The sequence below is a fragment of the Protomyctophum parallelum genome (assembly GCF_964188405.1).
Source record: "Protomyctophum parallelum genome assembly, chromosome: 1".
Classification (NCBI taxonomy): domain Eukaryota; kingdom Metazoa; phylum Chordata; class Actinopteri; order Myctophiformes; family Myctophidae; genus Protomyctophum; species Protomyctophum parallelum.
The window spans coordinates 51,340,434-51,401,381 of NC_139697.1; the positions used below are offsets into that span (position 1 = coordinate 51,340,434).

A 60,948-nucleotide genomic window follows, 5' to 3' on the forward strand; every position below is an offset into this window, starting at 1 on the left:
GCAGTCTAAGGCGCTGCGTTCAGGTCGCAGTCTCCCCTGGAGGCGTGGGTTCGAATCCCACCGCTGCCAGTTGAGGTTTTAGGTGCCAAATTCCAGTACTGAAACTTCAACACTACCTCACTCCACTGCCGAGTTACCACTAGAGGCATATTATGTGCCTGTTTACATAATCCATCCTCTGCCAAAGCTGTAAACAACCTACCATTCTTTCTGAAGAGTTTAACTCTGGGAACACCAATCACTTTTCCTGACATCCTCCTCAAATGTGCCCTTGTCTGCTTTGCCTGCTTTTAGTTAAGAGCAAAGAGTAGGCATCAGCTAAACACAGTAATACCGGGTAGTGTGGCCGAGTGGTCTAAGGCGCTGGATTAAGGCTCCAGTCTCTCTGGAGGCGTGGGTTCAAATCCCACCACTGCCACAAATGTGCAAACTTTGGTTTCTCATGTCTGGGACTTCTGCAGATGCCCAAGAGCTATAGTCAGAAAGGAAGTAATCTGAGTTCCCCGACTTTTTGGCCACTAGGGGGGCGAGAAAGAAAGTCAATAATCTCTGGAGATGAATTCACCGTAATATCAGTTTGCTCGTAATGGAAGTCTACCCTCAGGTTTCACTTGACTATACATCCTGTACATTTGGCTAACAATTTGCACTGCATAAATACCTAATCTATAGAGATTGTATAGGTTCCACTTCCATCTAGCATAATAACTCAGAGCAGAGTGGCGCAGCGGAAGCGTGCTGGGCCCATAACCCAGAGGTCGATGGATCGAAACCATCCTCTGCTATCTCTATTGGCAAATCATGTATTCTAGTTCTCAGCACTTACTAACCACAACGTCAATCTGCTATCGTTCCGATTTCATGATGTTTCCTATTGATGGCAAATACATGTAGTTTATGTCTTTATGGAGTTGTGGCCTCAAATGCCACCACTGCCAACACTGCTTTATAAATATGCCTTATACACATGTATTAGACCACGAACAAGCTATTTAAATCATGATTTACGACTCACTTCACAAACGATAGAAAAGTAGGATGAGTTGGAAACATGGCTTGTATTGAAAGTCATCAACAAACTATTAACTATTAAGTACTGTTTTACAGATTGTGTTAGCGTGGCCGAGCGGTCTAAGGCGCTGCGTTCAGGTCGCAGTCTCCCCTGGAGGCGTGGGTTCTAATCCCACCGCTGCCAGTTGAGGTTTTAGGTGCCAAATTCCAGTACCGAAACTTCAACACTACCTCACTCCACTGCCGAGTTACCACTAGAGGCATATTATGTGCCTGTGTACATAATCCATCCTCTGCCAAAGCTGTAAACCACCTACCATTCTTTCTGAAGAGTTTAACTCTGGGAACACCAATCACTTTTCCTGACATCCTCCTCAAATGTGCCCTTGTCCGCTTTGCCTGCTTTTAGTTAAGAGCAAAGAGTAGGCATCAGCTAAACACAGTAATACCGGGTAGTGTGGCCGAGTGGTCTAAGGCGCTGGATTAAGGCTCCAGTCTCTCTGGAGGCGTGGGTTCAAATCCCATCACTGCCACAAATGTGCAATCTTTGGTTTCACATGTCTGGGACTTCTGCAGATGCCCAAGAGCTATAGTCAGAAAGGAACTAATCTGAGTTCCCCGACTTTTTGGCCACTAGGGGGGCGAGAAAGAAAGTCAATAATCTCTGGAGATGAATTCACCGTAATATCAGTTTGCTCGTAATGGAAGTCTACCCTCAGGTTTCACTTGACTATACATTCTGTACATTTGGCTAACAATTTGCACTGCATAAATACCTAATCTATAGAGATTGTATAGGTTCCACTTCCATCCAGCATAATAACTCAGAGCAGAGTGGCGCAGCGGAAGCGTGCTGGGCCCATAACCCAGAGGTCGATGGATCGAAACCATCCTCTGCTATCTCTATTGGCAAATAATGTATTCTAGTTCTCAGCACTTACTAACCACAACGTCAATCTGCTATCGTTCCGATTTCATGATGTTTCCTATTGATGGCAAATACATGTAGTTTATGTCTTTATGGAGTTGTGGCCTCAAATGCCACCACTGCCAACACTGCTTTATATATGCCTTATACACATGTATTAGACCACGAACAAGCTATTTAAATCATGATTTACGACTCACTTCACAAACGATAGAAAAGTAGGATGAGTTGGAAACATGGCTTGTATTGAAAGTCATCAACAAACTATTAACTATTAAGTACTTCTTTACAGATTGTGGTAGCGTGGCCGAGCAGTCTAAGGCGCTGCGTTCAGGTCGCAGTCTCCCCTGGAGGCGTGGGTTCGAATCCCACCGCTGCCAGTTGAGGTTTTAGGTGCCAAATTCCAGTACTGAAACTTCAACACTACCTCACTCCACTGCCGAGTTACCACTAGAGGCATATTATGTGCCTGTTTACATAATCCATCCTCTGCCAAAGCTGTAAACCACCTACCATTCTTTCTGAAGAGTTTAACTCTGGGAACACCAATCACTTTTCCTGACATCCTCCTCAAATGTGCCCTTGTCTGCTTTGCCTGCTTTTAGTTAAGAGCAAAGAGTAGGCATCAGCTAAACACAGTAATACCGGGTAGTGTGGCCGAGTGGTCTAAGGCGCTGGATTAAGGCTCCAGTCTCTCTGGAGGCGTGGGTTCAAATCCCACCACTGCCACAAATGTGCAAACTTTGGTTTCTCATGTCTGGGACTTCTGCAGATGCCCAAGAGCTATAGTCAGAAAGGAAGTAATCTGAGTTCCCCGACTTTTTGGCCACTAGGGGGGCGAGAAAGAAAGTCAATAATCTCTGGAGATGAATTCACCGTAATATCAGTTTGCTCGTAATGGAAGTCTACCCTCAGGTTTCACTTGACTATACATCCTGTACATTTGGCTAACAATTTGCACTGCATAAATACCTAATCTATAGAGATTGTATAGGTTCCACTTCCATCTAGCATAATAACTCAGAGCAGAGTGGCGCAGCGGAAGCGTGCTGGGCCCATAACCCAGAGGTCGATGGATTGAAACCATCCTCTGCTATCTCTATTGGCAAATCATGTATTCTAGTTCTCAGCACTTACTAACCACAACGTCAATCTGCTATCGTTCCGATTTCATGATGTTTCCTATTGATGGCAAATACATGTAGTTTATGTCTTTATGGAGTTGTGGCCTCAAATGCCACCACTGCCAACACTGCTTTATAAATATGCCTTATACACATGTATTAGACCACGAACAAGCTATTTAAATCATGATTTACGACTCACTTCACAAACGATAGAAAAGTAGGATGAGTTGGAAACATGGCTTGTATTGAAAGTCATCAACAAACTATTAACTATTAAGTACATCTTTACAGATTGTGGTAGCGTGGCCGAGCGGTCTAAGGCGCTGCGTTCAGTTTGCAGTCTCCCCTGGAGGCGTGGGTTCGAATCCCACCGCTGCCAGTTGAGGTTTTAGGTGCCAAATTCCAGTACTGAAACTTCAACACTACCTCACTCCACTGCTGAGTTACCACTAGAGGCATATTATGTGCCTGTGTACATAATCCATCCTCTGCCAAAGCTGTAAACCACCTACCATTCTTTCTGAAGAGTTTAACTCTGGGAACACCAATCACTTTTCCTGACATCCTCCTCAAATGTGCCCTTGTCTGCTTTGCCTGCTTTTAGTTAAGAGCAAAGAGTAGGCATCAGCTAAACACAGTAATACCGTGTAGTGTGGCCGAGTGGTCTAAGGCGCTGGATTAAGGCTCCAGTCTCTCTGGAGGCGTGGGTTCAAATCCCACCACTGCCACAAATGTGCAAACTTTGGTTTCACATGTCTGGGACTTCTGCAGATGCCCAAGAGCTATAGTCAGAAAGGAACTAATCTGAGTTCCCCGACTTTTTGGCCACTAGGGGGGCGAGAAAGAAAGTCAATAATCTCTGGAGATGAATTCACCGTAATATCAGTTTGCTCGTAATGGAAGTCTACCCTCAGGTTTCACTTGACTATACATTCTGTACATTTGGCTAACAATTTGCACTGCATAAATACCTAATCTATAGAGATTGTATAGGTTCCACTTCCATCCAGCATAATAACTCAGAGCAGAGTGGCGCAGCGGAAGCGTGCTGGGCCCATAACCCAGAGGTCGATGGATCGAAACCATCCTCTGCTATCTCTATTGGCAAATAATGTATTCTAGTTCTCAGCACTTACTAACCACAACGTCAATCTGCTATCGTTCCGATTTCATGATGTTTCCTATTGATGGCAAATACATGTAGTTTATGTCTTTATGGAGTTGTGGCCTCAAATGCCACCACTGCCAACACTGCTTTATATATGCCTTATACACATGTATTAGACCACGAACAAGCTATTTAAATCATGATTTACGACTCACTTCACAAACGATAGAAAAGTAGGATGAGTTGGAAACATGGCTTGTATTGAAAGTCATCAACAAACTATTAACTATTAAGTACTTCTTTACAGATTGTGGTAGCGTGGCCGAGCAGTCTAAGGCGCTGAGTTCAGGTCGCAGTCTCCCCTGGAGGCGTGGGTTCGAATCCCACCGCTGCCATTTGAGGTTTTAGGTGCCAAATTCCAGTACCGAAACTTCAACACTACCTCACTCCACTGCCGAGTTACCACTAGACTAGAGGCATATTATGTGCCTGTGTACATAATCCATCCTCTGCCAAAGCTGTAAAACACCTACCATTCTTTCTGAAGAGTTTAACTCTGGGAACACCAATCACTTTTCCTGACATCCTCCTCAAATGTGCCCTTGTCTTTTTTGCCTGCTTTTAGTTAAGAGCAAAGAGTAGGCATCAGCTAAACACAGTAATACTGGGTAGTGTGTCCGAGTGGTCTAAGGCGCTGGATTAAGGCTCCAGTCTCTCTGGAGGCGTGGGTTCAAATCCCACCACTGCCACAAATGTGCAAACTTTGGTTTCACATGTCTGGGACTTCTGCAGATGCCCAAGAGCTATAGTCAGAAAGGAAGTAATCTGAGTTCCCCGACTTTTTGGCCCCTAGGGGGGCGAGAAAGAAAGTAAATAATCTCTGGAGATGAATTCACCGTAATATCAGTTTGCTCGTAATGGAAGTCTACCCTCAGGTTTCACTTGACTATACATTCTGTACATTTGGCTAACAATTTGCACTGCATAAATACCTAATCTATAGAGATTGTATAGGTTCCACTTCCATCTAGCATAATAACTCAGAGCAGAGTGGCGCAGCGGAAGCGTGCTGGGCCCATAACCCAGAGGTCGATGGATCGAAACCATCCTCTGCTATCTCTATTGGCAAATCATGTATTCTAGTTCTCAGCACTTACTAACCACAACGTCAATCTGCTATCGTTCCGATTTCATGATGTTTCCTATTGATGGCAAATACATGTAGTTTATGTCTTTATGGAGTTGTGGCCTCAAATGCCACCACTGCCAACACTGCTTTATAAATATGCCTTATACACATGTATTAGACCACGAACAAGCTATTTAAATCATGATTTACGACTCACTTCACAAACGATAGAAAAGTAGGATGAGTTGGAAACATGGCTTGTATTGAAAGTCATCAACAAACTATTAACTATTAAGTACTTCTTTACAGATTTTGGTTGCGTGGCCGAGAGGTCTAAGGCGCTGCGTTCAGGTCGCAGTCTCCCCTGGAGGCGTGCGTTCGAATCCCACCACTGCCAGTTGAGGTTTTAGGTGCCAAATTCCATTACCGAAACTTCAACACTACCTCACTCCACTGCCGAGTTACCACTAGAGGCATATTATGTGCCTGTGTACATAATCCATCCTCTGCCAAAGCTGTAAAACACCTACCATTCTTTCTGAAGAGTTTAACCCTGTGAACACCAATCACTTTTCCTGACATCCTCCTCAAATGTGCCCTTGTCCGCTTTGCCTGCTTTTAGTTAAGAGCAAAGAGTAGGCATCAGCTAGCCTGACCCAGAGCGAGACATTTCTCGTCTAGAGGGGCGGGTCGCGCCTCAGAAATGCGCGCACCCTGATTGGATCTCATCGATCTGTCCGTCACCCCCGGCCCCTCCTCTCCCCCCTAGTGCAGCGCTACGTCACATCATTTAGAGCGACGCCCACCCGGAAGGGTTGACTCCCACTTTTAGACTTGTTCAGCCCACGGCTTTTTCCAGGCTTTCATCTTTCGCGCAGACGAAATGAAAGCCTGGCTATCGAGGCTAGGCATCAGCTAAACACAGTAATACCGGGTAGTGTGGCCGAGTGGTCTAAGGCGCTGGATTAAGGCTCCAGTCTCTCTGGAGGCGTGGGTTCAAATCCCACCACTGCCACAAATGTGCAAACTTTGGTTTCACATGTCTGGGACTTCTGCAGATGCCCAAGAGCTATAGTCAGAAAGGAAGTAATCTGAGTTCCCCGACTTTTTGGCCCCTAGGGGGGCGAGAAAGAAAGTAAATAATCTCTGGAGATGAATTCACCGTAATATCAGTTTGCTCGTAATGGAAGTCTACCCTCAGGTTTCACTTGACTATACATTCTGTACATTTGGCTAACAATTTGCACTGCATAAATACCTAATCTATAGAGATTGTATAGGTTCCACTTCCATCCAGCATAATAACTCAGAGCAGAGTGGCGCAGCGGAAGCGTGCTGGGCCCATAACCCAGAGGTCGATGGATCGAAACCATCCTCTGCTATCTCTATTGGCAAATCATGTATTCTAGTTCTCAGCACTTACTAACCCAACGTCAATCTGCTATCGTTCCGATTTCATGATGTTTCCTATTGATGGCAAATACATGTAGTTTATGTCTTTATGGAGTTGTGGCCTCAAATGCCACCACTGCCAACACTGCTTTATAAATATGCCTTATACACATGTATTAGACCACGAACAAGCTATTTAAATCATGATTTACGACTCACTTCACAAACGATAGAAAAGTAGGATGAGTTGGAAACATGGCTTGTATTGAAAGTCATCAACAAACTATTAACTATTAAGTACTTCTTTACAGATTTTGGTTGCGTGGCCGAGAGGTCTAAGGCGCTGCGTTCAGGTCGCAGTCTCCCCTGGAGGCGTGCGTTCGAATCCCACCACTGCCAGTTGAGGTTTTAGGTGCCAAATTCCATTACCGAAACTTCAACACTACCTCACTCCACTGCCGAGTTACCACTAGAGGCATATTATGTGCCTGTGTACATAATCCATCCTCTGCCAAAGCTGTAAAACACCTACCATTCTTTCTGAAGAGTTTAACCCTGTGAACACCAATCACTTTTCCTGACATCCTCCTCAAATGTGCCCTTGTCCGCTTTGCCTGCTTTTAGTTAAGAGCAAAGAGTAGGCATCAGCTAAACACAGTAATACCGGGTAGTGTGGCCGAGTGGTCTAAGGCGCTGGATTAAGGGTCCAGTCTCTCTGGAGGCGTGGGTTCAAATCCCACCACTGCCACAAATGTGCAAACTTTGGTTTCACATGTCTGGGACTTCTGCAGATGCCCAAGAGCTATAGTCAGAAAGGAACTAATCTGAGTTCCCCGACTTTTTGGCCACTAGGGGGGCGAGAAAGAAAGTCAATAATCTCTGGAGATGAATTCACCGTAATATCAGTTTGCTCGTAATGGAAGTCTACCCTCAGGTTTCACTTGACTATACATTCTGTACATTTGGCTAACAATTTGCACTGCATAAATACCTAATCTATAGAGATTGTATAGGTTCCACTTCCATCCAGCATAATAACTCAGAGCAGAGTGGCGCAGCGGAAGCGTGCTGGGCCCATAACCCAGAGGTCGATGGATCGAAACCATCCTCTGCTATCTCTATTGGCAAATCATGTATTCTAGTTCTCAGCACTTACTAACCACAACGTCAATCTGCTATCGTTCCGATTTCATGATGTTTCCTATTGATGGCAAATACATGTAGTTTATGTCTTTATGGAGTTGTGGCCTCAAATGCCACCACTGCCAACACTGCTTTATAAATATGCCTTATACACATGTATTAGACCACGAACAAGCTATTTAAATCATGATTTACGACTCACTTCACAAACGATAGAAAAGTAGGATGAGTTGGAAACATGGCTTGTATTGAAAGTCATCAACAAACTATTAACTATTAAGTACTTCCTTACAGATTGTGGTAGCGTGGCCGAGCGGTCTAAGGCGCTGCGTTCAGGTAGCAGTCTCCCCTGGAGGCGTGGGTTCGAATCCCACCGCTGCCAGTTGAGGTTTTAGGTGCCAAATTCCAGTACTGAAACTTCAACACTACCTCACTCCACTGCCGAGTTACCACTAGAGGCATATTATGTGCCTGTGTACATAATCCATCCTCTGCCAAAGCTGTAAACCACCTACCATTCTTTCTGAAGAGTTTAACTCTGGGAACACCAATCACTTTTCCTGACATCCTCCTCAAATGTGCCCTTGTCTGCTTTGCCTGCTTTTAGTTAAGAGCAAAGAGTAGGCATCAGCTAAACACAGTAATACCGGGTAGTGTGGCCGAGTGGTCTAAGGCGTTGGATTAAGGCTCCAGTCTCTCTGGAGGCGTGGGTTCAAATCCCACCACTGCCACAAATGTGCAAGCTTTGGTTTCACATGTCTGGGACTTCTGCAGATGCCCAAGAGCTATAGTCAGAAAGGAACTAATCTGAGTTCCCAGACTTTTTGGCCACTAGGGGGGCGAGAAAGAAAGTCAATAATCTCTGGAGATGAATTCACCGTAATATCAGTTTGCTCGTAATGGAAGTCTACCCTCAGGTTTCACTTGACTATACATTCTGTACATTTGGCTAACAATTTGCACTGCATAAATACCTAATCTATAGAGATTGTATAGGTTCCACTTCCATCCAGCATAATAACTCAGAGCAGAGTGGCGCAGCGGAAGCGTGCTGGGCCCATAACCCAGAGGTCGATGGATCGAAACCATCCTCTGCTATCTCTATTGGCAAATCATGTATTCTAGTTCTCAGCACTTACTAACCACAACGTCAATCTGCTATCGTTCCGATTTCATGATGTTTCCTATTGTTGGCAAATACATGTAGTTTATGTCTTTATGGAGTTGTGGCCTCAAATGCCACCACTGCCAACACTGCTTTATAAATATGCCTTATACACATGTATTAGACCACGAACAAGCTATTTAAATCATGATTTACGACTCACTTCACAAGCGATAGAAAAGTAGGATGAGTTGGAAACATGGCTTGTATCGAAAGTCATCAACAAACTATTAACTATTAAGTACTTCTTTACAGATTGTGGTAGCGTGGCCGAGAGGTCTAAGGTGCTGCGCTCAGGTCGCAGTCTCCCCTGGAGGCGTGGGTTCGAATCCCACCGCAGCCAGTTGAGGTTTTAGGTGCCAAATTCCAGTACTGAAACTTCAACACTACCTCACTCCACTGCCGAGTTACCACTAGAGGCATATTATGTGCCTGTGTACATAATCCATCCTCTGCCAAAGCTGTAAACCACCTAACATTCTTTCTGAAGAGTTTAACTCTGGGAACACCAATCACTTTTCCTGACATCCTCCTCAAATGTGCCCTTGTCTGCTTTGCCTGCTTTTAGTTAAGAGCAAAGAGTAGGCATCAGCTAAACACAGTAATACAGGGTAGTGTGGCCGAGTGGTCTAAGGCGCTGGATTAAGGCTACAGTCTCTCTGGAGGCGTGGGTTCAAATCCCACCACTGCCACAAATGTGCAAACTTTGGTTTCACATGTCTGGGACTTCTGCAGATGCCCAAGAGCTATAGTCAGAAAGGAACTAATCTGAGTTCCCAGACTTTTTGGCCACTAGGGGGGCGAGAAAGAAAGTCAATAATCTCTGGAGATGAATTCACCGTAATATCAGTTTGCTCGTAATGGATGTCTACCCTCAGGTTTCACTTGACTATACATTCTGTACATTTGGCTAACAATTTGCACTGCATAAATACCTAATCTATAGAGATTGTATAGGTTCCACTTCCATCTAGCATAATAACTCAGAGCAGAGTGGCGCAGCGGAAGCGTGCTGGGCCCATAACCCAGAGGTCCATGGATCGAAACCATCCTCTGCTATCTCTATTGGCAAATCATGTATTCTAGTTCTCAGCACTTACTAACCACAACGTCAATCTGCTATCGTCCCGATTTCATGATGTTTCCTATTGAAGGCAAATACATGTAGTTTATGTCTTTATGGAGTTGTGGCCTCAAATGCCACCACTGCCAACACTGCTTTATAAATATTCCTTATACACATGTATTAGACCACGAACAAGCTATTTAAATCATGATTTACGAACTCACTTCACAAACGATAGAAAAGTAGGATGAGTTGGAAACATGGCTTGTATTGAAAGTCATCAACAAACGATTAACTATTAACCATTTCAACCCCATACACATTTCGGCCATTTGGAAATAGCAGATCTACAAGCTCACATAATGCATCGTGATGCGACACATTGTGAGCTTGTGTAGATGATAGATCTACTGATATTTACAAATGAAGGACTAATGCAAACATTTATAAATTGCACGTTATTGGAACTTGAGTTAAGTTGACCCCTTTTGTTGTAACTATTATATCACATAAAATAAAGGCATATAGCCTACATACCATACCATACCATACCATACCATCTTTATTTCTATAGCACATTTAAATAACAACAAGTTGTACCAAAGTGCTTTACAATAAAATAATAAAAATCACAACTTCATTTAAAAACAAACAACATACAGTACACAGTGTCACTTTCAACATCAAAAAGCTCATACTATGCTAGGAAAAGCCAAAGAATAAAAATATGTCTTGAGGCGTGATTTAAACACCTGAAGAGTGGGGGCCTGTCTTATGTGCAGAGGCAGCTCATTCCAGAGCTTGGGAGCTGCGACTGCAAAAGCCCGGTTCCCTCTCTGAGCTTCAGCCTTGATTTAGGCACCACCAGGAGAAGCTGGTCAGAGGACCTGAGGGTCCTTATGGGAACATACGGTTTGAGTAGTTCAGAGAGATAATACATACATACATACAATCATAAATACAAAAAAAGAAGCACATAGCATGTTTCAAAGAAATATGTAGCCTATTATATGATTCATAAATCATTTTATTTTCATGGCATTAAGATAGCCTCGGAAACCCAGACGTTTTTATGATTTCTGATCGTCTACACTTATGTTTAATTGACGCACACACGTTCACCCCCCCCCCCCCCCCCCCACGGCCCCCCCACACACACACACACACACACACACGCACACGCACACGCACACACACACACGCACACGCACACGCACACACCCCCCCCCCCCCCCCCCCCCCCCTCTCTCTCTCTCTCTCTCTCTCTCTAATTCATTAGTCTCATGTCGCGGCTGTGTCTAGATCCCATACCGGGGGCTGCCTCTGCCATAGAAAGCAGGTGGACCCCCTGGACCCCATGAAGCTATTAGATTAGATTCAATTTATTGTCACTGCACATAGTAGGCCTACACAAATACTTTGACAATGAAATGAATAAACATTACAGATCTGATACGACGATGCGTGTCGTTAGTCCAATCACATGCAGCTGGGCTGATGAGGGTCTGTAATTTAGACTGCTCGAGCTTTTTTTTTTTTTTCTTCCTAAAAACAGCTCCAAGCCCACAGAGCGTCGTGTGCGCTGTGCGCCATGTGCTTGTAGTTGTAGCTCTGGTCCATTATAGCTTAACGGTTTAGAGCTATATATGGACCAGCCACATGTCCTTCGTTCCTGAAGAAGAACACTTTAGCCTACATTTGTTTGATGCAGCGAGAGAAGACGAATAAATACTAATTAAAACATTAATATAAGGACTGACGTCTGACAGGCTTCATCTTACGTCCATATCAGACCCGGAGAACGCTTTGTCCATATATTATTTTACAGTCTATGATAAAAACGCGTGGCCGTGGTGTGGGAGGAGGAGAGGAGGACGAAACAGAACATCGAAGAGACAAAACAGACGTGTGAGCAGAGGGGGAGAGATGGTGAGTTAAAGAGTAGTAGTAGAGTTAGTGAGAAAAACATTACTTTTAATTTGTTTCCCCATGAACATATAAAAGCACTTGAATGAACGGAGACCAATTAAGAGCCAAGTTGTAACTGCGCAACAATTGCGCGCCTCACCACGAGGCCAAATTGGTGACGGCGTTTTCTGTCCGTCTGTTACGTCGAGTTTAACAAGTTATTATGAGTTTATATGTCCATAAAGTTGGAGTTATGACATGAAAGAAGTATTTCTGCCTATATTGGGCTACTATATGTGAGGTATATTGAGGCTTCGTCTGAGCAGCTGAACTTGGGTGAAGTTTAGTATTGGCCTGTTTGGAGACATTAGGCCTGTTGGTGTTTCGTCACAAATTGATTCATTGCTGTAGGCCAGGGGTGGGCAACTGGCGGCCCGGGGGCCACATGTGGCCTCCACCTTCACTTAATGCGGCCCTCAGGTTAATATCAGAATACTGATATAATATTGGTTTCAGCTGTTTACAATTCCACAACATGCAAACATGACCTGCTTTAATTACTTCAGTCTAAATTAGTAGCTCAATGCTTCAACACACGGATAATTAAAGGCATTTTAAATTACACAAAAAAAGAAAATTGGCTATTTTTGCTACGACAGTAATATATGGCCCTAGGGAGTGAGTGTGGAAATATAGTGGCCCTCTCCATTGTCAAAGTTGCCCATCCCTGCTGTTCTTGTTTTCGGGGCAGATTAGCAGTGGTTCCCAACCTTGTTCATGTCATGGACACCCAAAGTGATAATATCAATGGCTTTCAAAGTGTTTCAACTGTCAGCCAGATGAGATATATCGTGTTTTTACACTTATATATATTATTGAGGGCGCGCACCGAGGCACCGAGCTTCACTGTGCGAGGCAATTAATAGGCGAGTGCGCTCCGGTGCGCTGTTGTTCCAGACCGTGTCCTAAACATGTTCTTGTTTTTAATATGATCCCCGCTCGTGTTACGTCGAGTGATTATGAGTTTATGCATGTCCATACATTAGGAGTTATGAAATGAATGAAGTATATTTATAAGGTGTATATATTATAGGCCTATTGTGTGAGTTATTGGGCATTATCAGTCGGCTGAAGCTGAAAACAGAAGTCATTAAGGTAATGTAACAAAAACTCCAGTCATATATTGAAATATATAATAACTAATAGGTGCCGCGTGCGTGCGCGTATCGTATGTGTGCCTTAATGCTTGCGTCTTTATTTCGCTTCGGTCGTGCTGCTTGCAAGTTGCGTGTGTGTTTGATTGATTGATTGATTGATTGATTGATTGACAGACAGTTGCGTGTGTGTTTGATTGATTGATTGATTGATTGATTGATTGACAGACAGTTGCGTGTGTGTTTGATTCGTCTCAGTGCGTATACGTGAACGTGTGTGCTTGGGTAACGGGTTTGTATAGTTTTGTGTGTGTGTGTGCGTGTATATATGTAGGCCTAGCCTACTGTAGGAAGAGGTGACGATGAGTGTCAGAATAGGCTGTCAGCTGTAGCCTACCTGTGCGTGTGTGTGTGTGTGTGTCACTGTGTGTGTGTGTGTGTGTGTGTGTGTGTGTGTGTGTGTGTGTGTGTGTGTGTTTGTGTGTCAGCTGTACCACTGCATGGCTTCTCTGTATTTAAAGCTTTCATTACTGAGATGCTTTGATCATCAAACCTTTGGTTGTTCTGCTTCTGCTCTTATAGATTTAGTTTAACACATTTAGGCTTAAATTCACTAAACCTCATGTTTCTGTCAGTGGTTCTCAAACTATTCCATGTCGAAAAACCTCATGTTTCTGTCAGTGGTTCTCAAACTATTCCATGTCGAAAAACCTCATGTTTCTGTCAGTGGTTCTCAAACTATTCCATGTCGAAAAACCTCATGTTTCTGTCAGTGGTTCTCAATCTATTCCATGTCGAAAAACCTCATGTTTCTGTCAGTGGTTCTCAAACTATTCCATGTCGAAAAACCTCATGTTTCTGTCAGTGGTTCTCAAACTATGCCATGTCGAAAAACCTGATGTTTCTGTCAGTGGTTCTCAAACTATGCCATGTCACGCACCCTCAGAATTATAATGCAATTGGCCGCCGTCTTGACCCCCTCTGTACCCCATTTTCACTCTTTATTAACCCATTCTGACCTGAGATCAGATTCATACGAGGTTTCCACTGCAGGACACACACTGGTCTGATTAAACCCATTCTGACCTGAGATCAGATTCATACGAGGTTTCCACTGGACACACAATTCAATTCAATTCAATTCAATTCAATTCAATTCAATTCAAAGGGCTTTATTGGCATGAGAAAACATACGTTTACATTGCCAAAGCAAAGCACACTGGTCGGATTAACCCATTCTGACCTGAGATCAGATTCTATAAAAATGTCAGTCGTTCTTCGATTTTTCAAAAAATAGCAGACCTACAAGCTCGTAGCGCGCCACTCGGTGGCGCACTATGAGCTTGTAGATCTGCTATTTTTCAAAAGCTAAAGCATAACATGATGCTAACACCAAAATGGGTTCCCGTTCAGAATGGTTTTTAATAGTGCATGTTGATGATATATATGTTTTAACCCCCAGGCTCAAATTATTACTATTAATCCTGTAACACCCAGCGTTGCAATAATACAAGATATTTTAATGAATTAATATATTTTTTCTGTGACCTTTGACCCTTAACCCTGATAAAAGCAAGTAAAATAACTTTTTTTGTGATCATTAGAATGAAAATTGTAATTAATTATTATTTTAATAATTATTATAAATGTGCATGAAATTTCCCAAGAACCTTTTATTTATTTATTTTTACATAATTACTCTGATAAGTCCTAGTAGTAAAAAGTAGTAGTAAGGTTGAAATCTCTTTTTTTGCAAGTATAAATATATCCAGGTCTTACAGGGTTAATAATGACAGTAGGAGCAGATCGGCCATTACTGTACACTGGTATCTGGAATATGATGCTTTTACTGCACGTTGAACTATAGGACCATATACACTATACAGTATATCCCATTTTGACCTGAGATCAGATTCTAAAAATGTTCTTCGATTTTTCAAAAATAGCAGACCTACAAGCTCGTAGTAATCAGTTTAATTTCAAGGACTCCCCAGTTTGACATGCATTAGTCTACGGACCCCCATTTAATGGCATTTCTATCTCTGGTACCCCCATTTAATGGTATTTCTATCTCTGGGACCCCCATTTAATGGCATTTCTATCTCGGGGGTCCCCAATTTATGTTGTAAAATCAATGTTAATGTAACTCTGAGAGTGTACAAATATACATTTGTTACAGACCCATAAGGGTCCATTTGGTTCCTATATATATCATTTAGCCGGGGACCCCCCTGGAACTCCCTCGAGGACCTCTGGGGGTCCCCGGACCCCACTTTGGGAACCACTGAAGTAGGAGAAGTTAACAATAATCATGCAGTGTTTCCACTGCCCTGTCATGAGAAAGACTCTGCTCCCACCTAGTGGTCAGCGGGGTGGAGTGCAGTAGTAGTAGGCAGGTCTCTAATGAAAGGAGATGTTTGTCTAAATCAGTGGTTTTCAACCAGTGGTCTTCTCCGTGGGCCCCACGGAGCAGCTGCTCCGTGGGGCCCACAGGGCAGCTGGTCTCTCCAGAGCCTGAGGTGAATGCATTGGAGAGATCCGAGGCAGAAGATGAGTTCATTGTTGGATACATGTGTTGCTATGGCAACAGGCAGTGATTGGGGAGCCCCGCCCACAGCTCACCTGGCTGATGGAGTGAGGGGCAATCACATTGTTTGGGCCACCTGGAGAGGTTGACTCTGTCAGTCCAGAGTGGAGGTGCAGAGAGACAGACAGAGAGACAGACAGGTGCAGAGAGACAGACAGGCTACTGCCGTGAGCAAGAGGAATATTTCCCAAGTCTTGCCATTCTTACCTTTTTGGATCATTCCCTTAAAATTGGATTATACCTTTGGATTTAGAGACCTCCTTCCCATTCCTGGAGTTTGGATATTCGACCAGACTTTACAAAGGAGTTTAAGAGGAGACTGGCCACACTCTACAGACTGGTTTGGATTTGCTTTATTTTTTGGACACCTGAGTTTAGTTTTGGACACATTGAGTCTAGTTTGGACAGTGCTAGGACACTTGGACATACATTACATACATTACATACAGTACATTCACACACACACACACACACACACACACACACACACACACACACACACACACACACACACACACACACACACACACACACACTTGTATAAACAAAAAATAAGAAAAAATAAAATAAAACATTTGTGTAGTGTATTTCCAGTTCTATTTATTTTCCTCTTAAACAATAGTCTGTATAGTATTCATATATGTCTCCCACAGCTGGACAAAATTATTCTGTCTGCCCCTAACTTATTAGCCCCTTTCGGGACCCTACGTAAAACTTTTATGATATTTTGTTGAGTTTTACGTTGGGTCCCTGCTCACTACTGTATTTTCGTATGGAAATTCCTATTTGCGGAAATGGAGATTCTCTCTAAAATAGGACCCGCGGCATGTGACGCCATTATTTTCCTTGAGTTATTCTGAATTCGGTAACTTTAAGTAGCTATACATCCAGCTGCGAATATCTCCTGTGGCGCGGAAGCCGTTAAGTATTTTTAATCTTTGTTTGACCGATTTGGTCGCTTTATTTCTTCTTGTTTGTTTACCGTTTATTGTACTGCCTCCCGGTGTGCGGTTGGCTTGTGAGGCTACGTCCCTGCCTCTGATCTGCTGTGTCATAGCTATAGCGCCACTAGCTAGCCAGATAGGCGGTACAATGAGGTGTCAATAAACAAGGAAGGAAAAGAAGAATCCAAGCTTCCAAATCCGGCAAACATATATTAAAAATACTTAACGGCTTCCGCGCCACAGGAGATATTCGCAGCGGCATGTATGGGTACTTATACTTTACATATTCAGAAAGCCTCATACTGAAGAATATCGTCAAAGAGCGCGGGGAGGCGGTAAACATGTAAACATGAGCCAGTAAATGTTTTAATCAGGTGGCATGGACGACGTGGAACAGGACCCAATGCACTGGGTCGAACAAATGTCAGAAACTTCAGTAGCATTTGGGTTCTGCTTGGAGGGCTACTAACTTATATACGTGAGTCTTTCCAGTCCAATACAGTTCATAATTTCCTTTTGCCACATCCTCAGTGTTGGAGCGTCTGTGTTTTTCCAGCATAGTGCAACAGCTCTCCTTGCTTGGAGAAGTCCAAAGTCCAAGATTTTTGTCTGGTTCGTTGTCTGTAGAAAGTTATTTGGATATATTCCAAGTATACAGAGTTTTGCGTTTAGCGGAACTGTAGTTCTAGATATTTCCGACAGACACGTTATAACACGTTATACCTTTCTCTGTTAGACATTTAGTACAAACATCTGGAATACTAGCGGACATATGATGGAGTTTAACAGGAGTTATATACATTCTCATTAACCATTTATATTGAAGTAGTTTAAACCTTGTGTTTATGGTCTGTTTTTGTGCTTTTAAACATGCCTGTTTCCACTCTGTCTCATCAATGTCTTCTTGAATGTCTAGTTTCCAAGCATTTAATTTGTCTATTGTTGAATCAGTACTGTAGTCAACTAACAGCTTATAGTATACCGATATGCCTCCCTTCTCTTCTGAGATCAATGTTTTCTCAAGTATTGATAGGGGTGGTATATACATTATCCGAACATATTTTGATGAAATGTAGCTTTTTAGCTGTAAATATTTAAAAAAAAATGTTTATTTGGGATTTGGTATCTTTGACATAAGTGTTCAAATGAGAGCATCACTCCATCCGTATAAAGGTCCATTATTTTCTTGATACCTTTGTTGTTCCATATAGCTTAAAACCTCCATTTTTGGCAGGTACAAACTGGTCATTGCCCCATATGGGAGTGAACTGGGATAGTGTAGGCATACCACCCATGTGTTTATGGGCGGCATACAGAACTGAGATTGTGTTTTTGAGGAAAGGATTTGTTGTACGTTTTTTTTAATTGTTTTAGCATCTGAGGAGTATAAATATAAGTGTAGTGGTAAATCTGGTATGGATTATTTAACTGTTAATTTTCTTTAAATACAAATGCAAATACACAGGCTGCAATGAGTGCATGTGAGACAAACCACTGACAGTTATTTAATTAATTGTTGCATTGCCAAAACGGAAAGATTTTTGGTTCCATTTGTTACCCTTAAGGGTCCATTTGGTTCATTTAGCTGGGGACCCTCCTGGAACTCCCTCAAGGACCCCTGGGGGTCCCCACTCCCCCGACCCCACTTTGGGAACCACTCTTGTAAATAGTTTTTATCAGCTTTTAACAGCTGAAAATGTATCAGCTTTTATCAGCTGAAAATTGTATCATTGCCATGTAATTGATACTATCATGATTTATCATCTAATCTACTGTATTTCATGCCAATAGGAAGAGTCCCCCCCCCCCCTTCATTACGACATCTGTGTCTGCAATAAGGCAGTTTATGTGTCTAGATTTTCAACAACATTCAACGTGGTGTCCCTGTTTTTTCATATTCTTTTCAAATCTTGTTGTCAAAATATCATTAAAAACACAAGGTAAGTAATCAGCGGGCTATGACTCAAAGTTGTATTTATATGCAACCTGTCATCATATCGACTTGTCCTTGTCACCTGCCACCATGCAGTGAACATGTGAGAGGAGGAGGAAAGGGTAGTTCATTAACTATGAGAGAACAGCATGGTAATAAATAATGTATATTCTAATCTACTGTAGTCTATTGTTTATGCCAATAGGAAGAGTTCCTATCTCTCTCTCTCTCTGTGGACAAACTGACGGACATTCTTGCCAGTGATGATCTCAATGTGTCCAAGGAGGAGGCCATGTTGTGGTTGAACCATCCTCCTTTCACTGCTTACCGAAGGTGTAGGAGCTTTGATCAGGTCAGTTCCTTCTCCATGTTGTGGTTGAACCATCCTCCTTTCACTGCTTACCGAAGGTGTAGGAGCTTTGATCAGGTCAGTTCCTTTTCACTGCTTACCGAAGGTGTAGGAGCTTTGATCAGGTCAGTTCCTTCTCCATGTTGTGGTTGAACCATCCTCCTTTCACTGCTTAGCGAAGGTGTAGGAGCTTTGATCAGGTCAGTTCCTTCTCCATGTTGTGGTTGAACCATCCTCCTTTCACTGCTTAGCGAAGGTGTAGGAGCTTTGATCAGGTCAGTTCCTTCTCAGTGTGTCAACTGATTCAAGATCATGGAGAATACACAAGCTCGTATCGCGCCACTCGGTGGCGCGATATGAGCTTGTAGATCTGCTATTTTTCAATAGCTAAAGCATAACATGATGCTGACACGAAAATGGGTGCCCGGTCAGAATGGGTTAATCAGACCAGTGTGTGTCCAGTGGAAACCTCGTATGAATCTGATCTCAGGTCAGAATGGGTTAAAGGTGGAGTAAGTGACGTTGTTTTTGGTTAACACTACATTCTGATGGTAACATATACCTTTTAACTAAATACCTTTTGACCCCTGTTTTCAATAACAGGGGTCCCCTCTTTAATAAACAAAATATATTTTCAGGTAGGTGACAAAACTATATCCATTCCTTATTGCGAACGCAGTGAGCCACTTAGTATGACAGCAAGGGCTGAATGTCTGTGTGTCACGCTGTTACACCACCCGCCCGCCACCAGAGGGCGCAGCTAGACAGCAAGGGCTGACGCAGCTAGACAGCAAGGGCTGAATGTCTGTGTGTCCCGCTGTTACACCACCCGCCGCTGCTTAACAACGACACTGTCTGTAACTTGCTCGCTGTTACACCACCCGCCGCTGCTTAACAACGACACTGTCTGTAACTTGCTGTACTAGGCCCAACATAAAAATAATACTGTCACAACGACACTGTCTGTAACTAGGCTATGTGTACTAGTGTGTGCATATGGGCTAACGTTAGCTAAGCAGTCACAGTCCTGTTTACTGCTGCTCAACAACGACACACCAGAGGGCGCAGCTAGACAGCAAGGGCTGAATGTCTGTGTGTCCCGCTGTTACACCACCCGCCGCTGCTTAACAACGACACTGTCTGTAACTAGGCTATGTGTACTAGTGTGTGTATGGACCCAACGGAACAGTCTGTTACTGCTTTAAAACAAGATTCTAATTGTTATTGCAATTTACGATCTGCGTTCGCTTCCCGCGTTCTCGCGTCTTACTTGTAGGTAATATCCTGAGATCAGATTCCTGACTGTTTTCTCTATCCAGATTGGATACAATTGGTATCCTGACCTCAATGCATTTTCTGTTTAATAGAAAGCTGGAGACTCCTGTTACTGAACACTAGTCTACAATGAGTACTATCATAATATAGAGCTTTTAAACACTTATTTAAACCCACTTACCCTACCTTTTTAACCCATTCTGAACGGGCACCCATTTTGGTGTCAGCATCATGTTATGCTTTAGCTATTTAAAAATAGCAGATCTACAAGCTCATATCGCGCCACCGAGTGGCGCGATACGAGCTTGTAGGTCTGCTATTTTTGAAAAATCGAAGAGCGACTGACATTTTTAGAATCTGATCTCAGGTCAGAATGGGTTCATCAGACCAGTGTGTGTCCGGCGGAAACCTCGTATGAATCTGATCTCAGGTTAAATGTTGCAGTTAGAGGAACTAGTAAATAATGAGTGTTCTGTTTGTTCTTGGAGGTGATGGAGCATGTCGTCCGTCTGGCTTTCATCAAGCCCACCTATATTGAGGTGACTGCATTTCTGGGTGATTCTGAATCCGAGGTCTGCCAGAGGCTCATCTCTAAGGCCAACCACAGACCACGCAGGTCCACACTCACAGGTAGACACTGCCATGCTTGTTCTAATGTAACCCATGCTGGAGGATGTAATATATTGATGTTGATAAGGGTGGAAAATATGCAATGCAGGTTGTATAAAAAAGTGAGGTCCATCCAGTGTCCTTTTCTTTCTCATTTTGAGTTTATTTGAAGAACACCATGAGCTTGCCAAATATGACCAAACAGGACCCAATATTCTCTGAGAAGCCCCGTTCGTCCTACCAAGAGCCTCCTATATACTTCTGTGGGTCCCTTCCCACACGTACCAAATCCCGTGCATGTGTGTGTGTGTGTGTGTGTAGGTGTGTGTGTACGGTATGTGTATGTGTGTGTGTGTGTGTGTGTGTGTGTGTGTGTGTCAATGATACCCAAATGATAGCCAGATGTGGTCATCAATAGAGGCCTTGTGCTGATCTCCCCTACTGGTCCTCGTTCCTTGACCTGTCTGACCCCTGTCTGGCAGAATGCGAAATGTCTCCCCTTAGTATCACTCACTATTCATACCATAATAAGAATATAGGCTGACTTAATTAAACATGAGCTATGTACATCTAAACAACTCCTCATTATTGCAAATATGAAATACATGACATATCATACCATTGTGTTTGTGGATGTAAATACAGGTGTTCTATATGTTTATGACTTGATGAGAACAGAAACATCTTAAGACATAGTCAAAGCTTTGTACTTTGTACTCTGTACTCTCCATGAAGGGGGAAGGGTGGTTTGTGAAGTTATCCTGCATGTCTACATCCTGCCTACCCACTTGCAGTCAGCTTACTGGGTCTCTGGGTCTCCCCACATATCTATCCCAGATTGTGTCCCCAACTCTATATATATCTATACATATATGCCTACTGTATAGTATAATGCCTATATGTCTGGGCGCAAATACACGACATATCCTCCCTTCCTGACGCCCATACGCGTCAGGACGATTAAAGGTGCCCAGACGAGCTATAAATTAAACATAAATGATAAGTGATGAAATGATTTTTCAGACCCCCGTCCAATGAACCACACAAACCATCTTTCCACCTGACCCCCTGGAGAGACAAACAGCTTATTACACAAAATAAAACAAGGAAATAATTCAAGCTAACCTAAACACAAAGGAACAAACTATAACAAACTATTACTCAATCAATACTATCATTGACCTTACTCATAAACTAAAGCAAACTTCTGACAATATGAGCAGATAAAAACAATTACAGCATCAGAATTCATCACCTGCCTTTTTTCAAAATGTAATCATTAAACCTTAGTTTGACGTGATAGGCACACCTTAATTTCGGACCCCCCTTGACACAGGAGCGTCTTGTTAATCACCTAAATTGAATCATAATTAGAACAGACAAACCCTTTGTAGATAGATTTGAAACTGAACCATGTGTTAACCCAGAAATGAAACTCCTCATATAACTGAAATCCTATTTAAACCAACTCAAATTCCTATACTTTCATTCGAATACCTGTAAATGAAAAGTTGACACTCAAAACATGACACAAATACTAAAACAAACAAATAAAGATCAAACAATAACTCACCACATAATACCTGAAAACAATATAACTAATTGACAAAAATGCACATCACCGAATATTACATGTACTGAAACACACAAAATAAAAACAAAAACCTCTAAGTTGAAATGCAAACTCCCCAATGACATCGGTCTTCTGTCATTCCTCCACCACGGACCTGTGAACAATTGACATGTTCCCAGTGGCCCAGCGTGGGTGGGGGCTGCTAGCTGTCCCCGTTCAGCTCCCCCCTACTCACATAAATATGCATACTGTGACTTTAACATCCTGATTTGGGTCTACCGTCAGTATGACCCCTGCACCCCTGCGGAGGTTGCAGTCGGTCGCCCCGGTTACACTGACGCCAGAAATGACTGAATTCTCCACATATGTAACAAACGCTCTGGTTCTTCTGATGGGAATTACTACCCGGTCCTTGACGTCTAGGTGGTCTAACCCCTGGCAGAGGAGAGTATGGGAGGTACTGGGGTTCAGCCTGGCTGGCCTGTGGCGGTCGCTGCTGACTATCTGAACTAACCACCATCTGTCCTGCCAGTTGGGCACGAGTCAAAGCCCTCTGCCTCTCCTCATCTTGTTCTGTCTGAGTAGTTAACTTTCTTCGATACAGGTCGACATAATGTGCAACATGGTCTATATACATTGCTTTAGTCATGCTGGTGAGACCCACAACCCCCATTAACTTCCTCTGCACTGTCTCAGGCAACCCTTGTTCAACCGTGCCTCTGAAAACCACCTGCTCAAATTTATTTACGTCTGGATCGTTTCCTGTGACTGATCTCCATCTCTGATACACTCGGTCCACATAAATTCTTGGGTGTTCAGTTTCACTCATGTTATCAATAATAATACTGCTGGGGTGTATATTAGTCGGAAAGAGGGCCCTCAAAACACGCCAGAGTCGGCCCCTGTACGCATCAAAAAGGTCCCCATCATCAACAGTTGTTTCAATGTATCTCTGAAGTCCTGTACAATTGAAAACATTGTCCAGTGCACACAAACCAACTTGCCAGACAATCAATTTCTTAAAATCACCCATTGTTAATTGAATGCCCTCCAAAAGTACCTCGAACGTAGTAATCCAGGCATAGGCTCCGTCACAGAGCGGCGGCAGTTTACTGACAATGTCTGTTATGTCCACGTATGAAAATGGACGATAGACCAGGTTATGACCCTCAATTATCACTGGCATTTGTGTAGCAGTGATTGTTTCTTCCCTCCTGTTGCCAACACGTTCCCGCTCATTATCATAGTGTCGGGTGACAGCAAGATGTCCTGGCTGTCGCTCAAATGACCCCTGGTCACTGTCGTCATCAACGCTCACCTCAGAATTCACTGAGTCCCTACTGCAGTCGTCTGCTCCCAGATTGATAGCACAACTTTGTTGGCCAGCGGTGTCATCACGCCGGCTGTCCTTGCAGGTCTGGTCGGCGGTTCGTTGCCCCTGCCCTGCCTCAACTAGTACTGACTCCTGGTCCTTACGAGCTTTTTCCAAGGTTTGACCTACGACACTAAACAAATCTAAAATTGCTATTTCAAATTTACGCTTCACTCTTCGGGCTTCCGTTTTCTGTCCTGCTCTATGCGTACGGACAAGGACCCCCATAGTTCTAATAATGTCCTCATTGAAAGTACCCGTTACCGGCCATCGCTGTTCAATTTCAGGCCAGCGTTTATTCCATTTCTTGGAAATCACGGAAATACCCACAATGGCGGGGTTATCCCGCTCCAGAATTCCCACTGGGTTTAGAATTTCCTTAGAACTCATCCTCAACACTAAATGAGTACCACATCAACACAAAAGCACCTGCAGTGACACTATCTGTCCAAATGTTATATCAGATCTACTGCCTATTCTATTTCCCAGAAGTTGTTCCACACAACAAGAAATGGGACAATTCACTACTTTCCCTCTCCATCCAGACCAGGCCTCTGTGTCTTTTGTCTGAGTCCTTGCCTTGGCCTTTGTTGTTTTTTGGACATAAGAACACAAAAACGATGTCATTAGTACCACTTCTCCAATTCTAAAAAAATAACCCTCAATGACATGGGCCTTCACTCACAATCACTGTCAGGCTTCTTATCTTCTCATTTAAACCCCTGGCCAACGTCTACCCAATTCAAGCTTCATATGACCTGGCAAACATTGTTGTTTCTTCTGACACCTTAGGTGTACCCGATCATTATCCACCACCAAAAATAAAAAAGTGTCAACAGCAGACAATTAAGTCTACCATCGCTATGCCTTTTTTAAATGAGAAGATTTTCCAACCCTTCAACCACACTCACTCGCATCACACAATACGACAAGGTAGAAGTAGCCTATTATGTTTCTTCCACAGTACTACAAGGAGAGAATGACCCCCCTTGACTCATGCACTCACACACTCATGTGCCGTGTCCTCTCTCACACATGGGGAACCATACTAGCTACCCCCACATCCCCCACACTCATTTGCATACAACCAACTCATAGAATGAGTAGATGGAGATTTCTCACTCAAAGCAACTGTTTAAACAATTTCTCAAATCTCCTACGTATGTACACTCTACCGTACATGAATAGCCATTTTATAGTTCCCTTATCTAATTTAGTTCATTCATCCAGTTATTTATTAACCTCCAATTAATTTCCAAAATTAAATTGTTCAAATATTACCTATTATTATTATTATTATTATTATTATAAACCTATTATTATTATAAATGTTCCAACCCAACTCAATATACCATCAATATACCATCCCCCCTTTAAAACCTGTGGAACATGTTTTAACCATAGTCTATACCGTCAATCCTTAACCCTCAGTTAACCACCCAGGCAACGGTACACAGGCCACCCCGACACAGAGTAAACCATTCAACAAAACCCCATCAGCGCCATGTGTTGCCATAGTCGGGAAGGACAGACAGGCCCCCCGCCCCCGCCCCACCCCCCTCAAAACTGAGGAGAGTGGGCAGGGAGGAGCAGCAGCACACACATGCATGCAGCAACAAGTAATCGAGTACTTCTACTTCCCACTGCAGAGTGCGTGTGGATCATAGGCCTACTCATACACTCCTCTCCTAAACCCCCCTCGGCAGTCGGCACTATCCCATCGGCCGGAAGGACAGATGCCGACAAGCGCATAGAGAGAGAGACCAACCATTTCCACTCCACATAGGCCAACATGCAATACAAGAGCCCTTATTCCATATAACAACCATCAACAATATACAGTTGCAGTATAACACCACCTCAACCATATAACATACTCCACTCCCAACTTCATCACACTCACACAGAGACAACACAAAACACACAGACAAAATAGACAGACCACCCAACTTAACAGACAGATTTACACACAATTTACACCATGCAACACAAACACCCCATCATATCAAGTCAATTTCAATTAAATCATTCCCCCATATTAATTCAACTCCAATTCAATCATCTCATCACAAGTATCATGGTATCTTTATATGCACCCTAGACACTATGCACCCGGTGACACTATGCACCTCACGGCGTCACTATGCAGTATGCACCCCAATATCCACCTTTATTTCATACACGTAACCCACACAAGACACATAGCATAGGAAAAAAACCCAATTCAAACACAAAACAAAACCGTTATCCATTCCATCCATTCCTTAACACCAAAAGTGTCTAAGGGTATCCATCATCCTTAACACCAAAAGTGTCTAAGGGTACAACATCTCAACACGAAAAGTGTCTAAGAGTAGGCTACAATATCTTAACACAAACTGTGACTAAGACTGCACCATTTCAACGGCCCAGCCTAACACCGGAGTGACTAAGACTGGCCAAAAAACATTCTGTTTTGTTATGTGTTTGTCTTGTTACGCCTTGCTTCGGTTGTGTCTTGTCTGTCCATGCCCATGGTACATATACAAAAGAAAATTAATCACACCGTTCCACCCGCAACGCAAAGGGTGCGGTCCCCCCAGACTAGATTGTATAACCGAATAGGTTTGCAGCAGACATTCACCGCACGACGATGGAATCAATTGACTAGCGCACGGCCCAACTCCGCTGAAAGCGTCCGTAGCTAGCTCGCCAGATTTGTAATATATTAATGTTGATAAGGGTGGAAAATATGCAATGCAGGTTGTATAAAAAAGTGAGGTCCATCCAGTGTCCTTTTCTTTCTCATTTTGAGTTTATTTGAAGAACACCATGAGCTTGCCAAATATGACCAAACAGGACCCAATATTCTCTGAGAAGCCCCGTTCGTCCTACCAAGAGCCTCCTATATACTTCTGTGGGTCCCTTCCCACACGTACCAAATCCCGTGCATGTGTGTGTGTGTGTGTGTGTAGGTGTGTGTGTACGGTATGTGTATGTGTGTGTGTGTGTGTGTGTGTGTGTGTGTGTGTGTGTGTGTGTGTGTGTGTGTGTGTGTGTGTGTGTGTGTGTGTCAATGATACCCAAATGATAGCCAGATGTGGTCATCAATAGAGGCCTTGTGCTGATCTCCCCTACTGGTCCTCGTTCCTTGACCTGTCTGACCCCTGTCTGGCAGAATGCGAAATGTCTCCCCTTAGTATCACTCACTATTCATACCATAATAAGAATATAGGCTGACTTAATTAAACATGAGCTATGTACATCTAAACAACTCCTCATTATTGCAAATATGAAATACATGACATATCATACCATTGTGTTTGTGGATGTAAATACAGGTGTTCTATATGTTTATGACTTGATGAGAACAGAAACATCTTAAGACATAGTCAAAGCTTTGTACTTTGTACTCTGTACTCTCCATGAAGGGGGAAGGGTGGTTTGTGAAGTTATCCTGCATGTCTACATCCTGCCTACCCACTTGCAGTCAGCTTACTGGGTCTCTGGGTCTCCCCACATATCTATCCCAGATTGTGTCCCCAACTCTATATATATCTATACATATATGCCTACTGTATAGTATAATGCCTATATGTCTGGGCGCAAATACACGACAAGGAAAAATAAAAAATACATCTAGTTTGATTTCCAGTTCAGAGACAAATTCATTATTCAAATGTGAGAACATACCTTGCAATGAAAAAAAAAGAGTTCAGTTAGCCATTTGAGCCTCATAATCATTATTTAATCGTTATTTGTTTTACAATTCAAGCTTTGATTTACGATGTAGCGCTTGGATTTATTCTTACTTCACTATGACTTTTCAAGTGTTATTGATTGATTGATTTATTTATTAACAGTTTGCAGAATTACAGTACCTTTCAAGCACAACTCAATACAAAAACTGTTAACTGTGAGTGGACGACACCATAAAATCAAAACTTTACTATATAGTCAAAACAGGAAATCATCATAGGAGGTAAAAAGGAAAAATAAACGTATACAGTGAGGGGGAACAGGGTGGGCGGGGGGGATTCAGATTTTACGGGGGCCAGTTTCGAATTGTAGCCGTCCGTAAGGTGCCCTTTGTACATGGTACACAATTACACCTTGAGTGTTACACCTCTGACTGTTCATGTGTGCAATCATAAAATATTCCACATGCTCAGTACGTTTATCTACTGACTACTGTGTTTGTCTCCTCAAGCAAGTCCCTCAGGCCAGTTGCGATTAGTTCCCCTGTGTGGTCTTGTGGGAAGTAAATGGTCTGGAGACATTTACTGTGCAGCTTCCACTCGTGAATGAAATGAATGGTAAGACTCATCCAGCTGTCCGTAGCCCAGAAAGTAAGTACAGACTTTTGTATTTATTAAGTACAGTATTTTGCATTGCAGAAGCATGTTGTATTCCAGGCAACTAATTGTGCTTTGTGTGGGGGTAAAAAAAGAGGTTGGCGAAACACCCTCCTTCCACCGAGGAGGAGGAGGAAGAAGACCAGGGAGAGGAAGAGGGGAGCCCTGCACACGGGCCACGTGCAGAGCAGCCTGCACGGCAACAGCCTGCTGCCCCTGCCTCTAGGAAGGCTGCTGAGAAGAGGCGCCATCAGGAGCCTGACTATACCTCCTCAACGCCCGACTCGGTGAGTCATTACCACTGTTATTTCATACTCTACGTTGTGTACATTCCACAATGAGGGCTCCTCCATCTCCCATTATAAGAGACTATTTGTATAAAGAAGTGATTCTCCACCCGTTTCATTTCAAGGACCCCCTGGTTTTGACATGCATTAGGGATAGTACGGACCCCCATTTAATGGCATTTCTAATTAAATTAAACGTTGCGTCTGTCTTCCCTTAACCTACCGAACCACAATCTAACCATGAGATCTGACCTCATTGAAACGTATGTGAACTCTGTCACCTTCCTGTTGGACAGATGGAAGGAATGATGATGGAAGGATGGAAGCAGTTCGGGGATGCTGCCAAAAAGGAGCAAGAGGTGAGGAATTCTGTTCTGAAGTAAAGGGAGGCAGGAGAACCTTGAGCCATGTATCGTACACCTTTCAATCCTTGCTGGTCATCCGCCGCCCGGTAAGATTAGAGCACGAGTGCGTCCCATGCCACATTCTTTGGTCCGATGCCATTCCAAATTTTGGAGAATCCTTGACCACTGATTATTTGATTTGACACACTGTCCTCTCTCCCTCTGATTTGACACACTGTCCTCTCTCCCTCTGATTTGACACACTGTCCTCTCTCCCTCTGATTTGACACACTGTCCTCTCTCCCTCTGATTTGACACACTGTCCTCTCTCCCTCTGATTTGACACACTGTCCTCTCTCCCTCTCGTCCCCCATATTGGAAGTGAGATAATCCTCAAGACGGTTACGTGGCAGACACCTCTTTGTTTTATCGTCAAACCAAAGAATCCTTTGAACCAGCGCGCACGGCCACCTCTGTGCCTATTTGGTATACCAGGTCCGGTACCCATCATCACAGATTTGCCTGAAGAAAATGGCATTAACGGCATTGAGAGATGGATGCCGCCATGCTTCAGGGGACGTGAAATTGTGTGTCGCGGATGTATGTAAATGTTTTATTTATGCTTTATTTATATAAATGTTTTATTTTATATTGAATTGCTTGATTTACGCTCCACCACACAATTCTACATCGCCGCGTGCCTGTTGACGGCTGCTGCATGTCTGCCAGCTTTTCAAAACATTCTGAAAACATGAAATTCAATTGTATGTATATTTATTCATTTTTCAAACTGTTCCAGGCTTTTCCCGACATTGAGCTTGACGAATTCAAAATGAGAGTCCATGGTCCTCCTGAACATCCTCCCCTTGTTGATGATAAGGGTTTGTTAACATTCTCCGCGGGAGGTGTGGAGTTTGAGGCGAGCATCAAACTGCTAGACTCGATCCCTGAAGGCGAGCAATGGGAAGTGGGCTGGATCCAGGCTCTCACCCATGTGGAAACCGTTGTCGCCTATAATGGCGGTGAGGGTGGAATGTAAGTGTTGGGGTGTACGCACGCACGCACACACGCACGCACACACACACACACACACACACACACACACACACACACACACACACACACAGGCAGACTGAAGATCTGGTAGCTTGTTTACTTTCTCTCTCTTTCTCTCTCTGCCCACAGATTTTCGTTTGAATTTCCAGAATTGTGTTCAGGCCCCCATCCAGCCATAGCAGACGCAACTCCCCATGGTGCGCCCTTTTGCGATACACTAAGCATGATTCGACTAGACCACTCAACCAGGTCTACGCAGACCTGGGTCAATGGAAGGTATTTATACTAGGGGGGTCTTATTCGGGTATAATTGGCCTATTAATGACTTATTTAGGACCTAGTTAACCGAGTTCATCATAACAGTATGTGACTCTTATTGTGTTGTTTGGGTTATATTTCTTTAAACCTGGTACAGGTGAAAGTAAAACTACAATAGGTTTTTGCTGTCTCATCATGTTGTTGTGTCCATCTGTCAACTGTCAGTTGGAAGCATTAAGACCCATTTTAACCCTCAATGGCTTCCTTTCTGAAAAATAACGTCATTGTAAAAAGATTCACGCGTTTAGATATTGCGTACGGGAGCTGGTGCCACTTGGAGCCGGACGTAACGTTGCACTAAAAAATGACGTTGGATTTATTTCACTATCTTAACTAAATAGTGGAAAAGTGTGTATTGATATTATGTATTGTATTTTTGTACAAATTGTGCCATAATGTCATGCGAGGCACATCTCTGTCTAATCCTTGTTTTGGTTCAGAAACGGGCTTATCGCTGCAATTCAACAATATTGACTGATTGTTAGTGGCAGTGCACCCCCTGTTGGCCATCCACCCTCTGTGGACACGACGCGTTGTGAGCTTGTAAATCTGCTATTTTCAGCATGCAACACACCACGTGGTGAATATACCGAAGAATATATCAGGTTTCACGTGAGATGTATTTTGTTCAAGGTGATCATGTATGTAGCCTGGCCTGCACACAGCACTACTCGACGCAAAATAACAAGCTATTGGAAGCTATTTTTCAACAACAAGTTTACCGTGTTTGGGGTCGGGGACGAGGCGCAGTCCCGCAATTATGTTCTGTGTCTGCTGTCTCCGTGGATTCAGCGACAGCAATGCACAGCATCATCATCCCAGTTGTAAAATGTGTGCTGAGAGTTTGTGAGACAGCAAAGTGTGGCAGGAAGCTGGTAAATTCCAAAATGTAGTCATTAACATGATTTTTTTTTGTAGGTATGTAACATTATCAATGCTTATTTTAGTGGTTTGTTACTTTGTTCCAACGATGACATGAATCAAGAGGATACTCAACAACCTCCACACTCATCTTCATTGTCAATGCTGTTCTAGGAGAAGAAGGAGAGGGAGAAGAAGAAGCAAGCCGAGGAGAAGAAGAAGAGTGATGATGATGAGGAGGAGAAGGAGGACAGGGGGAAGTTTACGGTAACAAACACACCCCTCCAGTCCACACTGAGGGTCTAATTTCCACCCCTCCAGTCCACACTGAGGGTCTAATTTCCACCCCTCCAGTCCACACTGAGGGTCTAATTTCCACCCCTCCAGTCCACACTGAGGGTCTAATTTCCACCCCTCCAGTCCACGCTGAGGGTCTAATTTCCACCCCTCCAGTCCACACTGAGGGTCTAATTTCCACCCCTCCAGTCCACACTGAGGGTCTAATTTCCACCCCTCCAGTCCACGCTAATTCTCTGGCTCAAGTTCAGGCTCAACTGCAGGCTGACAACACTCTGCTCCAAGTTACAATGCAGCACACCACTCAACCCAACCCCACGCTACACAGCAGGCCACTGTAGAACTTGCAGCTACACTGCTGGCAATCTCATCTCATCTCAGCTGCTAGCTCTGCAAGAAGCCCCTCAGGTCCCCACTGCTTCACGGGTTGCCCCTGCCCCCCCTCAGGTCCCCACTGCTTCACGGGTTGCCCCTGCCCCCCCTCAGGTCCCCACTGCTTCACGGGTTGCCCCTGCCCCCCCTCAGGTCCCCACTGCTTCACGGGTTGCGTGAAACGTGAGCCGGAGCTTGATAATTACCTGGAGAGCAGAGTAGAAGGTAGATATATGAATTTGTTTCCATATGAAATGTGGAGGAATTGCTGTTTAGCTCAAGGTATTTTGTACAATATATTCTGTGTTCTAAAGATTAATCTCATGACAATTATTATAATAATGGATATCCACGGACAGCCGCACATCATGGCGTTAGCTATAGCCGGAAATAAGCAGGGCCTGGCTGTAAACAAGTATCTGATGCTTAGTCCAGTTACCCTGGGTAAACATAGTACCTTTCCTTTCAGCAGAGCCTCTTAGAGAAGAAGAGTGTCCACCATGTCCAAGAAGCATGTCAAAGCTTACTACCTGCAGGCGGGGGAGGAGATGGAGATCCGATCTTTCTATGTTGACCATGATTGCAGCTTCGAGAAACTGAAGAAAAAAGTTGTCAGTTTGTTCTCCACCCTGAAAAATGTCACCTTTTACGCATTCACTCCTACTTGTGAAGGTCCCCAGGAGCCCTTTTCAGGGCCTCAAACCATACCGCACAAGCAGTTTCCTTGAAGGGCCCCCTGGGACACAGTCCCACCGGTCCAATGGCTGCTGTGAATGAAGCTTTATGAAGCTGAATTTCAGCTTCACATCATATGGGCAGCTCCATACATGGAGCCAGCAGAGATCTGATATCATGCTAATATAGAACTCCATATAAGGATATAGCTGACTCATTGTGACATCACCTCAGTGAGTATCCAGCCAAGCACTATAAAGGATGGCCTTTGAAATGTATTGCACTCAACCTTCAGGTTCCTTGACACATGACACACGTGTCCTTCCTTCCACACGTGTGTTGACGGCGAGCAAGACGCCGGTTACCCGACTCACTGTTCTCGTTAACTGCATATACATACTTTCTATAATTAACTGGACTTGTTGTTATTGTTAGAATGCTAAAGTATCTTGTTCGCGCGGTGGGAACGGCTGTTCGAGTCTCTGCAGCTACGACGTCAACGTCCCGGTCTCTTCCACTCGCAAGCAGCCCGGCGCTGTGCGCTCCCAGCTCGGCCACAACTCGGCCGTTCACCCGGTCCCTGTGGATGATGAGCAGTGGTAACGGAGCTTCTTCGGGCTTCAGACCCAAACTGTTCAGCTCGAAGATACCGAGACCGTCGGTGTCGTGTGGATGCGGGAGTCTACACACAGAAGGAGACAAAGCATTCAGTGATTTCTTGTCTGATGAAATCAAAGAGCAGAAGAAGATCCAGAAAAACAAAACGCTTCCAAAGATGTCTGGAGGATGGGAGCTGAATCTGAATGGCACAGAAGCCAAACTCACTAGGTTCATTTCTGGAGACGAAGTCACTATCACCTTCAACGTCAATAACAGTGTTCCTCCTAACTTTGAGGAGGACGCTGATCAAGGACAGCAGAAGTCTGCAGAGAACGAGCCAGAACTTGTGTCATCACCAAACTTTGTTGTTGAAGTAACAAAACAGCAACAGAAACATTCCCTAGTGTTTGACTGCCATTACCCTGAAGATGAGGTCGGGCATGGTGGTGATGGTGAAGAAGAGAGTGACATCTTTGCCATTCGTGAGGTCAGTTTCCAGCCTGAGGGAGATGCTGACTGGAAGGAGACCAGCTATACACTCAACACAGACTCTCTGGACTGGGCCCTGTACGACCACCTAATGGACTTCTTAGCTGACCGAGGGGTTGACAACACGTTTGCTGATGAACTGATTGAGCTCAGCACTGCTATTGAACATCAGGAGTATATCGGCTTCCTGGAACAACTCGCTACCTTCGCCAAATGCGACTAATGTATACACACCATGGCTGTTCGGGATATTAAAAAAAATGTCAGAGCACTTTCTGAATAGCATATGTTTGCGTCTCTTAAGAACATTGGCTTACAATATGTTTGTATTAGTTTATGTGTTTTGCTGTGACTTATATTTTTTGATGGCTGTGTGTCTGAATGTGATTACGGTATGTGAAGAGACCCGTACAATTTGAGAGAGATGCCATGTTATGCCAGCTCAGTATATACTGTATTTGTGAACTTCAACAACCCAAACAATAATTGTTCTTTTTCCAATAAAGTTATTTCATATTCATCAATGTTGATGTTGAAAACAAAAAAAAACATGTTACACCCCCTAGTCTAGGGTTAGGGGAAGCAACATAAATGCAGAAAGACAATTGCAATACAACGGAATGTGAATTTATTTACAGCCCAAAATCAGGGATATTTACAATAATATACAATAACCCCAAATTAACCTGAACTAACAAAACACAACACTAACATAGCAAACCCAAATCAAAACAGAACTCAAAACGTATCCCGAACAAAGAGCTTGACCGGATGGTCACAGGTTGTGGTGATGTGGTGAGAGGACAGGGGGACCCATTCCCTGCTGCCCTGAAGCTGACAGTCCTCTGAACAGAATTGTTTGTCACTGAGCTTTATAGTTCGGGTGTGGCCACCACCCAATCCACTGCTGGTGTCATAGGGCTCATCAGAGCCGGCCAATCCATGGAGAGGACTAGTTCCCCACAGCAGCAAGCACTCTCCCGTAATCAGTCCCATGATGACACAGATCTCCTCCTCCTCTCATCAACTCTCCACCTCAGAACAAAGGAAACAACAGATAATACCAAATACAAAATACCCTAATTATGGCTGGCCGTAACAGTCACCAAGAGAGATCTCCATCACATTCCGTACAAGCCAGGATATTTGGCTTTACAATCCAGATCTCGGCATTATACAGCGATCTTCAGGTCAATTATTCCTATTTCCTAGCCAACAGGGATCTAGACATCTCGGTTAAGTCCTCACCACTGCGGCGGGTTTTAGACTCGGAGAACCAGTCCCTTAATAGTATTTTACATGATCCTTACTTGGGTCCTTTCTACTAAATTAGGATGTATTGCACGAGACCGTGTATATGGACCGCAGTACGGATCTCAGCATATCTACTCCGGCAGGACCTTCAGAGGCAGTCGCCAGCACTGTGTGCTTTTAGGTTATTCAAGACCGATTCTGCCATCGCCACCCCTCCACTAGATGGTGCACCCAAACAATATCTGCCCAAAATTCAACAGCTGGCCAATGACATAGCCAACCTCACTTTATTAGAGGTGTCAGACCTCAATGAGCTTCTCAAGAAAACCTTCAATATTCAAGATGTTGGAATGATGCCAATGGGTGCTTTGACTGCGGCAACCCCTGCTCAGGCCCCAGAAGAGGCGGTCCCGGTCAAAAAGGAGAAGACGTTTTTTACTGTAAAGTTGACTAAACTGAAAGCAGCGGAGAAAGTCAAACTTTGAAGAACTGCATCCTGGGCTTGAATCTAGTGCAGGCTAAGAAACTGGTAGAAGCCCTTCCACAGGAGATCCGAGCCAATGTTTCCAAAGAGGAGGCAGAGAAACTTAAAGCAGCCCTAGAGGCAGCGGGTGGCACCGTGGTGCTGGATTAGATCTGCACATCTGCCTGTCCACTGTTGGCTGTGCTACTTTATTCTTTATTTCAGTTTGTGTTTTACTTCTGTTTACCCTGGTTTGTGATCCTTGTGATAGCTACACATTACTCCTTTGGAGCCAAGACCCAACTTTAGGTCGTAATAGCGACGCATTGTGACCTTGTAGATAGACTATTTTCAAATGGCTGAAAAATATAGGTCTGCCTGAAGTGGTTTATGTATGTTTTGTAATAATAATTAAAATCTATAAAGTAACTAGTAAATAAGGTTTTCAAATAATTGTACAATATTTGCCTCTGAGATTTAGTGGAGTAGAAGTAAAACTACTGGCAATTGGAAATACTCAAGTGAAGTACAAATACCTCAAAATATACTTAGTTACTTAACACCACTGCCCACTGAATATTGGTACTCCATATATGGAGCTACCTGACTACCGGTATCTAGCTAACCGAAGTATGACCGTCAGGGCGTGGTTGATCCAGAACTCCATACATGGAGCTAGCTAGATCTGATCTAGTTCTGATGTCATGTTAATATAGAACTCCACATATGGATATAGCTGACTCATTTGTGACATCACTGAGCATCCAGCAAAGCACTATAAAGGGTGGCTGTTACCACTTGAGATGTATTGCACTCAGCCTTCAAGTTCCTTGACCAGCTCCCCCCAAGAGACACTACATCACCTTCTCTTACAACCCTGATATCTATGCATTTTACAGGGATCTTTAGATCCATTATTCCTAGTTAACAGGGATCTAGACATCCCGGTTAAGTTCTTACCACTACAGCGGGTTCTAGACTCAGACAACCGGTCTCTTTGAATAGTAGCCTATTAGTAGTCCTTGGGTCTATTTTACTAAATTAGGATGTGTTGCATGAAACGCTGTATACAGACCACGCTGGCACTGCGGATCTCTGCAGATCTACACCGGCAAGACCTTCAGTGGCAGATGCCGGCACTAGGCTTCCAGACCGGTCCAGACGATTTTCATTGCTGCATGCACTGTCAGTGAGAAATGTCATGGCGTCCAGTTATATTGTAAATCATGGTGTGAGAACATTAGGTATTCATTACCAACATGTTTGTAGAAGGGTTTCATTCACGCAGATCAGAGAAAAGAAGCAATGGATGAAGGCATATACCAGCATCATGGCAAGAAAGTTAAAGCTTGAAGGACCTCCACCTCCAAAACCACGCTTTCAGCAGCCTAACTGGGATTACCATGCAGAGGTCCAAGCTTTCAGCATCCGTCTTCACGAAAGATTCTCTTTGGAGCTTCTGAAGGCGGCCTTTGTCAGTCCGTGCTACGTGCAGTCGGAGCAACAGAGAAGACAAGCCTGAAGCCCCGTTCCGACCGGCCAAAGCTGGAAATGAAAGCAAAGCTGAACTCATTTCAAAGCTGCTTTTTTTTTAGAAAGTGGGCGTGTACAAGGTACCTGTCACTCAAGCTGCCTGGACTGCAGGCTTGAGCTCAGCTGAGAAAACAGGCAGAGAGCAGATGCGCATTTGAAAGTCTAAAATGTAAAATAGCGACTGTAGAGGAGAAATAATTATATATTTAGTTACATCATAGCCTACGTATGGATGAATAAATAATATAATCTTGGTAAACTTGTTTGTAAATAACCGAACGAGACTACGGACCCGATCTCGTTCCTCCCTCTTTTACCCCAGCTGAAGTGCTCGTCTTGGGGTTGGGGAAACTCCCCACTCCGCTCTCCTCATCCTCCGCCACGAGCGAAACTCTCCGGGCATTTTTTTAAATAGCGGCTCTGTATGTAATGTTAATGTTGATTTAGCAAGAGCATACCGTAGAAATACAATTGTATATATCCAGCACGTCGTAAAAGCAATTAAAACAGCTTATGTTTACGTGTGATTTCCGGACATTCAGTCCCAAGTCTCAAGTCCGGGGAAGGGAGCCCCCGCGCCCTGTCTGTCTGTCACTGACCCTCCTCTGGTCTGCTCCTCCCGGGGAAAACATTGTGCCAACTAGTAGGCTAGGCATACTTTAATTACTTAATAAATAATCAATATCTAAATTGATTAAAATAATCAATATCTAAATAAAATAAATAATCAATACCTATACCATCACTGTGCTGGTGATGACTTTATGAATAAATATAATTATCTAATTCTGCGAGAGTGTGTGTGTGTGTGTGTGTGTGTGTGTGTGTGTGGGGGGGGGGGGGGGGTTGTGTACGTGTGTGTGCATGAGTGATATCGTTTACTTAACATTAGCATTAATAGTTAATGGGGCCAGTATATACGTTATATGGCATATACATATACGGGCCATTTATAGCATTATATCGCTCTCTCTCTCTCTCTCTCTCTCTCTGTCTCTCTCTCTCTCACACACACACACACACACACACACACACACACACACACACACATTCTCGCGATAAAACAATACAAATTATTCCCTCAAGAAAATATCTATCTGGATTGGTTTCTCGATGGTGCATCTGCCGAGCGGGAGCGCAGCAAACCAATCACAAAGCAGTGACATTTTCGCGGGGAAAATATTTCATATATATAGTGGGGCTTTAAACCCCCAATGTCAGAGCGACACCATGGATCTGCAGCTGAGACGTCGGAGGCTCCTGGTCATTCTTGCCGCCTTGGAGGAGGAAGAAGTTCGGGAACTTCGCCCCCGCTGTGTCTGGGTCCACAGTATATTGCAGCAGCGCCAACGTTTGGGTACGTTCTACACCCTGGTCCAGGAGCAGCGACTGGACCGAGACCGCTTTCAAGCGGCGTTCAGGCTCACCGTCGACCAGTTCGACGAGGTCTTGAGAAGAGTTGGTCCACGTATTGCCAAGGAGGACACCAACTTTCGGCGCGCCATACCACCTGCTGAACGGCTTGCCATTTGCCTTCGGTGAGTAGCCTAGTCTATAGTGTATTTATAATATTATAAAGGCCCAGGCCAGCATAGTCGCATATTTCACTGGTCATAAGTAAAGTGCTTCATAGTTTGCTTCTGTGGTGAAAATGAATGAGCTCCTCCACTGATTGTGTTATTATCTTACAATAACACTTTAACATTAAATGCATTCAGAAGTCTTTTACAATGGTTTTCTTTTTTACATGTGATCGTATAGTGGTTTTAACATTAATACAATCTGTTTTTAACTTGCTTTTAACCTACAACATCGTTTTTATATAGAAATGAAATAGAAAATATACCGGTATATGGTAGTGATACATGACGCTAGACAAAACAAATTAACAATCTGCATAACAGCACCCTCTGGTGGTACACAGGCAGTACAGTCAGGCTAAACAACCACTCACGCATGAGGATAAATACAGACATAATTATATTTTAGCAGGAATTTCACTAGTATTTCTTATACCCGTTATATATATATATATATATATATATATATATATAATAGTAATGTGTGTATTTAGTTAGTATATGTGTATATACAGTATAGATAGATATCTGTATAGATAATTAATGAATGTTCTTCAATTGTGTTTTAAGTTTCCTGGCCACTGGAGACAGCTACCGCACCATCGCAGACAGCTACCGTGTGGGCATCACAACTGTGTGTCGCATTGTGCCAGTTGTTGCCACGGCCATCTGGGACTGTCTGGTTGGCGACTACATGGCTGTACCCACCACGGAGGACTGGCGTGCCATTGCTGCTGCCTTCCAGCAACGTTGGGACTTCCCGAACTGTGTGGGAGCCATAGACGGGAAGCATGTCGTCCTCCAGGCCCCCCCGGCGACAGGTTCTCAGTTCTACAACTACAAGGGGACTTTCTCTGTGGTCCTCTTGGCAGTTGTAGATGCTGAGAAATGTTTCCGGGTGGTTGACATCGGGGCGTACGGAGGTTCCAGCGACGGTGGCACCCTGGCACACTCCGTCTTTGGCCAGCGTCTGTTGGATGGCACCCTCCACCTCCCGGAAGACGCTCCTCTTCCTGGGGCAGCACACCTGGGCCGTCAACCCCATGTCTTCGTCGCAGATGAGGCCTTCCCTCTGCGGCGCAATGTCATGAGGCCATACCCCGGGAAACACCTGACCAGGACGGAGAGGGTGTTCAATTACCGGCTGTCCCGAGCCAGACTGGTGGTGGAGAACGCCTTTGGCATCCTGGTGAGTCAGTGGAGGATGTACCACCGCACCATCCCTCTGATCCCGGCCAATGCTGAGGCTTGCATCAAGGCTACGTGCGTCCTGCACAACCTCCTCAGGAGAGGCAGGATCCGTGGCCCTGTTGCTGCTCCACCACCAGCTGTGGCTCGGCCCGTGGAGGGAGAGGTTCCCGGTCTCCGTCGGATTGGAAGGGTGGGAAGCAACAACGCTGGACAGGAGCCCCTGTTCAGAAGAAGTTGCTTCTCATCCTTCTTCTCTGGTGTGGGTGCCGTTTCCTGGCAAGACCATGTGGCCTAGTCATCCAGTCAGTCCAGTCCAAAAACCAAAGGCTCTTTTAAGAGCCACCCCAATATTCCTATTAAAGAGTTATATCCATATATTTATATATATATTTGGCTCAAGCCATTACAATACATTACTACATGCATATGAATGAACGAAAACATGTATCTAACTTTCAACCCTCAATAACAATGCTTTCTATTATGCTCATTTTTAACTATTACATGTCTTGCTATGTCTTCTACAAATTTTCCAGGTCAAATCAGATGCAATGATGTTTCACACACTTTTGCTATAGAGTTTAATTCTGTGTGAAAGTGCAAATTCCCAGGAACATGTGCCAAAGTGGCCATTATACCAACCACATGGATGAATGTAGTGATTAAACTTTCTAAGATAAATCTTTCAGAGGAAATTCAGGTGTAATTGAAGTTGGTACAACGCATGTTCAGGAGGAAGACCACAAGCTAAGATCGTTGGCCTCCTCTGCCACCATGCCAAGCTAACTCTCTCCCTAGCCTCAGGTACCAAGCTCAATCAGCTACACCATTTACCTGCCATGGTTACCAACGCCAGCTCCACCCTCACTACTCACCGAGACCTCACTGCCATGGCAACCGCCAGCTCTCTGCCCTATCACCGCCCTCGCTGCATCAAGGGAAGAGTATATATGCCAGCCTGTTTCACCATGCCTCTCGTGCATCGTATCTCGTAACCCTCCCTCCCTCCCGCTTCTCTTACTAACTCAACTCTCGTTCTCCAGTTTCAGGTTCCGACAGGGGTCTCGTATTGGGGGCGTGTCCATACACGACCAGAAGGACGCCCCGCGACTCAGACCGCCAAATACTCAGGGTATCCTACCCCCCCAGAACCGGGCCTTCGACACCCCCTCCCCCCACAGGGCCACGCCCTATCATCCTCCACTTCCCTCCCAGGGGCCTAGTCTCACTAACATCCTCCATCGCCTCACTCCCTCAAGATCCCCTCTGTAGCTCCAAATCATCCCCTCATCCTCACTCCCCCTCCCCACCCCCTCCTTTCACTCATTCATCCGGCCCCTCGGAAACCTCCTACATCCTCACACCCCCTACCCTTCCCCTCTTCCCAACCCGACATCCTCCTCCCTTCCCCCTTCCCAAACGGGACACATCCCTCACGAACAGTCAAGGCCATCCAATGCATCTCACCTATGCATCAATCCACTCATGCATGTACATTTAGTAAAAAGCTTGTATAATTGTAAAGGTTTTATCAACTGAATGATTTATTTTAAACACACAAAGGTTAAATCCAAGAGTAAGATCATTTTCTTTTTATATAATCAATTTGTTTTATACTGAAAGACTATTAGTTTGGTATGCAGATAGATAGATAGATAGATAGATAGATAGTCAATTCATTTTGTAAATGGATGGACAGACAGACTATTCGTTTTTATTTTGCTGTTCTATCATGTGAGTGTGACATTTAGTGCAGAGGCTACTCGATGGTGAATTAGTAATGTAACATTCTCCTTGGCTTTGACTGCTTCAGTTCAGACAGAACATCGGACATTCCAATGCATCATTCATTCAATGCATCTCATTCCTATGCATCATTCCTTCTCATGTTCCACCTTTTCTAAATAAATGCTAAACCATGTTAAACGATGTTCGATTGTATGTGTGGTCTGTACTAGTGAATAGCAGTAACAGCAGTAGTGAAACAGCCATGAGGTTTCCACCTGATTGACGTTAAACACTCTTCCATCCTTTAACCGCAGTGAAGTTGGTTTCAGGTTGGATGTATTCACCCAGTTGGATATCCAAGTTACGGTAAACCTGCATGATGTATCTTCAAACATTAGCTCATTTCATATGCTATTCTATTTTGTTTTGCCACTGAGGTAGTACACCTATCAGACAACAGATAAGAGTGGTCAAATGTGGAGGTAACAATAACATTTGAGGCATTTAATCACTTCTTTGAGTTTCACTACCAAACAAAGCAAGTTATAAGTTCCATGTTGAATAGCATTTATTATTTCAGTGTACAAAAATACAAATCCTGAAAAAGAGCAATAAGCCGTGTAACATTACTATATTATCTTTATACAGCCTGCAGACATCCCTCCTTATAGACCTTAAACAAAAAAACAACAAAACATTAACAAACAATTGCATAACTAGTGGACCAATGCAGGCAGACATACAGTAACTGAACAAACATCTGAAATAGTTCCGAAACGGAAACGATTCTCGCTCAAATGTGAATCATCGAGAGAGAGAGAGAGAGAGAGAGAGAGAGAGAGAGATAGCGAGAGAGAGAGAGAGAGAAGAACTAGGGCGCTTGCTCTCCCAGTGCTTCAAAAACGCAAGCTTTATATGCCTGGACACAATCTGACATTACCAGAGCCTGGTCTCTGTCCGACAACTTATTAACCTTTTTGGCCAAGCCCATAAAGAAAAGTTCGTTGGCATCTAGAGGCTGCGGAACATTTCTGGAGATGGTAGGCTGTGCTGCGGTCAGTGACATTTCTTGTACAAGGGCTTCCTGGAAGGGCGTCATGTCTTTGTGCTGGGGGTTGGCCCGATGACGACGCACCTTCCGAGGCACAGGCACATACTCCTCCTCCTCCTCCTCCTCAGACTGCTGCACCTCTGGGTTGTCCTGGGTCTAGAATCGGGCGATACAGATACATACGATCACAGTCATGTGAGATTACAGGGTTCCTAACTTCCTACACACACACACACACACACACACACACACACACACACACACACACACACACACACACACACACACACACACACACACATATATGATGTACAGTGGCTTTCACAAGTGCCACCCCCCCTTACATAGAATAAATTTCAAACCAACTGTATGCTCCTGCTGTTCTTTTACATATACAGCCAACAAATAAATTGCCTTTGCTTTAATGAAATACCTAGAGTTTTATTGAAGATGCTTCTGAACATGCATACTATTGCTTGTGTGATCAATATAACAAACATCATATAATAGCTTCTCTACAAGCTGACAATGTGTCATGACATGTGTATATCTGTCTCTCCAAGTACCACCATAGATGCTGCTGCTCTGACGGAACTCTGTCTAATCACTAATCAGCACAACTGGTGTTATTTATAAATATCAAATACATATAATAATAGAAATCATTGAGATAGATAAATCAGTCGTAGCAACTGACAATTGTAGTCCATGTGAATACATCCCAGACATAATATCTAGAATTTCAAATATCAATGTAATAATGACATATTTCCCAGACCTTACCTGGAGTTCTGGGATGTGAAAAAAAGAAAATGTGCTGGAGTCCTGCGTTGGTGGGGGACGTGTCAGGCTGTCCTCGTCAGTGACATAGGCGTCGGGAATGTGCAGAGATGTGCCGCTGCTGCCGGCTCCCTCATCAGCCCCGAGGCATGGTCGGGTGGTGCTGGTGTGTGTAGCGGCAGGGTTGCTGGAGGGGCCTTTACGTGGTCCTGGAGGTAGCAGAATCAGAAACAGAATCATATTCTTAATGTCACATCACAGGTTTACAGGTGTTAAAACAGTGGGTGAAATGTATTATGTATTGTTCCATCGTTGTTTGAATGTTTCCAGGAAAGACAAAGAATGGAGAGCAAGGGGAGGGGGGAGAATAATACATTGAAAAACAACACTTGTGTGAAGTGAGGGACACATGGTAATGTTTAACTGCTATAAAAGTCCATAGACTTGGCTGACATATGACATATTTTCAAAAGCCAGATGAAGCGCCCCTCAAAAAACGTATCTTCATGAAATTTAGAAATTAGGTGAATGAGCATAGTAGCTGGTATCTGTTATCATGCAGACATTAGTGCAAGGACAGTTTCAGTGAATATACATTAATATTAAGGTGCATATTACCCTGGGGGGCAGCAGCGGTCGTGGTCATGTTGCCCGTTGTGTCCCTTTTTGCCATGTGTGGCTTCATGAAGGACATAACGGCCATATACACCCACGGCTTTCCAGACACCTGGCCGGAACCACTTTTCTTGGTCTCATCCTTCAGATATGTCCTGTATGTGTCCACAAGTGACTTCCACCTCTTCCTGCACATTTCCGCTGGGGGAAAAATGACATGTCATGTGATGTGACCTGAGTAAAGCTAACAGCTACATCATATCAAAATATGCCAGCATGCATTGTAGGCTAATCGTTTTTAGTTATTATTCATGTACAGACAGTCTAGACATTAAAGTGTGCTTGTCATTTTCCAAGTGAACTAGACATATATGGACACCAACCAATCCATGTGGTGTTCACTCTCCATTCCGACATCCGTCACATGCCAGCAGAAAGAAAGTCACATGCCAGCAGAAATATGCCTTCAACTGAGTATTATTATAACAAAACGGGACCTAGTTACTAGTTCCATCCATGCCAGTATCATGTCAGTATCATGGTCAGTGTCATGGTCAGTATCATGCCAGTGTCATGGTCAGTGTCATGTCAGTATCATGGTCAATAATATGACTAAAATGTAATAAAAACTCATAATGTAATAATCAGCTCATATATTATAAAGACATCATTGCATTATGAAGTTTTATTACAGTATGAGTAGCCTATGTGGAGGGTTCTTAATGTAACACATTATTACATTATAGAAAAATCTATTAAGTTATGTGCTCGTCTTTTAATTACATTATGAGCTGATTATTACATTATAAGTTGCTACACACCCCTTAAAATTTGCCTTGAAAATACATTTAATATTTGTGGACTGTCGGAATGGTGGGACTAAAATGTGTCGGAATAGGGGGATATCGGAATGGCAGCATGTCGGAATGGAGGGATGCACCCAATTCATGTGCATGCATGTACATTTCTGCTTTCAGGTTTCCATATTGTATGACAAATGCCAATTAGTTATTTCTATATTAGCAATGAGCATCCAACTATAACTAACACAAAGGACTGGTGACTGTGTTATTACACAGAAAATATGCATTGCCTAGCTTGTATAATATGCATGTTGCTTAGTGCCAGATGGCTGCAGATGGAAAATATACTATCATATCACATGATCCCATTCATCTTAACAGAAAATGATGTATTGTAGTCTTCCACAAGCAGTAGGCCTACATAGCACAAGCACTGTGATGCAGATAGTTGTCTATTCATTCATTCATTCAGTCGATTTTTTTTTAGATCAAACCTCCAAAATATTACAACCTGTCTGTTTTCATAAATCAAGTAGCATGTTTATAACGGACGCCGGTGGTAGAAACTCGGCCGCTAACTATAGCATTGTTGCTAATATTTGAACTAACCTGACTCGCCAACAGCAAAAGCGATGTCCTCCCATGCCTTTTCCTTCTTCAGTTTATCTTTGAAGTCGACGAGACTCTTGTCATAAATAATTTGACAGTGGCTGACAGCCACTATCAATCTGTCTTCCCACCTCCTCTTGGTCGTTTGTTTTTTATAAACTTGGCCCACGTCCATTTTTATTTTTTTGAACTTTTTTGATCTTGCACAAACAGGGGTGTGTTCAGGTGCTAACAAGGTCCAATAACGGACCCCCTACAGCCGCGACACACCCCATTCAGGGTGGGGTTGAGCCTTGGGGGGATGTGGGGTGATCACACTGAACATTATCATTTACAGTCGGAGGATCATGGATGTCATCATGGATGATGAGGTTCATCGATAGGCCTACATGAACGCAATAAACCAATTGAAATGATTCCCTCAAATAAATCTTATCTATATGCCATTGGTTTATCGATTCAGAACGCAGCAAACCAATCGCAAAACACGGGCAACATATTGCATAAATAAAAGGTATGATTCGCGGTGCCCATGTTTCAACAATCAACATAGCTACCGAGACACACACACACACACACACACACACACACACACACACACACACACACACACACACACACACACTCACACACACATGACGACCGGCACATGACAGGTCGGATCAGGGATGTCCCATTGTCCGCATGCATATCGATATCATACAACTGATATAATATCAATTGTTGATCTCTCTCGCGCGCGCACACACACACACACACACACACACGTGTCCCCGGGCGCTCAATAACACACACACACACACACACACACACGCACACGACGACGACGACCGGCTGAGAGCGGGCTTCTTTATGCACTGTTTAGTCCACATTCAGCGACGGACAGCGCCGTTCTGGACTGGGCAATAGTCCGCATCAATGGCTTCGATGAGAACCGGGGCGGGGGGGTGAATGCAGGAACTTCTCCCCAGAAAAAGTATCAATCCACTGGGAACACGGAACACAACCTGTTTTCACCGCTTCGACAACTTGTTTCTCATATAAACTTTAATTTCTATCGATAAAATCGGCTATGGTCTTGCCAAATATCCTTTCATATTTCATATACAGCCCATATTTAAAAAGTATATTTTTTAATTCGGAGAATTGCAGCGGACAGCTTTTGCACAGCCTTTTCGTTTTGTGAAATGGTCTCAACTCCGCCCCCTCAAACCACGCTGTGCTCTGATTGGCTACACGCAGCTTTGAAAAGCTCCAGCGTTTCAAAGCAGCAATAAAGTTGAGTTTTGGTGAGCATGAAAGCAAAGCAAAAAAAAAAAGCTGTTCATTCCAAGCTTCAAAGCTCAAAAGCTGCTCTTCATAGAGATAACATGGGACCACGAAGCCAAAGCAGAAGCTAGCTTGGGCGGTGGAAACGGGGCTTTAGGCATGGAGTTGGACACAGAAACAACCGCTCTCGTCCTCGAGGACAATGTTCAGTTGAGTGGACAGGGTCTAGGTTTCATTCAAAGCTTCCTGAGTGACTGGAGCAAGGCCAGCTTCCCAAGCCTGCCAAATGAGGGTTTGACTGCTATTGTAAGTCATCTGACCGGTTCTGCAGTCATATGCCATGTGGCAAGTTACCTGGGCATTGAAGAGCTCACCATGAGTGCAGATTTTCCTGTCCCTGATGTCGTGCTGTATTCGACCTTCATGGCTGTAATTGGAGCACTCCAGCAGAGCAGTGGAGCAGAGCAAGCCGGATTTTTCCTCCGGGATTTCCTGGCCACCCAGCTGATAGGGAAGGATGTGTTTGATATGTGGATGGTGGCTGACCCAATGGCCTTGCTGGTGGAGGAACTTGCACGGCAGAACCTTCCTCTTCCAGAGCCCCGTCTTATCAGGTCTGCTGGAGCCAGCACAGTTCTCCCACTCTACTTTGTGGGACTGTATAGTGATAAGAAGCTTCTGGGTCAGGGTCCAGGGGAGACTGTTCTGGTTGCGGAAGAAGAAGCAGCTCGTGTGGCCTTGAGGAAATTCTACGGCTTCACTGAGAACAACGGTAACAAACACACAGTAGTCATTTATACAGTCATGTAGCCTGGCCTGCACACAGCGCTACAAAATAACAAGCTTAAGTGTACAGCTGATGCTGAAATTTGTGTTTGTTTTTTCTTTGCTTTTTTCAGGGACAAAGCGAATTCCATTGCCTTAATATTGATCATAAGGAAAAAGGGACAATAACAGTGGAACAGTGGGCCAGGCCTTTGTTACATCTCTCCTAGATGTTTTGAAAGTGGTACGTCATGCTTGCTTACCTTGCTCGGCATGCATGCCATGTGCACGGTGCCAATTGTGCTTTATCGGTAACTAGACACTTAAGTTCCCTTGCAGTACTGATCTTTTCAAATTTTTCCCACATTGAAATAAAGGCTCTGTTACCTTTTGTGAGGGTACGACCTATAACAAACCTGCTCATTTTGGAGATAACGATCTAATCTAAAACAAAAAACAGTGCATGTCAATGCTGATGTGATGCTGATTAATCGGATAGGATAATAATAATCTAATTGTCCCCAGTTCTAACCTAGCTGGAGACCTGTCTTTCATGTCCTGTCTGTCTGTCTGTCTACAGGGTCTTGACACACACAGACTGGCCCTCTGCATGATCCAGTTCCTTCGCGACCAGCCGGATGTTGGCGCCCAGGAGAGCCTAGAAGGTGAGCCACATATTGAGGTGACTGCATTTCTGGGTGATTCTGAATCCGAGGTCTGCCAGAGGCTCATCTCTAAGGCCAACCACAGACCACGCAGGTCCACACTCACAGGTACACTGCCATGCTTGTTCTAATGTAACCCATGCTGGATGAAAAATAAAAAATACATTTGATTTCCAGTTCAGAGACAAATTAATTATTCAAATGTGAGAACATACCTGGCAATAAAAAAAAGAGTTCAGTTAGCCATTTGAGCCTCATAATCATTATTTAATCGTTATTTGTTTTACAATTCAAGCTTTGATTTACGATGTTGCGCTTGGATTTATTCTGACTTCACTATGACTTCTCAAGTGTTATTGATTGATTGATTGATTTATTAACAGTTTGCAGAATTACAGTACCTTTCAAGCACAACTCAATACAAAAACTGTTAACTTTGAGTGGACGACACCATGAAGCATTACCCTTGTTTACAATAGGGCCCACCATTTTCAATTCATCAAAACTTTACTATATAGTCAAAACAGGAAATCATCATAGGAGGTAAAAAGGAAAAATAAACGTATACAGTGAGGGGGAACAGGGTGGGCGGGGGGGATTCAGATTTTACGGGGGCCAGTTTTGAATTGTAGCCGTCCGTAGGTGCCCTTTGTACATGGTACACAATTACACCTTGAGTGTTACACCTCTGACTGTTCATGTGTGCAATCATAAAATATTCCACATGCTCAGTACGTTTCTCTACTGACTACTGTGTTTGTCTCCTCAAGCAAGTCCCTCAGGCCAGTTGCGATTAGTTCCCCTGTGTGGTCTTGTGGGAAGTAAATGGTCTGGAGACATTTACTGTGCAGCTTCGTGAATGAAGCCTTCGAGCCTCGTGAATGAAATGAATGGTCAGACTCATCCAACTGTCCGTAACCCAGAAAGTAAGTACAGACTTTTGTATTTATTAAGTACAGTATTTTGCATTGCAGAAGCATGTTGTATTCCAGGCAACTAATTGTGCTTTGTGTGGGGGTAAAAAAAGAGGTTGGCGAAACACCCTCCTTCCACCGAGGAGGAAGAAGACCAGGGAGAGGAAGAGGGGAGCCCTGCACACGGGCCACGTGCAGAGCAGCCTGCACGGCAACAGCCTGCTGCCCCTGCCTCTAGGAAGGCTGCTGAGAAGAGGCGCCATCAGGAGCCTGACTATACCTCCTCAACGCCCGACTCGGTGAGTCATTACCACTGTTATTTCATACTCTACGTTGTGTACATTCCACAATGAGGGCTCCTCCATCTCCCATTATAAGAGACTATTTGTATAAAGATATGCCAGGGACCCCCATTATAAGAGACTATTTGTATAAAGATATGCCAGGGACCCCCATTATAAGAGACTATTTGTATGACAGCCAGGGACCCCCATTATAAGAGACTATTTGTATGACAGTTCTAGAAGTGATTCTCCACCCGTTTCATTTCAAGGACCCCCTGGTTTTGACATGCATTAGGGCTAGTACGGACCCCCATTTAATGGCATTTCTAATTAAATGAAACGTTGCGTCTGTCTTCCCTTAACCTACCGAACCACAATCTAACCATGAGATCTGACCTCATTGAAACGTATGTGAACTCTGTCACCTTCCTGTTGGACAGATGGAAGGAATGATGATGGAAGGATGGAAGCAGTTCGGGGATGCTGCCAAAAAGGAGCAAGAGGTGAGGAATTCTGTTCTGAAGTAAAGGGAGGCAGGAGAACCTTGAGCCATGTATCGTACACCTTTCAATCCTTGCTGGTCATCCGCCGCCCGGTAAGATTAGAGCACGAGTGCGTCCCATGCCACATTCTTTGGTCCGATGCCATTCCAAATTTTGGAGAATCCTTGACCACTGATTATTTGATTTGACACACTGTCCTCTCTCCCTCTGATTTGACCAGGGGGGCAGTCAGCCAGATATTTCGTGAAGCCTCATTTGAAATCGGTAGTTCATATAATGGCCTGTTGTGGCGCTGGACTGGACCCAAAAAGCCCCATAGCTCCATAGAGGCCCATGTATTTTGGCCCAAAGGCCCAAAGTCCATAACACGCACAATTGAGGATATACTGTCCAAGGCCCACCAAGAAGAAAGCGGCGTTGGGTTGGGCGTATTGGCCAATATGTGGGCCTGTCTATTGGGCTTGGTGGGGCCTCTCTCATCAACCCTACCATGGCCATAGGCTATGTGGCTGCAGGTTTGGTATCTGCCATTTGTGGAGATATCGGGAAGTATGTGGGAAAGAGGGTTGACAGAAGGATAAGATAAGATAAGATAAATAAAAAAAACTGAACCAACTGTTTTGCCTTTTCCAGGAAACCGAAGAGAATGACGGGCCACTTAGGGTTAGCGTTAGAGTTTGGGTTTGGGTTAGGGTTAGGGAACCCAGCCCAAGGCCCAGACCAAGGCCCAGCCCAAGGCCCAGCCCAAAGTCCATAACACGCACAATTGAGGATATACTGTCCAAGGCAAAAAGGGTGGGCGTGTGGGGCGATATTTGGGCCTGTCTATTGGGCTTGTTGGGGCCTCTCTCATCAACCCTAATATAATAATAGGCTATGTGGCTGCAGGTTTGCTATGTGCCATTTCTGAAGATATCGGGAAGTATGTGGGAAAGAAGGTTGGGAAAAGAATAAGATAAGATCAATAAAAAAGAACTGAACCAACTGTTTTGCCTTTTCTTGTTGTTGACTGTTTTGAAGGAAGGCTGTTTAAAGATCCGAACAGAAAAGTCCTGTCTGGTTGCATTAAACAATGTTAAACTCACCAACATTGCAGCTACGAAAAGCTTGAATGATCCTCTTTCTGATGCTTGTGCTTCTGATGCTTTATGAACTGTTAACATAACTACATTGGACACAAAAAGACAATAACATTTTAATACCAGTCATTAAGTACTAGTCATTTAATACTAGTCCTGAAGTAATTAAAGCAGGTTTGAAATTGTAACGGCTGAAATCAATACTATCAGCATTCTGATATTAACATGCGGACCGCATTTAGTGAAGGTGGGGGGCTGCATGTGGCCCCCGGGCCGCCAGTTGCCACCCCTGCAATAGAACGAAGACGTTAAAGGGACACTTCACCCTTTTTGCAAAAACATATATGTTAATGACGTTTAGAAGCTTTAGAACACTTTCCCGGGGGTCTTTATGTGTGTAATATGTGGTTTTAGATATTTTAGATTGTAGCAGTGAGCCCAGTGTCTCTGATGTCATGGACACTGGTCTCACTTCCTTCCTGGACTACAATTCCCAAAATACTTTGGTGCACTGCTCCTCCTTGTGGATAGGGGATGTCTGTCTTACTGTCATGAGTACACATGTAGTCCAGGAAGTAAGTGAGCCCAGTGTCCATGACATCAGAGAGACTGGGCTCACTGCTATAATCTAAAATATCTAAAACCACATATATTACAGACATAAAGACCCCCAGGAAAGTGTTCTAAAGCTCCTAAATGTCATTAACATATATTTTTTAGCAAAAAGAGTGAAGTGTCCCTTTAAGGAGATCACGTAGAGATGTTTAGGCGTCTGTCCCTTTTCGCTACTACAGCTGTGGCCAAACACACACGTCACACTACACACTACACACTACACACTACAGCTGTGGCCAAACACACACGTCACACTACACACTACACACTACACACTACAGCTGTGGCCAAACACACACGTCACACTACACACTACACACTACACACTACACACTACACACTACAGCTGTGGCCAAACACACACGTCCTTGAAGTATACGGTATTTACACTTTTTGGTTTGGTTACTTATTAAAGTCCAGATGAAACCGCATTTTGAGAGTATGTGGACTTTGTCTCCTCATGACATACAGTATGACAGTGTACATCCTGCAGACTCTACCAAACGTTTCATGGTCGTTATTTTTGTTGTTTCTGTCCTGAAATAGAGTCAAGATGAGCTTGAATCTTAATAATAACCACTTCAATTAATTCCTTGGGTCCAAATTATTTCGAAAAAACGTGTTCAGTTGTCTCTGTATGTTGTGTACTTCAAAGGTTATGGAGTTTTCTGTTTCCATCGTATGGTTCGTTTGGGGGGCAGGTGTAAGAAAGGGTTCAAAATAACCCCCATTGGAATGGAAGTTGACCCGGGCGACAAGAAGAAACGTAACTAGACACCATAAAGGTGGTTGTACACTGGACGCGTCTTTAACTAGACACCATAAAGGTGGTCGCACATTATTGGCACTATACTCATTCAATGCATTTTTTTTCTTTTTTTGCATATTAGACAATACCCTTCTGGACTTTGGGTTAAAAGTTCTCCGCATAGTATATCCTGCAGTATTTATTATATTATATTATATTATATTTACCATATTATATCCTGCAGTATTTTGTCACAAATGTCTGGTGTCTTACTGGTAGCCAGTGGTGGAAAGTAACTAATTACATTTACTTAAGTACTGTGCACTCAAGTAACGTTGTGAGGTATTTGTACATCACTTGAGCTATTTCCAATATCCAATACTTTTATTTCTATATACTCAAAATGTTATACTTTTACTCCACTACAGTTATTTGAAAACGTTACTTTGTAGATGTTTATTATTATTATTATTATTACAAAAACATACATTAACCATTTCAACCCCATACACATTTCGGCCATTTGGAAATAGCAGATCTACAAGCTCACATAATGCATCGTGATGCAACACATTGTGAGCTTGTGTAGATGATAGATCTACTGATATTTACAAATGACTAATGCAAACATTTATAAATTGCACGTTATTGGAACTTGAGTTAACTCATCGATTGCGCAAAACGCTCTAAAGCGTTTTATTAATCTCGAGCGCCGTCTGCGCATCACGCTCTAAAGCGTTTTATTGGTGTTTTTACTGTATACTGTACATCAACTTCTCTGACGCCCGGACAACACATAATGTAACACTGATCATGTCCAGAAAGATCCGCTGTGAGATCCGGGAGTTTAAAGCCCCCCACCTCCTGAAAAGAGGCCTGGTCTAACCACATTCCAGGCATGCCGTATCCATTACGACGTACTGGGGAGGCGGCATCGCCGTCCTGCACACGGCATAGACCAACGCAGATCAGGGGATCTAAAATGGAGCTACCCATTTTCTAGTGTGTGTGAAATTTGTGAATACACTCGATTACCCTTCCCCTCCTGTTTCTACATGGTTTCTCCCGAGGCATCTCTCCATCGCATTACAGTTTCTTCCCCCCCCCCCCACTCATTCACACAGATCCACTCGACACAGCCCTCTCTAATTCTTTCCAACGACAACTCACCGGTCTGCCGCCTCATTCTCGGAAATATAAACCCGTATATAAACCAAGAATAATCTCCAACGGTCGATCGCCATTTCACGCACACGGACAGGTATACGCGAAACGAATGACGTATTCTCGAAGGACCGCCATAGGAGAAGCAGTATACATCTGACCAACTGTCTTTTTTTCGCCGTCGCGTCAGCCATGTTTGGACAAAGAAGCAGTATACTAGGCTAGCAGATATCACACCGTGGAACCCCCCCCACACTGCGAGTTGCGATCGATCGTTTTGCAGTTTGCAATGCTACTCTCATTCTCGGAAAAAAGATTCTCGGCAGTTGATCACCATAATCGCCATAGCGCCTTCGCCAGCCAATTGCAGTGATAAGGCGTCTGGGACGTAATCGACCCGTTTGTAATGGATAACTAATACAATCCTAAGCTGCGGAAGCCATCGTGTTGTCTGTCATTTTGTCGAAATCACAGCCAGCCGGGCTACGCTTATCGCTCCTGTGGTTCATGTCCAGACATGTCGTGGAACCCCCCCCCCACTGCGAGTTGAGTCGCTCCTGTGGTTCATGTCCAGACATGTCAACCTCTCAAGTCACTGTTATGCTACCAAACGATCTGTTGATTTTGTTTACTGAGACAATGATCACATATGTGCATAGAATCATCATCATCATGACGTTATCATGACAGGCAGATATAAACATAAATAAATTATCATATACATACTACACACTGAATGAAAGCCCTAAATGTCTAATTTTAGGAGGAAAACAAATAAAATACACATATCCTATATACTGTTTGTCAATACTAGACTATTGAATCCATTTCATTTATAAAATTCTCTTTTTCAGAGAGAACTTTAGCCCATTCTGACCTGAGATCAGATTCATACGAGGTTTCCACTGGACACACACTGGTCTGATTAGAGAAAGCATGGACCTATAGAACTATTATTCACAAAATAAGGCATATAGCGACATGTACATACTATATACCGTATGAAACAGAAGACTCTCTGCTTTCATAAGAAAAAAACTAATACTGTAATAATAATAAAAATCACACCCATGTGAAGTGAGCAGTGCAATGTTGTGAAGTGAGCAGTGCAACATTGCACTGCTCACTTCACAGGGGTGTGATTTTCATTATTATTACAGTAGAAGTATTTTTCTTATGAAAGCAGAGAGTCTTCTGTTTCATACGGTATATAGTATGTATAGGCCTTATTTTGTGAATATTTAGTTGTCAGTTCCTTGTCTTGTCTAAAATACTCTGAGGATTTCAGAAAATGCATGGACCTGAAGAACCATTATTCACAAAATAAGGCCTATAGCGACATGTACATATGATATACCGTATGAAACAGAAGACTCTCTGCTTTCATAAGAAAAATACTTCTACTGTAATAATAATAAAAATCACACCCCTGTGAAGTGAGCAGTGCAATGTTGCACAACATTGCACTGCTCACTTCACAGGGGTGTGATATGTGATATGTACATGTCGCTATAGGCCTTATTTTGTGAATAATGGTTCTTCAGGTCCATGCATTTTCTGAAATCCTCTCTGGTGGGCGCAAGCTGCATTCAACAGCCAATTACTGACAAACTATACATGGGACCATGTGTATTTGTTTTCCTCCTAAAAGTAGACATTCAGGGCTTTCATTCAGTGTGTAGTATGTATATGATATTATTTGTGTTCATTTTTATATCTGTCTGTCAATGTCTGTCAACTTCAACCTTCCATATCTCTGCTGTTTTTTCAAAAGAGCAGCGTGCAGCGAAAAGCAGGTTTTAGAAAAAGGTCAATATCTCCAGAATGGAAGATGGTAGAATCATATTTTTTTTTTTAAATTGAAGTGGACTAGTTTGGCTTTCTTTTGATTTATGCGGTGTGATTCTCACTATAAGAGGCCCCTCGCTGTGGGCCCCTAAACATTTTCTAAAGTCCAATGTTAATCGCCTTAGCACCACCAACCCTAACCCCAATTTCACATTGTAGCATACAATGTGTTGACCCCTTTTGTTGTAACTATTATATCACATAGAATAAAGGCATATAGCCTACATACCATACCATATCATACCATACCATCTTTATTTCTATAGCACATTTAAATAACAAGTTGTACCAAAGTGCTTTACAATAAAATAATAAAAATCACAACTCCATTTAAAAACAAACAACATACAGTACACAGTGTCACTTTCAACATCAAAAAGCTCATACTATGCTAGGAAAAGCCAAAGAATAAAAATATGTCTTGAGGCGTGATTTAAACACCTGAAGAGTGGGGGCCTGTCTTATGTGCAGAGGCAGCTCATTCCAGAGCTTGGGAGCTGAGACTGCAAAAGCCCGGTTCCCTCTCTGAGCTTCAGCCTTGATTTAGGCACCACCAGGAGAAGCTGGTCAGAGGACCTGAGGGTCCTTGTGGGAACATACGGTTTGAGTAGTTCAGAGAGATAATACATACATACATACAATCATAAATACAAAAAAAGAAGCACATAGCATGTTTCAAAGAAATATGTAGCCTATTATGTTATTCATAAATCATTTTATTTTCATGGCATTAAGATAGCCTCGGAAACCCAGACGTTTTTATGATTTCTGACCGTCTACACTTATAATAATAATAATAATAAAACTTTATTTGTATAGCACCTTTCATGACATCAAATGCAGCTCAAAGTGCTTTACAGAACAATGGAGAATAAAAGAAAAGCAAGGCAACGACATTAAAAAACAAGCAGTAATGAAATACAGTGAGGACATGAATAACAAAAAATAAAAGATCAATTAAAAGCAATGTTGTAGAAGTGGGTCTTGAGCTGAGCTTTAAAAATGTCTACAGAGGCTGCCTGACGAAGGTACTTGTTACCCCCCCCCCCCCCCGCCACGGCCCACACACACACACTCCTCCCTCTCTCTCTCGCTCTCTCTCTCTCTCTCTCTCTCTCTCTCTCTAATTAATCAGTCTCATGTCCCAGCTGTGTCTAGATTCTCCCGGTGGATCCCATACCGGGGGCTGCCTCTGCCATAGAAAGCAGGTGGACCCCCTGGACCCCATGAAGCTATTATTACAGATCTGATACGACGATGCGTGTCGATCGTTAGTCCAAAAACAGCAGAGCTCCAAGCCCACAGAGCGTCGTGTGCACTGTGCGCCGTGTGCTTGTAGTTGTAGCTCTGGTCCATTATAGCTGGTTTAGAGTTATATATGGACCAGCCACATGTCCTTCGTTCCTGAAGAAGAACACTTTAGCCTACATGTGTTTGATGCAGCGAGAGAAGACGAATAAATACTAATTAAAACATTAATATAAGGACTGACGTCTGACGGGCTTCATCTTACGTCCATATCAGACCCGGAGAACGCTTTGTCCATATATTATTTTACAGTCTATGATAAAAACGCGTGGCCGTGGTGTGGGAGAAGAGGAGAGGAGGACGAAAAAGAACATTGAAGAGACAAAACAGACCGTGTGAGCAGAGGAGGAGAGATGGTGAGTTACAGTATTATAAAAACATTACTTTTAATTAGTTTTTCCCCATGCATGAACATACAAAAGCACTTGAATGAACGGAGACCTGCAATTAAGAGCCAAGTTGTAACTGCGCAACAATTACGCGACTCACCACGAGGCGTTTTTATTGACCCCTTTTCGGTCCGTCTGTTATATGTCGAGTTTAACAAGTTATTATGAGTTTATATGTCCATAAAGTTGCAGTTATGAAATGAAAGAAGTATTTCTGCCTATATTGGGCTACTATATGAGCAGCTGAACTTGGGTGAAGTTTAGTATCGGCCTGTGTGGAGACATTAGGCCTGTTTGTGTTTGATTAGAAATTGATTCATTGCTGTAGTGTAGGCCCTACTTGTTTTCGGGGCAGATTAGCTGTGGTTCCCAACCTTGTTCATGTCATGGACACCCAAAGTGATAATATCAATGGCTTTCAAAGTGTTTCAACTGTCAGCCAGATGAGATATATCGTGTTTTTACACTTATATATATTATTGAGGGCGCGCACCGAGCTTCACTGTGCGAGGCAATTAATAGGCGAGTGCGCTCCGGTGCGCTGTTCTGTTCCAGACCGTGTCCTAAACATGTTCTTGTTTTTAATATGATCCCCGCTTGTGTTACGTCGAGTGATTATGAGTTTATGCATGTCCATACATTAGGAGTTATGAAATGAATGAAGTATATTTATAAGGTGTATATATTCAGGGCTGCACACAACTTTTTTGGTCTAGTACTCAGAAGAGCACCTGGAGGAGTTGCTTGGTGCTCCTAAAATGCGGCGACCCGTCTCGCCAGATGGATAAAAGAGGGATGAATAACTTATAGCAAAACAATATTTATTGGATGAGTGGGGAGTCAATGGAGGCTATTGCAACTCTAGATTTAGCCCTAGAATGGCTCTTGTTGTAGATTCATCCCATTATTAAAAATATATAAATTTGCTAAAATCTAGGTCCATGTGTGGTCCAGCCCTATGGAATGCATATTATAATAAAAACAAGTTAACAACTTAATACTTCCTAAGGATAATATGATATGAGCATCAAAGCAATATTTAGATTTTTTATTATTTTGTATTTAAATAACCAATCTACTAGCTCACAACGTGTTGCGACACGTTGTGAGCTTGCAGATCAGCTATTTTTTTAACATGCGACACATCGTACGGCGAAGCATACATCAGGCTTCCCTAGTTCCCTTTTGTTTTTAGATGAGGCGACGTACGTAGTCAGACAGTCAGAAACACATGGCTCCTCGGTGCAAAAATAAACAGTGTACACTACCCGACTTTACGATAATAAGGCACAGTATGTCGAGACACGGTGTTCATGTTGGGCAGCAGCAGTGCCAGTCCGCAATGCTTTAAACTCTTCCCACTCCACTATGTCGGAACTAAAACCTTAGTACCCGTAAAAAGTCGGTGGCCGGTGCCTAGGCTGTGAGAGACGCTAATATGGTTTCTGCCTCGGATTCGGGTTTTGAGACGGCATCGCACACGAGCAACCATGCTGCTCCAACAGCCGGAAAACAAACACAAGCACAGCGGCAAATGGGAAGAGTGCAAAGCATCCAAAGCATGACCTTTTACACCGGGGACTACAGTAGTTTGCTATCTGAAACGGAGAAGAGAAGACGAAACTATTTGTGTAAGGTTTTCCTGTCAACCGCCCTCCGCCTCCTCCCAGGCTCCTAGCAGAAAGCAGCATGGATCCTCCCCCTTTTGAGTAAGGACGCGCTGTGATTGGGCCAGTAGCCACTTTGAGTGGCAGTCGGTGGGAAATGCTCTCGCCACAACATTTTCTAGTATTCTGGCCATAATAATCATTCTGGGCGGCCCCAGCTGTTGGTACGCAGAAGCGCTTCCCGGCGCTTGATTGACAGCGCATTTTTAATTTTTACCGCGCATGCGCACCTGCGCACCACTTATGTGCAGCCCTGTATATATTATAGGCCTATTGTGTGAGTTATTGGGCATTATCAGTCAGCTGAAGCTGAAAACAGAAGTCATTAAGGTAATGTAACAAAAACTCCAGTCATATATTGAAATATATAATAACTAATAGGTGCCGCGTGCGTGCGCGTATGTGTGCCTTAATGCTTGCGTCTTTATTTCGCTTCGGCCGTGCTGCTTGCAAGTTGCGTGTGTGTTTGTTTGATTGATTGATTGACTGACAGACAGTTGCGTGTGTGTTTGATACGTCTCAGTGCGTATACGTGAACGTGTGTGCTTGGGTAACGGGTTTGTATAGTTTTGTGTGTGTGTGCGTGTGCGTGTATATATGTAGGCCTAGCCTACTGTAGGAAGAGGTGATGATGAGTGTCAGAATAGGCTGTCAGGCTGTCGGCTGTAGTGTGTGTGTGTGTGTGTGTGTGTGTGTGTGTGTGTGTGTGTCAGCTGTACCACTGCATGGCTTCTCTGTATTTAAAGCTTTCATTACTGAGATGCTTTGATCATCAAACCTTTGGTTGTTCTGCTTCTGCTCTTATAGATTTAGTTTAACACATTTAGGCTTAAATTTACTAAACCTCATGTTTCCGTCAGTGGTTCTCAAACTATTCCATGTCGAAAAACCTCATGTTTCTGTCAGTGGTTCTCAAACTATTCCATGTCGAAAAACCTCATGTTTCCGTCAGTGGTTCTCAAACTATATTCCATGTCGAAAAACCTGATGTTTCTGTCAGTGGTTCTCAAACTATGCCATGTCAAGCACCCTCAGAATTATAATGCAATTGGCCGCCGTCTTGACCCCCTCTGTACCCCATTTTCACTCTTTATTAACCCATTCTGACCTGAGATCAGATTCATACGAGGTTTCCACTGGACACACAATTCAATTCAATTCAATTCAATTCAATTAAATTCAAAGGGCTTCAAAGTACCCTCACTAAAAACGCCGGGACAACGCTCCACACGTCCCAAACTCTTCTCCCTTCTGGCTCCAAAACTGTGGAATGCACTTCCCATTGCAGTCAGAACTGCAGCATCACTCCCAATCTTCCGCCGTAGTCTGAAAACCCACCTTTTTAGACTCCATCATGGCCAATAGCACTTACCCTACCCCCTTAGATAGCATTTCTGTAGACTTAGATAGCATCTGATACAGACTTATAGCATGTTATGTAGACAGCACTATAATTGCATTGTATATAGTCATAGCATGCCATAGTACATATGTACTGTATAGCATAGTAGTATATATATATAGCTTATATGTATAGTCTCATAATATAGATATTCCACTGTTACTTTCTTAGCTTACGCATGTTTTATGATAAATGCTTTTGTGATGTATTCCCATGCTTTTGTTCCTGATTATTGTAAATCGCTCTGGATTAAGAGCGTCTGCTAAATGCCTAAATTGTAAATTGTAGATCTGCTATTTTTTCAATAGCTAAAGTATAACATAACGCTTTAAACACCAAAATGGGTTCCCGTCCAGAATGGTTTTTAATAGTGCATGTTGATGATATATATGTTTTAACCCCCAGGCTCAAATTATTACTATTAATCCTGTAACACCCAGCGTTGCAATAATACAAGATATTTTAATGAATTAATATATTTTTTTCTGTGACCTTTGACCCTTAACCCTGATAAAAGCTAAAATAACTGTTTTTTTTGTGATCATTAGATTGAAAATTGTAATTAATTATTATTTTAATAATTATTATAAATGTGCATGAAATTTCCCAAGAACCTTTTATTTATTTATTTTTACATAATTACTCTGATAAGTCCTAGTAGTAAAAAGTAGTAGTAAGGTTGAAATCTCTTTTTTTGCAAGTATAAATATATCCAGGTCTTACAGGGTTAATAATGACAGTAGGAGCAGATCGGCCATTACTGTACACTGGTATCTGGAATATGATGCTTTTACTGCACGTTGAACTATAGGACCATATACACTATACAGTATATCCCATTTTGACCTGAGATCAGATTCTAAAAATGTTCTTCGATTTTTCAAAAATAGCAGACCTACAAGCTCGTAGTTTAATTTCAAGGACTCCCCAGTTTGACATGCATTAGTCTACGGACCCCCATTTAATGGTATTTCTATCTCTTGGACCCCCATTTAATGGCATTTCTATCTCGGGGGTCCCCAATGTATGTTGTAAAATCAATGTTAATGTAACTCTGAGAGTGTACAAATATACATTTGTTACAGACCCATAAGGGTCCATTTGGTTCCTATATATATCATTTAGCCGGGGACCCCCTGGAACTCCCTCGAGGACCTCTGGGGGTCCCCCGACCCCACTTTGGGAACCACTGAAGTAGGAGAAGTTAACAATAATCATGCAGTGTTTCCACTGCCCTGTCATGAGAAAGACTCTGCTCCCACCTAGTGGTCAGCGGGGTGGAGTGCAGTAGTAGTAGGCAGGTCTCTAATGAAAG

General features: G+C 43.4%; 2 protein-coding genes and 1 pseudogene across 3 annotated transcripts; all 3 read left to right on the forward strand.

The window, feature by feature from the left end:
* Positions 1-32,676: 32,676 nt before the first annotated feature.
* Positions 32,677-33,924, forward strand: LOC310864899 (complement component 1 Q subcomponent-binding protein, mitochondrial-like). The gene has a single exon (XM_083773727.1). The coding sequence runs from the start codon at positions 32,754-32,756 to the stop codon at positions 33,627-33,629; it is 876 nt and encodes a 291-aa protein (XP_083629853.1). The 5' UTR covers positions 32,677-32,753; the 3' UTR covers positions 33,630-33,924.
* Positions 33,925-34,740: 816 nt separating this feature from the next.
* On the forward strand, positions 34,741-35,294 carry LOC310874978 (large ribosomal subunit protein bL12m-like; annotated as a pseudogene). The gene has a single exon. The product of its transcript is annotated as a large ribosomal subunit protein bL12m-like (transcript).
* Positions 35,295-36,324: 1,030 nt separating this feature from the next.
* On the forward strand, positions 36,325-49,437 carry LOC310875048 (large ribosomal subunit protein mL44-like; the record flags this gene model as incomplete). Its single annotated transcript, XM_083788086.1, has 5 exons — positions 36,325-36,640; positions 46,440-47,068; positions 47,628-47,729; positions 48,740-48,925; positions 49,351-49,437. The coding sequence occupies 5 exons, from the start codon at positions 36,325-36,327 to the stop codon at positions 49,435-49,437; spliced, it is 1,320 nt and encodes a 439-aa protein (XP_083644212.1).
* Between the last annotated feature and the right edge of the window lie 11,511 nt (positions 49,438-60,948).

Excerpts from the sequence above, each read along its gene's own strand:
- LOC310864899 (XM_083773727.1), top strand. The coding sequence starts at position 32,754 with ATGCTAAAGTATCTTGTTCGCGCGGTGGGAACGGCTGTTCGAGTCTCT.